Source organism: Grampus griseus (assembly GCF_964374135.1).
Source record: "Grampus griseus genome assembly, chromosome: 18".
NCBI lineage: Eukaryota > Metazoa > Chordata > Mammalia > Artiodactyla > Delphinidae > Grampus > Grampus griseus.
In genome coordinates this window covers 56223394-56295482 of record NC_139012.1, presented here as the reverse complement: position 1 = coordinate 56295482, position 72089 = coordinate 56223394, and the positions used below count along the sequence as shown (strand labels likewise).

Below are 72089 nucleotides of genomic sequence, written 5' to 3'. Positions count from 1 at the left end.
ATATTTATGGATGATTTATGTCCTCTCTCCATGTATAGGTAGGTTTATACCATGGGTACATGTGGCTGTGTTCATGATATTCATATGCCGTGCTGACATGTGTTCTAGTGTGTTCTTCACATGTGACTTCTATCTATAAAATCACCTTGTCAACTCATGGAGAGGTAAGAGGGGTCATAGTTTTATCATTCCCCTTCTACCTCTCATCCCAGCTATGATTTAGAATTCAGTGATCGCTACGGATTTCACAGTGTTGCAGAAGATTGAGTTTTGTCTTTTAAGGCAGCACAGCACAGTGGGATGGTGAAGGTTTAAGGACCATACAGGCATGCTTTGTTGTATTGCACGTTGCTTTATTGTGCTTCACAGATACTGCGTTTTTTACAAATTGAAGATTTGTGGCAACCCTGCACAGAGCAAGTCTATCGGTGTCATTTTTCCGAGGGTATTTGCTCACTTCATGTCTCTGTGTCACATTTTGGTAATTCCCACAGTATTTCAACCTTTTTCTTTATTATTATTCTTGTTATGGTGATCTGTGATGAGCAATCTTTAACTTTCCTATTGCAAAACGATGACGACTCGCTGAAGTCTCCGATGATAGTTAGCATTTTTTACCAATAAAGCATTTTTTACATTAAAGTCTGTGCATTATTTGTATAAACATAATGCTATTGTACCCTTAATAGACTGGAACATAGTGTAGATATAACTTTTATATATGTACTGGGAACCAAAAAATTCATGTGACTCACTTTATTGCAATATTCACGCTATTGCAGTGGTTTGGAACTCAACCTGCAACATCATCCAGGTATGCCTGTACAGCCCTTTAAATTATAGGACCTTGGAATTCTTGCAACCTGGTGGTTTTGTGGCTTTAAAGTTATTTAATGTCCCTATGTTGCAATTATTTTATCTTTAAAAAAAAGAAGGAAATAAAGTCTGGTGGGATCGTTACAGAACTTGGAGTCAAGTGTGGTGAATGTCAGTGGGGTAGTTCTCCAAAGCTATTGATTACTGAGCAGATGAGGGAGGGTGTGAAGTGTGGTAGGTTTTACCAGGCAAAGCTCTTGTGCATTGGGTAGTTCTCTGTTACCATCTCTTCCCAACTAAGTGAGTTCAAGCAAATCACTGAAAACTTTAGGATTTTTCTTTTCTTCATTTAGAAACAAGAACCATGTTGTTTCCCTGGCTCTCCAGGAATATATATGGGAAGAGTGGATTGCATTAGTCCCCCCTTTTCCATGGGTGATACATTCTAAGCCCCCTAGTGGATGCTTGAAACGACAGACAGTTCTAAACCCTGTATATACTATGGGTTTTTTTTAACTACATATACATACCTATGATGAGGTTTAATTTATAAATTAGGCACAGTAAGGATTAACCATAATAATAACAAAATAGAATAATTGTAACAATAGGCTGTAATAAAGGTTATGTGAATGTGGTCTCTCTCTCAAAATACCTTGTTGTATAAATTTAATGTCTTTCCCGTCTTAACTAAGCACTTACCATGCACTGTGGCTATATCTTTTGCTGTTTGAGATGCAACAGCAAAGCTAGCACAAATTTCTTTTTCCTTCTTCACAATTTCACAGATAGAAGATACACTCTTACCACAGATCTTAGTAACCTCAGCATACAATTTTTTTTCTTTCCTTATTAAGTCGAGAACCTTCACCTTTTCACTTAAAGGAAGCACTTTATGGCTTCTCTTTGGCACATACAAATTGTCAGCATTACTATTTTTTTTGCTTCGGGACCATTGTTAAGTAAAATAAGGGGTACTCAAAAACAAGCACTACGATACCAACACAGTCTGGGAACCAATGTGGCTCCTAAGTGACTAAAGGGCAGGACACGCTGGAAGAGGGATGAGTCACGTCCGGAGTGGGATGAAGTGAGATTTCATCATGCTACTTAAAATGGCGGCAATTCAGAACTTACGAATAGTTCATTTCTGGAATTTCCCATTTAGTATTTTTGGACCTCGGTTGACTGTGAGTAAACGACACTGTGGATCGGGGGGACTACTGTATAGTGATAAGACGTACTGAGTTCCTGGGACGGTACCTAGCACAATACCTGACCCTAGTGCTTCAATAAATGATAGCAGTTCTATTATCGTAGTCATAGAGTGGGGCTGTTCCTGGGCGAGAACATCTCTGGGTTTCGGGTGGTAATCAGAGACAATAAAAACATTCACTGGATGAAATACTCTGAGGAAGAACAAATATTCAGGGTTATTTTTGTATAAAGAAATGAAAAGATACCAAACCCTTGGTTAGTCAGAAACATTGAATCCCTGTTGTGTTCCAAGGCTCTGGATTTAGGATGGAAGAAAAATAAAAGAAATAAAGAGCATGAGGATTTCAGAACAGTTATGAAACAAAATCAAATACTCGGATTTTATATTTATACCTAATACTCCTATATATGTTATATAGTATTATATATGTTACTCCTCTATATAATATATATAATGCTCATATATGAACATTATAACATATTAATATACATACTATATTACTATAATACATATAATTATATATGAAGATATATAAATAACATATAATTATAAATCATAATCATTGAGTATTAGTTAGGGTGTGTTTGCTGGGGCAGAGGGGGTGGGGAATCATATCTGGGGTGGAGACTGGAGATGTAAGCACAGCTTGGATCATGAAGGACCTGTGAGTCATTAGACTTGACCTTAAAAGCAATACAAACCATTAAGTTCAGCAGTGATGGAATCAGATATGTCTTTTAAAAGGACAGCTCTGATTGCGGTGTAGCATCTGCACTAAAAAGAGGAAAGATAAAAAAAATTAAAAATAAATAAATAAATGAATAAAATAAAAAAAATTTAAAAAATAAATAAAATAAAATAAAAAAAAAAGAGGAAAGACACGAGGCAGGGAGGCTAGTTGCTGTTGCAGTCATCAGTGAGAGATACCTACACTAGAATCATGACAGTAAAGACACAAGGAAGGGGATGGGGTAAAGAGATTTTTTAACCTGGAATAGTTATATCTGTTGGATGGTTGGATGGACGAAGAGAGAAAGAGGATTTTGAGCAGATCGTGAAAATGCTTTTCAAGAACAATCATAGCAACCATGTGTAAAGCACGAGAAACATGTTTGCCAAATCAGCTTCTGGAGAGAGAGAAAACGTAGGCAAGTTTTCAGGAGGCCGTTTGTCTTCCCTGTCACTGCCCACTCTGTTAGTGCTTTAGCAGCTGTCTGAGGGCCATTTTTTAGCTGCGGCAATCAGCTGGTGATTATTCTTCTAGTTTTTCCATGAAATCTGAACTCTTCTGATAGATGTCAACCAAGCGTTGAACAGGTCTTATGGCATTAAAAAATAAGGAAAAGCACTTAGAGCTTCCAATCGGGGCTCTTTTTTTTTTTTTTTTTTTTTGGTCTAGTGCTTCCAGCTTTGAAAAAGCTGTGGCCATTGGAGAAAATATGAGTAGTTAGGAGGGAGGGAAAGAAACGTGTGATTGTGGTCTTTTATCTTTAAAAAAAAATAGCCAATATTGGTGCCTGTTTAATTATAGAAGTAATATTTATGCAAAGTGGAAAATCACAAAGAAGAAAATATAGTTATTCATACTATCACTATCCAGAAATAAATGTTTTGATACTTAGCTTTTCAGGTTTCTTCTATGCCTACATAAATTTGTTTTAAAAATGTGAGATCGTAATGCATATCTTGGTTTGGGGTTCCTTTTGTACCCTGAGTTTTTAGGGTAGATTGAAACTATTATTACAAAGAGATCCCAAACTACAGTGGTCCCATCAGGATACAAGCTTTCTTGTTTCACATGGATCGTCACAGAGGTGGGCAGGGTTCCCAGGGGGGCTTAGGTAGCTCTGCACCTGTGGTTGCCCAGGGACCCAGGTCTGTGCCCACATCCTCAGAGCATTGCTCTGGTCCACATAACTGAAGCAGGTCCAACAGCACCACATAATGTTGCAGCTAAAGGGAAAGAGATACAGTGGCGATGGAAGACAAGCAGCTTCCTCTTTTAAGGATGTACCTAGGTAGTGGCTTAATTCTTTTCTGCCCACTTGCCATTTGCCAAAATTCAACCCCACGGCTATACTTACTTATATGAGGGAAGCTGGGAAAGGTTAGCGCCCCATTGCCCAGCCATGTGTCTTGCAAAACCCCAGCATGGAAGAGCTTGTTACTAAACGTAAGGAGAAAATGGATACTGGGAACAATTGCCAGCCTCAAACTTAGGTCCCCCAATCACTCATCTGTGCCCTGCTAACTACATATAGAACATACTCACTCCTTCACCAAGGGGACTGCCTCAAAAACCATCCAATTACTACATCCAACTCAGAGTTCAAGATTTCTGGGTGACATCAAGTCTTCTCCATCAGGGCTGGAGGTACCCAGATCTGGGAAATTTTTTAACTAATGGGCATGTTTTCTGGCACCTTCCCCATACTTAGTGTTCAACAGTGGAGTCAAACAGGATAGCTGCAATAAAAAAATTTTTTTGGGAAAAGGGTGAATGGGAGAAAAAAATCGTTATGGTTCTTAAGAATGATGAAATCTTACTGGGCAGGAACTGTGACACATCTCCAAGGAAGAAAATTTCTTCATCTACAGACACTAGCTCTCTTCTCTGGGAGACAGTCCTTTTGTCCACTGACCTCTCAGAGACTCTGCTTGTCCGTTAAATGCTGCGGCCACAACTAAAGTGAGTGTGGAGGAGCATGCCTTACTTGGGGATACACAACTCTCCTGGGGGTTGCTCTAGGGACCAGAAAATTACAGCTTTTGCAGGCCAGGTTTGTGGTTTCTTTGATCACATAATTCTTTCAAAGTTCTTAGCAGTTTTCTAGACTGTTTGCTACTGGTCATTTCCATGAACATGTAAGGTTAGCCAACAATCTCGTCTGCATCAATCTTAAGTACATGAACACATCTGTTTACTCATCTCTAAACTTGGGTCAGTTTCTCTCCAGTTCAGTAACAACTTTGAGGCCATTTAAAATAACAGGCGTGGGTGAGACAATAATACGCTTAATTCTACATTTGCCATTGGATTGGCTCCTCTGGTCGCATTAACAACAGGCCCTGGAGAAAGGCTCTGAGACACAGTTCATCTCTTTCTGTTTACGGTGCTGAAACTGTTCAAATTTCCAGCTCCATGAGGCCTAAATTACAAGACTGCTGGTCAATTCAGACGGCAGCCCCAAGCACAGGGGACATCCCTATCCGGGCTGTATTTCCTTCTATCTCGACTGGCAAACTGATAAAGCTTGCCAAACTTCATCGCTCTCTACTAAAAGCAGCAAGAAGCAGCCAATAGAAACCAACATTCTGGTTTTGTCTCACTGTTTACCCCAGAGCTGCAGGCCTAGTAAGCATGTAACCTGTTTTCAGAGTTATCATAGGAACCAGTTTTACCAATGTTTTGCCACGGTTTGACAAAGGTCATCAGCCTTTCAGCCTGCAATATCTGTTTCCTTGCTGCCCATCCCACAACTGTTGAAGGATCCATTTTAACACAATTGTTAAAAGATCACATAATTGTGAAAGTGATATAGTGTACTTTTTTTTTTACCCCTGCAGGATACTATTTCTGGTCCCAATTTATATTTTTTTTATGATTCCCACTAATCTACTGTTACAAAAGACCCCAAATTCAGTATTGCAAAATAGATTGAATTTTCTCTCACAAAATAAGGAGTATGGGACATGAAAGTGCCTCTGTTTATAACATCATCCAGGGACCCAGGTCTCTTGTATTTTGTTCCATCACCTGCTAGACCCCTGCCCTAGACACATGGTCTCTATTTGCTCATGAGCACCACACCTGCACCCCAGCTCAGGGTGAGTAGAGAGCAAGCGAGTCCTTTCTTTTGATGAGTGTGACTCTCAATTTGCTCACATCATTTCTATTCACATCTCAATTGTGAGGCTGGCGGTGAGACAGGCCTGGGACCTGGGACCCTTTGCTGCAGTCCTGCAAAGCTTGCACCTGGACACACCTCTTCTTGAGCTACAAAACACAAAGAAACTATATGGGACTAAAATTAACTGTGTGCAGGCAGTTGGGGAAGATTCTGGACCAAAAGATACAAAAGACTAAAGACAAAGCAAACAACAAAACTCAACTGCCACTTCTGAAGAGCCAGGAGCAAAAACAGGGTGTTGGGAGCAAAAGCAGGGTACTGAGCATGACCCCTGCACTCAACACCACCTAAAGGGTGGGCAAAACACCCTCCAGTTGGATCCCTGGACACACCCCTACCCTCACCGCATATAAGGAGCAAGGTTGCCCCCCTCAGTGAGCCAGCAAGCCTCAGAACCTGTTGTTTGTTCTCATTCCCCCCTGCTGCAGCAGGGGCCCCAATAAAGCCTTGCCTGAGTTTCTTGTCTGGCCTTTAGTCAATTTCTATTGATTGAGGAAGGCCAAGAACCATGGTTGGTATCAGTTGGAGACCCACTAGGCTGGGTAAACTTAGTGTGGTAGGGGTCTGTTGCTAAATGCAAGATGGATACAAGGTTGCAAATAGAGCTATTCCACACCCATGAATGATGAATCATTGAACATTGCTTCCCAATTTGGGCTGTAATACAGAATGCTTTGCTGATCATCTTTTATTTTTTTAACATCTTTATTGGAGTATAATTGCTTTACGTTGTTGTGTTGATCATCTTTATTTAACAGTTTTTATATACATCTCTGGATGATTTACTTAAGAGAGGTATACTTATAATGGAAATGTTACATATGAACACTGTAAAGAATTGACTAGTTTCCTACTAGAGTAAGTGTGGCCATTTGTAATTCCAGCCTAAGTATGTAAATCTGCCTCCCTATATAATCTCCAATACTTAATATATTTTTTTAAATTACTGACATGTTTTAGCAGCACGTATTTTGTAGAATATTTTCCATTAAAAAATATGTATTTATTTATTTGGCTGTGCCAGGTCTTTGTTGCGGCACGCAGGATCTTTAGTTGTGGCATGTGGGATCTAGTTCCCCAACCAGGGATCGAACCTGGGCCCCCTGCATTGGGAGCACAAAGTCCTAACCACTGGACCATGAGGGAAGTCCCCTTAACATTTTTATATTTAAAAAATTCCCCCAGAGGAGCATGATCAAGATAGCAGAGTAGGGGCTTCCCTGGTGGCACAGTGGTTGAGAGTCCACCTGCCGATGCAGGGGACACGGGTTCATGCCCCGGTCCGGGAGGATCCCACATGTCGCGGAGCGGCTGGGCCCGTGAGCCATGGCCGCTGAGCCTGTGCGTCCGGAGCCTGTGCTCCGCAACGGGAGAGGCCACAACAGTGAGAGGCCCGCATACCACAAAAAAAAAAAAAAAAAAAGATAGAGTAGGAAGACCCTTGCATACCCTCTCCCACAGACACACCAAAACCACAATTACATATAGAACAACTCTCTGAGAACATGAGGACTAGCAGAACAGCTCTTCTACAGCTAAGGATATAGAGGAAAAACCACATCAAGATGCGTAGGAGGAGCAGAGATCCAGTCTAGTCTGGATGCTCACTCCAAGCAGTGGAGGATATTACAAACTCGGAGGTCCTCCCTAAGGAGCAAGGGGTTGGAGTCCCACATTAGCAACCCCACTCCAGGGGGCCTGCACAGGGAAGATAAGCTCCCATAACATCTTACTTAGAAAACCAGCAGGGCCAATGTCTGGAAGAGCCAAAGGGCTGTGGGAAACCAAGACTCCACTCTTGAAGGGACTCATGCACAAAATCATTCACTCCAAGTGCCAGCGCAGGGGCAGCAGTTTGAAAAATGCCTGGGCTACAGTGATGGAGATCCATTGGCTAACTTTAGAATGAGTGTGGAGGAGCAGGAATCTGTTGGAACTTTCTCCAGGAACTGAAGCACTAGCAGGCACCATTTTTTAAAATTCTCCCTCGACCTAGTTGGTCTGCTGCTGGCAAGTGCAATTTCTGACGTTTGCCATCTACCTTGCCAGCACTGCTCACCCTGCACTGGCTTTCCCCTGCAGACCTGCCCCTGCTGATGCCCCTACATGGTGACTACCACTCACTACACCTGGCGGGAGGTCTCAACCAGTTACGGCACCTCCTTCAAAGTGGCTCCTATTCTGGGGGGCCTGCACTGGTTGTAGCTGGGCCCCACAGCCAGCCACACCCAGGCTAGCCAAGCCCAACAGGGCACCTGCAGCAACTGTGGCCAAGCCAGCCTGCCAGCCTGGGAGCCAGCCCCACCTATTGGTGCACCCACTGATGCCCAACTGTGGCATCTCCACAACAGGAGGGTGTATGCAGCCCATGCAGGGAACACCCCTGGAGTCCTTGGCTCTGATGACCAGAGGGGATTGCTCTTCTGGAGCCCACAGGAAACCTTCTACGTAAGGCCACTCCTTCAGGATTGGGAGACTGAGCTGATATATCTAATACATAGAAACAAACACACAGAGTTAGGCAAAATAAGAAGACAGAGGAATATGTTCCAAACAAAATAACCATGGGTGGGGGGGAACTAGATGAAGTGGAGATAAGCAATCTACCTGATAAAGAGTTCAAAGTCATGCTCATAAAGATGCTCATCAAACTCAGGAGAAGAATGAATGAACACAGTGAGAATTTCAAAAAAGGGAAAGAAAATATAAAAAAAGAATAAATCAGAGGTGAAAAATGCAGTAACTGAAAAATATGCTAGATAAAGTAAGTAGCAGATTAGATGATGCAGAAAAACAGGTCAGCAATCTTGAAGTCAGGGTAGTGGAAATCACCCAATTAGAAGAGCAAAAAGAAAAAAAGAATTTTTAAAGAATGAGGATAGTTTAAGGGATCTCTGGGACAATATCAAGTATAGTACTATTTGCATTATAGGGTCCCAGAAGGAGAAGAGAGAGAGAGAAAAGGACAGAAAGTCTACTTGAAGAAATCATGGCTGAAAAGTTCCCTAACTTAGCAAAGGAAACAGATATCCAAGTCCAGGAAGCACAGAGACCTAAACAAGATAAATCCAAAGAGGTTCACACCAACACACATTATAATTAAAATGTCAAAAGTTAAAGAGAAAGAGAAAAATCTTAAAGGCAGCAAGAGAAAAATAACTAGCTATGTACAAAGGAGCCCCCAAAGGCTGTCAGCTGATTTTTCTGCAGAAGCTTTCAAGCCAGAAGGGAGTGGTATTATATATTTAAAATGCTGAAAGGAAAAATCTTACAACCAAAACTATTCTGCCCAGCAAGGTTATCATTCAGAATTGAAGGAGAGATAAAGAGTTTCCCAGAAAAGCAAAAGCTAAAGGAGTTCATCACCACTGAACAGGCTGTACAAGAAATATTAAATGGACTTCTTAAACTGGAAAAGAAAAGATCATAACTAGAAATAAGAAAACATATGAAAGGAAAAAATCTCCCTCGTAAAATAAACCATATAGTAAAGGTAATGGATCAACCACTTACAAAGCTACTATAAAGGTTAAATAACAAAAATAGTAAAATCAATTTCAACTACAATAACTAGTCAAGGGATACTAGCTATAAATAGTATAAAATAAAAAGATGTAAAATATGACATCAAATACGTAAAATGTGGAGAGGTGAGTAAAAATATAGTGCTTTTGAAGTGCACTCAAGCTTAAGTGACCATCAACTTAAAATAAATGATTATATACATATTGCTACACTTGAACCTCATGGTAACCACAAACCAAAACCTATAATAGATACATGAAAAATAAAGAAAAAGGACTCCAAACATAACACTAAGGTCATCAAATCACAAAGGAAGAGAGCAAGAGAAGAAGAAAGGACAGAAAAGAACTACAAAAACAAGCAGAAAACAATGAACAAATTGGCAATAAGTACACACCGATCAATAATACTTTAAATGTAAATGGACTAAATGTTCCAATCAAGAGACATAGGGTGGCTGAATGTATTAAAAGAAAAAAAAAAAAAAACCCAGGACCCATGTATATGCTCACTTCAGAGCTAAAGACAAGAAGAACAAAACTGAAGGTATCATGCTTCCTGAGTTCAAACTATACTACAAAGCTATAGTATTCAAAACAGTATGGTACTGACACAAAAACAGACACAGAGGTCAGTGGAAAAGAATAGAGAGCCCAGAAATGAATCCACACACATATGGTTAAATAATCTATACAAAGGAGGCAAGAATATACAATGGGGAAAAGACAGTCTCTTCAATAAATGCTGTTGGGAAACTGGACAGCTACATACAAAAGAATGGATCTGGACCATTATCTTATACCACATGCAAAAATAAACTCAAAATGGATTAAAGACTTGAATGTAAAACCCCTAGAAGAAAACATAGGCAGTACACTCTTGGACATCTGTCTTAGTGATACTTTTTCAGATCTGTCTCTTCAGGCAAGGGCAAGAAAAGCAAAAATAAACAAACAGGATTAAATCAAACGTAAAAGTTTTGCACAGCAAAGGAAACCAGCAACAAAATAAAAAGACAACATACTGAATGGGAGAAGATATTTACGAATCATATAACCAATAAGGGGTTAATATCCAAAATATATAAAGAACTCATACAACTTAATATCAAAACCACAATGAGATATCATCTTACACCTGTCAGAATGGCTATTATCAAAAAGACAACAAATAGCGAGTGTTGGTGAGGATATGGAGAAAAGGGAACCCTCATGAACTGTTGGTGGGAATGTAAATTGGTGCAGCCACTAAGGAAAACAGGAGATTGTCAAAAAATTAAAAATCGAACTACCATACAATCCAGCAATTCCACTTCTGACTACCCCCCCCCAAAAAAACCCAAAAACACTAATTCAAAAAGATATATGCACTCCTTTGTTCATTGAAGCATTATTTACAATAGCCAATACATGAAAGTAACAGAAGTGTTCATTAATAGATGAATGGATAAAGAAGATGCAGTATGTGGACTTCCCTCGTAGTCCAGTGGATAATACTTCACCTTCTAATGCAGTTGGTGTGGGTTTGATCCCTGGTCGGGGATCTAGGACCCCATATGCCTCATGGCCAAAAAACCAAAACATAAAACAGAATAAATATTGTAATAAATTCAATAAAGACTTTAAAAATGGTCCACGTCAAAAAAAACTTAAAAAAAAAAAGATGTGGTATATATATGTGCAATGGAATATTACTCAGCCATAAAAATCAATGAGATCTTGCCATTTGCAACAACATGGATGGACCTAAAGGGTATTATGCTAAATGAAATAAACCAGAGAAAGAAAGACAAATGCCATATAATTTCATTTATATGTGGAATCTAAAAAACAAAACAAACAAACAAAACAAAACAGAAACAGCTTCATAAATACATAGAACAAATTCGTGGTTGCCAGACAGGAGGGGAGTGGGGGATGGGCGAAATAGGTGATGAGGATTAAGAGGCACAAACTTCCATTTATAAAATAAATAAGTCATGATGATGTAATATAAAGAATAGGGAACATAATAATGTTATAATAACTTTAAATGGTGACAGATGGTAACTAGACTTATCGTGGTGATCATCTCAAAATGTATATAAATGTTGAGTCATTTATTTTGTATACTTGAAATTAATATAATATTATACTTCAATTGAAGTCAATTATAATTCAATTGAAAAAAAATAACGAAGCTGAGAAAAACCTCCCCCAATTTGATATATTCTTGCCTTTAGAAGTGGTTTTTACTGCAAGAAATGAAATCATCAACCACAAATATTTACTGACCACATATAACAATACATTTGCTGAAGAAACAAGGTAAATAGAATGATTTTTTAAAGGTCCCTTTGTGTTTTAGCAGTATATTTAGGGAGGAGAGAAGAGTCAGGTTGGAGCACCTTAAACAAGTTTTAAACTATGTGTGTTTGCTTTATAAAACTCATTTTCTAATTTAAAAAATTAATACGATCTCATTGGGAGGTACTGGGGGAAAAAACAGAAAAATGTAAAGAAAATGAGAGTCACCCCTAATTACACCACAATAGAAAAGCACCTTTTAACAGTTTATTGTATATTTACCTATTCTTTTTCTAACTACTTATATTTCCATTTATCTTTATATTATTTACAAATTTGTTCTCTTAATTTATATATAATTTCACATCTTTTTTTGTTCATTTAAAAACATATTTGCACATTTTCCCATGATATTAGAAATCCTTCAAAAATCTAATTTTTAGTGGCTACATTTTATAATGACTATGTTATATGGCTATATTTAATTATATATTATATAGCTATTATATTATGCTATGGCTACATAATAGAAGACAGCATTTATTCAACATACTAAAATAGCAGCAATTGAATTTTTTCTCATAAGGAATTCCTTCTACTAGGATGTTGGGCCTTGTGGATGGATCATTTGATTTTGTTTTTTATTTCTTTTTTTAAAAATTTATTTTATTGAAGTATAGTTGACTTACAGTGTTGTGTTAATTTCTGCTGTACAGCAAAGTGATTCAGTTACATACATATATACATTCTTTTTTGTATTGTTTTCCATTATGGTTTATCACAAGATACTGAATATAGTTCCCTGTGCTATACAGTAGGACCTTGTTGTTTACCCATTCTATATATAATAGTTTACATCCGCTAGTCCCAAATTCCCAATCCAACCCTCCCCTGCTTCCCCCTTCCCCTTGGCAACCACAAGTCTGTTCTATATGTCTGTGAATCTGTTTCATAGATAAGTTCATTTGTGTCATATTTTAGATTCCACATATAAGTGATATCACATGGTATTTGTCTTTCTCTTTCTTACTTTACTTAGTATGATGATCTCTAGGTCCATCCATGTTGCTGCAAATGGCATTATTTCATTCTTTTTTACGGCCAAGTAGTATTCCATCTACACATCTTCTTTATCCATTCATCTGTCAGTGGACATTTAGGTAGTTTCCATGTCTTGGCCATTGTGAATAGTGAGCAGCAGTTGAATTTAATGCTCTGAAATCAGTATAAGTTCAATAATATTATAATCCTCACAGGAGCAGATCTCATTACTGTACCTAACTCTTCACCTCTCCCTACAGACTAATGGTTCTCAGCCAGGACCAATTTTGCCCTCTAGGGAACATTTGTTGATGTCTGGAGACATTTTGATTGTAATTTTGAAGGGGCTTCTAGTGTGTAGAGGCCAGGGATGCTGCTGAACATTAACTGATTCATAGGACAGCCCCCCACAAGGAAGGATCATCTGATCCCAAAGGCCAAGAGTGCCAAGGTTGAGAATTCCTGCCATGGAGTCATAACCTTCACTGTGTGATTTTTTTTACTACTTGACTTGAGGTTTGGTCTACATGACTTGCTTTCGCCAGTAGAACGAGGTGACATTGTCTTACGCCTCTTTGCGTTTTCTTCTTGTGGCTCTTCTAGCACCACGTGAAGAGCATGCTTGTCAATCCCACTAGGATCAGAGAGAAGGATGTAGGACACATGGAGCAGGGCGTCCACAAGACACACTGACCTGCGGGGAGCTGAGGTGCCCAGCCCAGCCTCCATCAGGCCAACCCCAGCCAACCTGCACGTGTGGAAGCTACGATAATTAATGATTGTTGTCTTAAGCCACTGAGCTTGGGGGCAGTTTTTAATTTAGCAATAACTAATTAATACATTAGGTGAAAAAACTAATTTGCTCTGGCTCACAGAGTTAGTAAGTCAAAGAGCTGTGTTTCAAACTCAGTCCTGGCCGACTGCAAAGTCCATTCGTAATGTTGAGACTATACTGTTTTTCTGAAACCATCATTTATGTAATCATTCTTATGTTAGATAACTAAGTAATTTTCTGTATTTTGCAGTTGTAAAGAATATTTCTTTGGTTAACATCTTTTTACATATATGTGTCCTTCCCATTCTGGTTTCTCTAGGGTATTTTTAAGAAATTTGAATCATCCAAACAATAATACTAATTTTAAAAATTCTAGTAATAATTTTGCAATATATACATGTGTGAAATCATTATCTTGTACACGTTAAGCTTACATGTTATGTCAACATCTCAATAAACCTGGAAATAATAAAATAAAATGACACCTCCTCAAATTCTAATAATTTATTAAGAATTTAACATGTCCCAGAGCCAACATTAATTTTAGATAAAATATACAATGCATAAGGAACGCACTCTTAGGCAATGTTTTTTTTTTTTTTTTTTTTTTTTATGGTACGCGGGCATCTCACTGTTGTGGCCTCTCCCGTTGCGGAGCACAGGCTCAGCGGCCATGGCTCACGGACCCAGCCGCTCCACGGCATGTGGGATCTTCCCGGACCGGGGCACGAACCCGCGTCCCCTGCGTCGGCAGGCAGATTCTCAACCACTGCGCCACCAGGGAAGCCCACTCTTAGGCAATGTTTATAAAATTTAAACTATATGAGGAATGCTTCTATTACAGACAGCCATGGGGTTTTATGCAAGATGCAATATATCTGTGTTCTTATTATATATCATTGGCTGCATCTTATAGTCAGATATAAGTTGATTCTTATATCTGGAAATATTGCAACCCATTTCTATAGCAATTTATTTTGAGGAGTCATTTTTAACAATGAATCAGTTCCCAAAAAAAAAGTGGCCCTGTCTAAACAAGGCACTCCCTGAAGGTGAAGTTAGCGGCAACTGTGTGGCAGCAGAGGAGTTAAAGCTAGCTGAAGGGTGATGTTTTACAGCGGTCCTACGTCTAATAAAATGCATGTCAAACTGTGACATGTGAATAATGTTACTTCTCCACTGTAAGCCTCGGTAAGAAAAAAATAGATGGATGTAAATGGCTCCCTAAAGCCAGCATGTGACCCCCGTGCGGAAGGCAGGATTTATTAGTGTTTATTTTCACTTAGTATAACCACTTCAGCCCTAGAACATCAGTGTCCAAACCCTCCTCCCAATAGATGGTAGTCAGCAAAAACTAAGGCAAACAAAGACCATCCTTGGTCTCCCTAAAAGGAGGACGGAGGAGGCTGAGCCTGTATATCTGAGGCAGGGAACCTAATAAAACGACCCTTTGTGTTTTCACACTTGTGATTTGACGTTGCCTTTAGAAGACCTCCAGGCAGAACCGACCCCACCTCCTCCGCCAAGCCCACCTGGCTTTGCTGCAGAGTCTAGAACCCAAGTGCGGCTGCGCAGAGCCCAAGACCAGTGTGGTCTTCGCGGCCCTGCAACCTAGGGGTTTAAGACTCTGCCAGCACTGGCTTAAAGTTCTTAGTAATTTTATCTTTTAATTACTTGCTTTACAACTGAAGTCTGATAGAACAATGGAGCATGAGCTGGGATCTTGGAGTGTCAGCTCGCTGGCAGTCCCACCTGCCACGGCCTGTCCCGTCCCTGTTCCCATCCCCTCCCCACTCCCAACTGCTCTCCATCCTCCCCAGAGACAACTGTACTCCCATCCTATGGCGACCAGGTCAGGGGGGTATTGGGAGAAGGAGAAGCTCACTCTCAGCCCTTGGCCTCTGCCCCCAGCAAACACAGGGAAGGGAGAGAGGAGATTAACTTCCCCATTGTCATTGTGTCCTGTCCCCTCGTGCACCTTCTTCTCACACACTCCACCGCATTGCTTACTAATTCAGTATTGTGCTCACAGAGGTCTATGTCTGAATGCTGCCTTCCTCTGGCTGGTTGCTGCCACTCTCTGCGCCTCTCCCAGCAGTGGGGGTGTGCCTGTTCACTCTTTCTTTCTCTCCTCCAATTCCATAGTCATGAAGATAATAGTCATCATTTACAGCCTTAGTATCTTCATCTTAGTAATGAGGAAACTTTACACTGAGAGGTCACATGGCTTGTTCAGGGTCACAGAACTAGCAAATGGCAGAGCCTAGACTAGAGCTGGATCTTGGGACTAAATCCAAATTCCAGATCCAGCCTCCCCCCACTGTGGTCACTGGGGGCCTTGATTAGAGGACCTAATAAACGATGGTGAAGCCCAACTCCTGCCTGACCTCTCCGGTCTAAAGGTAATGGCTGCACTGAGCTCTCAGTAACTGCTGTTGCCTGGTGTTTAGAAAGGATGTGGATAGAAAATGGAAGACAGTGTGTACCTGGCCCATTGTATTGTGTATAATACCATGTTGCCTAGTGGCCTATGGAATATAACTGCCTGGATTTGAAGTTGGGCTCTGCCACTTACTGTGTGCCCTTGGCCAAGTTGGTGACCTTTCTTGCCTCATTTCCAAATCTATACAGTGAGGATAATAATAGCAATTTTTTAACATCTTTATTGGAGTATAATTGCTTTACAATGGTGTGTTAATTTCTGCTTTATAACAAAGTGAATCAGTTATACATATATCCCCATATCCCCTCCCTCTTGAGTCTCCCTCCCACCCTCCCTATCCCACCCCTCTAGGTGGTCACAAAGCACCGAGCTGATCTCCCTGTGCTATGCGCCTGCTTCCCACTATCTATCTATTTTACGTTTGGTAGTGTATATATGTCCATGCCACTCTTTCACTTTGTCACAGCTTACCCTTCCCCCTCCCCATATCCTCAAGTCCATTCTCTAGTAGGTCTGCGTCTTTATTCCCGTCTTGCCCCTAGGTTCTTCATGACCATTTTTGTTTGTTTATTTTTAGATTCCATATATATGTGTGCAATATATATATTATATATATGTGTTAGCATACAGTATTTGTTTTTCTCTTTCTGACTTACTTCACTCTGTAAGACAGACTCTAGGTCCATCCACCTCATCACTACAAATAACTCAATTTCGTTTCTTTTTATGGCTGAGTAATATTCCATTGTATACATGTGCCACATCTTCTTTATCCATTCATCTGTTGGTGACAATTATTTTGTGGGGATGTTAGGCTTGACGGTACCTGGTAATCTCTCAATAAATGTTAACTATCATAATGTGATAATATGTAATTATTGTTACAATACAATCTTTCACTTTTTTTTTGGCAGCTTGGCATGGGGGTGGAATGAGGTGTGTGCCCATGTGTCCTTACCATCTTTGAACATCAGTATTTTGGATGCTGAAATCTGACCCTGCAGCAATAACCTTCTGACAGTTCTCCCCACACTCTTACTTTCCCACCCCCTCGTCCCCATAATCTCTATTTAGCTTCTAAAGTGACACCATGTAGGAAATTCAACCACCCTGAGGCAGCCGTGGGAGGAAGCACCTCTAGCCAACAGCATCCGCTGCCAGCCCTGAGGGAAGACGTCTCTAAATGATTCCAGCCAAATGGTTGCTTTATGCAGCCATTAAGTTTTGGGGTGGTTTGTTATGTAGCGATAATAATTAGAACAATGACACAAATATTGAAGTTATCAAACATATCAAACACAGATTAATCAGTTTAAAAGTAGATGACAAAAGGGAGAAGTTCAGCGAAAAACTGCTTATGAAAAAAATCAAATAGAAATTCTAGAACTGGGACTTCCCTGGTGGCGCAGTGGTTAAAAATCTGCCTGCCAATGCAGGGGACACGGGTTCGAACCCTGGTCCAGGAAGATCCCACATGCTGTGGAGCAACTAAGCCCGTGCACAACAACTACTGAGCCTGCGCTCTAGAGCCCGCATTCTGCAACTACTGAGCCCACACGCTGCAATTACTGAGGCCCACTCGCCTTGAGCCCGCACTCTGCAACAAGAGAAGCCACCGCAATCAGAAGCCCACGCACCACAATGAAGAGTAGCCCCCGCTCACAGCAACTAGAGAAAGCCCACACGCAGCAACGAAGACCCAACACAGCCAAAAATAAATAAAATAAAATAAATTTATATAAAAATAGAAATTCTAGAACTAAAGAATACAATAATTAAAATCTATACATTAAAAGGAATTAGCAGCAATAAGACACAGTAAAGCCTAGGATTAGTGAGCTGGAAAACAGATCAGTAGAAAATACCCAGACTGAAGCATGGAGATCAAAAATGATGGAAAGTGTGCTCACTTCGGCAGCACATATACTAAAATTGGAATGGTACAGAGAAGATTAGCATGGCCCCTGTGCGAGGATGACATGCAAATTCATGAAGTGTTCCATATTTTAAAAAAAAATGATGGAAAGTGAAGAAGAGAGTGTGGGATGCACATGGAAAGAGTGAAAGGTCTAATATACATGAAATTGGAGTCGTAGAAAGAGAGGAGAGAGAGAATACTGTGAAAAGCAGATTTGCAAAGGAAAGCCCAGAGAAAAAAAAAGAGGCTCATCATCTGACTTCTGCATTCAGGTTCAGTGAGATGTGAAAATAGGGGCATTCTCGGGACCTTGTGCATGACATCCAAGGTTTAGAAACAACAGGGAACTAAAGAGCAGGGAAAGTTTATGAGGTGAGACAAGAGGATGATGAAATCTGAGGTACCCAGAAGAGAAGACTGAGATAACTAAATTGTAGGCCACTGAAGGCCATGTCTAATTCTTTTCTTTTCTTAATGGCACTTGGCACATGACTGGCACAGAAAAGACTCTCAGTATAACATTTGCTGAGTGAGGAGCATCTGTTCCACAGAGAAGGCTGTTGCTTGCGCTGTTTAGGCTGGCTATTGAAGAGCTGCCTGGGGCAGCTAGACACCCTCCAGATGCTACCTTCAGATCTTTTCATTACCTTCAGTCTTCATGTGTATTCTTGGCCAGAGATAAGACTTGAGAGGGGGATGAGGAGTACTAGGATTTAGGACAGCAGGTTGACCAGCTTCCTTCATTCCTGCTCCCTCCCTTCCTTCCTCCCTCCCTCCCTCCTTTCCTTCCTCCCTCCCTCCCTCCCTTACTTCCTCCCTCCCTCCCTCCCTCTCTCCCTTCCTTCCTCCCTCCCTCCCTCCCTCCCTTACTTCCTCCCTCCCTCCCTCCTTTCCTTCCTCCTTTCCTCCCTCCCTTACTTCCTCCCTCCCTCGCTCCTTTCCTTCCTTCCTTCCTCCCTCCCTTCCTTTCCTCATTAAATATTCCTTGGGCAGCCCCTAGTTTCTGGTCATCGGGCTGAGTACCATGCCCACAAAGATGAAAAAAAAAAAAAAGTCCCTGCTCTAGTGAGGGGAACAAACAGTAAGTAAATAGTTACAATTTAACCTTTGAGCACTAAACCAAAGCACCACAGGGGCCCAGAGAAAGGATCAACTGGCTGGCTGACGGTCATGAGAATAAAGAAAGTTTCATGCAGAAGGTGATGTTGGAGCTGTACATTCAAGGATAAGGGACAGATATGAGGCAGAGAGGGGGAAAGGCCACCCAGAGCAGCGGGCGCAGTCTCAGAGGTGTGAAGGGCATGTGTGGCCAATGAGGTAATAGGTGGTATTTTGTCTTTTTGGTTTTTTTGTTTCTTGGCCACACCACGCAGCTTGTGGGATCTTAGTTCCCCGACCAGGAATCGAACACGAGCCCTCAGCAGTGAAAGCGCAGAGTCCTAACCACTGGACCGCCAGGGAATTCCCAACAGGTGGTATTTTGGTGTGACTGGAGCATAGCCCGTAGAGGCCAGGGGACAGAGATTTCAGGAGAAAAGCTTGCAAAAAGAGGTTGATGCCAGTAGACGTTTTGCACTTAGTCTGTTGGCATTGAGAAATGATGTACGGCTCCAGTGAGTGTCATGACTGTGACTGTGTTTTAGAAAATCATCCTGTCAAGAGAGGACTGTGAAGGGGGGTTGGGAGCCAGCAGAGGTGGGGGTCGGGTAGGAAGAGCAGACTGGGCTTTGGCCGCATCAGCTGGCTGACACAAATTCCACTGTTGTTCAGCTGAAACATGTTTCTCCATCATCTGAACGACCAATTTTTGCAGTCATTTGGGCCAGTCGTGCAGTTGATCCAAAGCAATTGTTCAGTCATCTCAGAACTCAGAATGACTACTGATCTCATGTTCTGAGCAGCCAAACAAGTTTGGAACAACCAGCCTCTAGCAAGCCAGGAAGGGCTCACGTTAAAAGAACAGCAAGCTTCCATATTACATCCTTCGTGTATTGGCTAGAGCAGGACATTTAAGGGGTATTTCAGATTTCAGAAAAAATGTGTGCGTGCTGGAAATCCAACCCCAAAGCATTACTTTTAAGCCGAGTGAGCATGGAGGGAAAGGTTCAGGTGAAGGTCACACAGCTGTGAGTGGATTAGTGCTCAATGGGGTTTTGCTGCAGAGAAATCCTCCAGTTTGCCTTCTGTACACAGAAGTGGTATAAAAAATCCTTATCAATATGGCTTTCCAGAAGCTGTGCATACAGCTTCCTCGGCTCTCATCTGGCTTCTAGCTAGAAACCGGTTTGTGGGAATTGCAAAACTTACTCCCTTCACTGCTGGGAGCCCCTCAAGGGCACTGGCTGAGACTGGGCTAGCCGTGCTTATTATTTTTTCCTCTGAACATTGTTGTATCCGGATTTGATGCCTGGAACTGCTGCGACTATTTTGCTAACACCAAGAGGGTGAAGCCAACACGTGAAGGAGAACAGATCAAAGGGAACAGTAAGAAGCAGACCTGGGGCCTTGACATATTATACCTGTAGCCTGATCGTCCGCTGGATTTCTTGTTATGCAAAAAAAAAAAAATTTCCTAATTCCCCCATTGTTTAAGTCACTTTGAGGGTGACTCTCTTACTTACAGATAAAAGCATCTTGAGTTATACTTTCCAAATACACGTGGACGCAACACACATATGCACACCCCCCAAAATATCTCTTTTCTAACCAACTTTGCTGTCTGAAATGCTTCTCCTTATGAGCCATTCTTTTTATTGGGGAATTTTCCTTCTACTGTAACACACATTTCTCTCGGAGATCCTCTCTAAGACTTTTTATTTTTCTAAAAATTGGCTCAAATTTTGTTCTGTATTTTACTGAGTCCTTATTAAGTGCTAGACACTCTAGGCTGTGAGGATTTTAGATGGAGGTGGTCTTTAAATGCTCTATTTTTTTTTTTAATTTGTCCATGCCACGCACACCATGCAGGATCTTAGTTCCATGACCAGGGATTGAACCTGCACCCCCTGCAGTGGAAGCACAGAGTCTTAACCACTGGACTGCCAGGGAGGTCCCTAAAGAATCATTTTTTTAAGAAATGAAGAATTATCTCAGATGCCATCTCCATGGACTCCCCTCATTTTTACCACAAGGCTGATCAGCTCTCCCAGGCTGAGAGCGAGAAGTATAGAAGGGCTCGGTGGACGGGGAGAAGAAGATGGATTTGGTCCTGAGACTCTGATTCATTGCTACTTCAAGGACATTTTTACTTCGCCTGCAGGAAAGAGAAAGTGATCCATTGTAACTGTGATGAAAATGCACTCCCTTTCTGCCTTTCCTCCTTTCTCTTCTTTCCTTTAGAAAAAGGAAAGTTGGAAAGAGATGAGCTCAGCCTCTGGAGTGTGAAACCAGAGCTCAACAGGAGAAAAACCACTTGAAATGTCAAATCAGAATAGAATTCATTTGAAGATCCGAGTCAACATAGAGACCAGCACATGAATTGATCCCATGGACCCCTAAAATCTTCCCCAGAAATGATTTCTGGTTGGGAGATGGTACCAAAGGGGGTGAGAATGAGCTGGACTTCAGGACAGCTCCTAGATGCCAATCAGGTCCAACTGAGTAACTGGTCAGACTGCCTTCAAGGATTATGACACGATTCAGCCCATAGTATAATTTATTCCCTTTAACACGTTTGCACATTTGTTTTACTTGAACTCTCAAAAATGCAAGGCAGGTGAAATGGCTATTATTATTCGTTGGCCAAAAGGTTGTTTCGGTTTGTTCTGTAAGATGGCTCTAGAAGCACTTAGTTATTTTTAACTTAATTTGAAACAATTTTGTTAGATGGTGTGTGACAGCTGTCATATCAGCATGCATTTTAAAAAAGACATCAAAATTGGTGAAATCTGTGTAGCCTTTTTAATATTGAAGATGAAAGAAAAAAACAACATTTTCAGCATATTATGGTTTATTACTTCAAGAAAGGTAAAAACGCAACTGAAACGCACAAAAAGATTTGTGCAGTGTATGGAGAAAGTGCTGTGACTGATTGAATGTGTCAAAGTGGTTTGCTAAATTTTGTGCTGGAGATTTCTCGCTGGACGATGCTTCACGGTCGGGTAGACCAGTTGAAGTTGATAGAGGTCAAATTGAGACATTAATTGAGAACAGTCAATGTTATACCACGCGGGAGATAGCTGACATACTCAAAATATCCAAATCGAGCGTGAAAAATCATTTGCACCAGCTTGGTTATGTCATTCGCTTTGATGTTTGGGTTCCACATAAGTTAAGCAAAGAAAACCTTCTTGACCGTATTTCCTCATGTGATTCTCTACTTAAACGTAATGAAAACATTCCGTTTTTAAAACAAATGGTGACACGCGATGAAAACTGGATACTGTACAATAATGTGGAACGGAAGAGATCATGGGGCAAGCGAAATGAACCACCACCAATCACATCAAAGGCCAGTCTTCATCCAAAGAAGGTGATGTGGTGTATATGGTGGGATTGGAAGGGAGTCCTCAATATGAGCTCCTTCCAGAAAACCAAACGATTAATTCCAACAAGTACTGCTCCCGGTCAGACCAACTGAAAGCAGCACTTGATGAAAAGCATCCAGAATTAGTCAACAGAAAACACGTAACCTTCCACCAGGATAACGCAAGACCGCACGTTTCTCTGATGACCAGGCAAACACTGTTACAGCTTGGCTGGGAAGTCTTCATTCATCCGCCGTATTCACCAGACATTGCACCTTCGGATTTCCATTTGTTTCGGTCTTTACAAAATTCTCTTAGTGGAAAAAATGTCAATTCCCTGGAAGACTGTAAAAGGCATCTGGAACAGTTCTTTGCTCAAAAAGATAAAAAGTTTTGGGAAGATGGGATTATGAAGTTGTCTGAAAAATGGCAGAAGGTAGTGGAACAAAAGGGTGAATATGTTGTTCAATAAAGTTCTTGGTGAAAATGAAAAATGTGTCTTTTATTTTTACTAAAAAACCTAAGGCACTTTTTGGCCAACCCAAATATTTTAATCTTGTGAATATAGAAGGTAAGCTACAGAAAGATTAAGTGTCTGATCCAAAATTTGAGACAGTTATTGCAGGGACAAGACCAGCTCTCTGATCTCAAAACATGAAATTTGCTCTGCTTTCCACTCTGTTGTATCTCCTTGCCATGGAATTTGATGTAAGGCACTACACCTGAAAAAAACGCATAAACGTGGCCCCATTGGTTCTATTCCCCCTCCCACCACTCACCCCATTCTGTGTAGCCTCAGCAGGAAATTGGGGCCAAAATTCAAGGGGCTGTTAAGAGCTACACACACAAGTTGGGCTGTGGACGCTTACGATTGACAGAGGATACAGGTGAATTCATCAGTCATGTACTCAACAAGCCTGTACCAAGTTCTTTTCACCTGCCCCCCTCCCTTATCTGCTTGGCACATTTGGGAGTACAAGAGAAGCACAGACAACAGCCTCCCTGGTACTGAAGCAGCTCACACCCCTCTTGGAAGGCATGACCACGACTTAAGGGACAATCAAAAGTGGTAGGAGACAAGAGACAACTGAGTCTTAGATTTGGTTAAAACACAAAGAACAGTGCTAAATAACTCTAGGTTAAATGAATGAATTATTAGACTGGATACTCACGTTAGTTGACTTGGAGAGTATGTATATCAGTCAAGGTTAAAGGAGAGAAGCAGAATCACTAGAATAGACACACATACCACACACACACACACACATGCACACACAACCACAGAGAACAATAGGAATTCACAAGGAAAAGATGACTGATGGATTCATGGGGAATGTGGGGCTTACACAAGGTCTTGAAGGATGGTGAGAATCTGGTCAGGGGAGAAGTGGCAGGACATTTCAGGTAGAAGGAATGACTGAAGTCACATTGTCTGTGACTGCAGGAGTGCCAAAAAAAGCCTACTACATTTTCACATTCAAATCCCAGACACACAGACACACACACACACGCGCACTCCAGATGTCACTTATTATTTACGAGTCTATAAAATGGGATCATAACAGTCATTACATTGAATTGTAGTGAGGATTATAATATATTATGTATGAAAATAGCCTAGCATAGTGTTCAATATATAGGAGGCTCTCAAAACCTGAAAAGCAGCATGTCTTACTACTGCCCGATTCGCAATTTTTAACCATGGGACTAATGCTGGCATGGATTTGGTAAAAGAGAAGAAACAAATGCAGGTATTTCTTAATCATTGATCAAGGCAAAGAAAAGTGCATGAAAATGCATGAATAGACTTGATTTTTGACAACTGGATGTACTATAGTTCATAAGCCCTTTTCTGGGATAAGAAGGGAATTTTTTTTTTTTTTTGAAAGACTGGTGACTGCAGTGTACATTTTACAGAGCCAAATTGGGTGGGCTGGAGGGGCTCATGGCTGGGGCACTTGAAATGTAAGAAGATAGAGATGAAAAGAGTATACTTACTGCTCTGTGTGCCAGGAAGGAATTCATGTTTGTCCCCTGGGGCATCCGTAGAGATCTGGCTCCTAAGGGGTGTCTTCCTCTAATGAAAGAGAGCTGCTGTGCTATTTACGGGGGTTCTGATGAACTTCAGGAGTCCTTTTACTGAGTGATATGCAAGTTTGGGCCAGATCTGAACTGTTCAGGACAGCCAAAAGGAGGCTTAATATTGCCACCAGCAGCTCCCTTCTCTGCCTTTACATATTCATCACTCTTCTCTCTTAAAAATAATATTTTAAAATATCTGTTCAAGATTTATTTAAGTGGACTAAATTGGTCTACCACTTCTGGGTCAGGACCTGTATTCTGGTAGACCCAGGATATTAAATGACTCATTCCTTCCAGGGGTACCAATAACCACAGAAATCTCCCTAAGCCCCCTATAGAAACAAGATTATGTCATATTATGGCTTTTTAAAAATAATTTAAAGGCTATGATATTAACAGTGCACAACAAATTTCAAAGGATTTTATTGTGAAGCACAGGTAAGAAAGGTTTTCTGGGACTTCCCTGGTGGCACAGTGGTTAAGAATCTACCTGACAATGCAGGGGACATGGGTTCGATCCCTGGTCCAGGAAGATCTCACATGTCACGGAGCAACTGAGCCCATGTGCCACAACTATTGAAGCCCATGTGCCTAGAGCCCGTGCTCAGGCACAAGAGGAGCCACCGCAATGAGAAGCCCACGCACTGCAATGAAGAGTAGCCCCCATTCGCTGCAACTAGAGAAACCCTGTGCTCAGCAACGAAGTACCACCAGATATTTTCTTACTAGATTCCAGGTTTTTTCCATCCCTAGGCCTTGTGTTTTAGCTCATTTTTGAGAGACTGCAAGTTAGTTGCCTCTGAGTTAAACGTGGAAAGGGATATTCAGCCCACCTCCCATCCAGTTTTGATTTCATTTCTAGACCTTCTGTGATCCCCATTATTGGGTTCAATGGCCTCCTTTCTGTTCCTACAGCATTCTGTAGATGCCCAAGACTTGGAGATGACCACACTCTGACTAGGCTGGCTCCCCACTGAAATGAAGTTTCCTGCAGGGCAAGAGGAGTGCCGTAGTATCCCCAGTGCCCGGTACAGTGCCTAGCACATAGTTGATGCTCAATAAATAATGTGCAGCAAACAAGCAAATGAATGAATGAATGTTATTCACCTTTGGAAATGATAGAGTCATATTCTAGAAGCCAGGGTAGCTAATAAGGCTCTCTATGTAACAAGATTTTGTGTCAGTGGAGAGTAGAGAAATTCTCCAGTGGCCCCTCAAAGTTAATTTTTCCTTAAACAAAGAATATTTGGGACCAGCAATTGGGATATGTAGCAGACATTTTGTACGAATCCACCTCAGATTTACTGATAGTTTGAAAACAACAGGTGTATTTTGGTCAATGATCAAGTCCCACCCCCAAAAAGAATTGACCATTTTTTTCTTTGTAACCTCTGCCATTTTTCTCCTTTTATCCTGTTCCAACCATCAAGAAACATTTATCCACAAGTGGCAAGTGTCTTGAATTATAGCTTCCTGTGTCTTCCCAAGCTGTTCATTTCCTTCTGTCTCGTGTGGAGTAATCAACATGGGCTAGATGGCTCCCTCACATAGATTTCCATGAGGACAAGCGTCCAGCCACTATTAATGCTTCTTCACTAGTAAGAGATACAACGTTCAGGGTTTCCTCCAGGTCAAATGATTGTTCTGCAGGGCCTTATGAACTTGTGCAAAGCACTATTTTTTCTCACGATATAGGCATAACAAACTTTTCTTTTTTGAGTGGTGAAGCCTCTGTGTTCTATCAGCTACATTCTTGCATACAAATCCCTTGTAAATTATTTTTCAAATTCCAAGGTTCAGCAATTTAATTGAATCGGTTCCTAATTTTTAATTAAATCTGCATTTCTCCCGGTAACCTTTGGAAAGATAGAAGCCACATTACCATACTGGAGAGAAAGGATCACAGAGCAAGACAGACATAAAAGAGAAGCACAAAATCACAAGGCAGGTTTTCCTATAAATTTATTTTCATACCAAAAAAAAAATAACATTCTAAGGCAATGTTTTTATTGTATAGTATAAAATAACTTCCACTAAATTAAAAATGGAATTTTTTTTTGCTATAAGCCACTGATAACTTTTCCATGAAAAAAATTTACAATTTGCAGCACCTGTAGAAAAAAACACCTGTTCAATAATTATATAAATACTGTTGACAGATCCCAGTAGCCCATTATGTATCCTTTTTGGCAATGCCAACTTTCTAAAGTCAATTAGCTTCTAAATTTGAAAGGTACCTGGTGGCCAACATTCTGCTTATTATTCAAGGCATCCATTTTAATTTTTTGGAAATAGACTTGAGAAGTCTGAAAAATCTATTAAGTTAAAAAGAATGAAGAAGTATCATACAGTTGATATTAGCAAACAACATTTTTCCCCTTAGCTGCAAGTTTTCCCCAGGGGATTTACAAAGTGCACCAGTTAAATACGTCTGTACATTTAAAACATTAAATATGTCAACAGCAAGACATTTTTAAATATTTTGAATCAAATACTATAGCACAAATATAATTTACAATACTTTGCACAGAAAACATTACATCTGAAATATAACTTTAGATATTATATAAAAATACATATATTTTTTTCTCCTCATCAGAAAAAAGTATTTATTTGCAGGTTCCAGCATGATGTAACAATTCAAAAGAATTTAACCCTTCAGATGGTCATCAGTTTGCAATTAGATGACCCCCTTTCCACTTCAGCTGCATCGTGGCACCTAACCACGGATTAGAGACAGAGAATTAACCCCTCCCATAGCCCAAAGGCAGTTTTTCAAAAAGGCAACCATAATTGCTCCAATCTGCTTTAATTCTAGGAATTCATTACAAAATTTAAAAACCACTGTGTAAGAAAACCCTTAGATCGTAACACACCTTGAGTCCAACATCTCCCATTGGCTGTAAATACATTCGCTCCCTACAGAGTCAAAGGCATGGGTCTTCTTGTACCCTGTGGGTCATAGCTCTTAGTAGTCTCACACACCTACATATATCTTTCTTGGCTTGTTTGTAAAGTTTTCTATACATCCTAGGAAACACGTGAAAACGCTTCATCAAATGGGGCTCAATCTATATCTCGAACTTTAAAAGCCCCAAAGTACGTTGCATCTTGATCTGGATCCAGTAGTGAAGGGTTGGATACCTCAATGCTTATTTCCTCACCAGACCGTAGCTTAAAAAATCCCCCAACGTTTATGGAGTAGAAATGGAATTCAGAGTTCCCCGACCAGTATTTGGTGCTTCCTCCTTTCATGAGGGTATGAGAACTCGGGATTTTGATGCTGGTCTTGGTGACGTACACCATTAGCTGAAGATAATTCGCAGTGAGGTTTCCCGAAGTTTCATGATGTCGAAAGCAGATGTTGGCATACAGGTAATAAAAGCCATCTTGGTTAACTATTAGTTTTCCATTGCTGAAAGTCATGTTGGAGATCTTGGCCCAACCTCGGTCATGGTACCAGCAGGACAGACTCACTTTATGGGAACCTGAGGAAAAGAGAGGCACGTGATGTAAAACCCACCCCTTCAAGGAGAAGGACATCCTCACAATTCTATGAGGTTGGAGAAAGACCTACTGTAACAGTCATTGTTCCAATGGGAGAATAATTTCTCAGAATTTATTTTCTAAAAGGGGAGTACCAGTACATTAAGAAGTACTTGTGCTCTCTGCTAGGCACCTGAGAGGGGACAAATACAAAATCTCACTTTTCCTGCCCTCAAGGAGCCTATAGTACACAAGGGATAAGTATGATATACATTCAGACGGGAAGCAAGGCTCGGGCCCTGATAAGAAAGGTGTGGATATTGCAATGGGAATTCAAAGGAAAGAGATTACTTCCTCCCAGAGGGCTCAAGAACGATTTTGCTGTGCTACTGAGCCTGATAACTTAAAGGAGGAATTCAGCCAACAGAAACATAAAGGTCATTCAAGGTTGAAGGAAGAGAATCAGCCAGCGGCAGTTGAAACAAGAAAGCAAGAAACAAGTACAGGAAGAGAATATCCACACTCCACGTGACCCCACTTTCTCTTTTAATTCACGGAGAGAGGTATATAGAAGGAGCTGAAAATCTGGGTCACAGCAACTTGGACCAAAAAGTCAAACTCTTAAACTCTATATTCTCATCACCATTGATTTTCCCCTCCTCCAATAGCCCAAATGCCTCCCAAGGTCACACGACTGAAAAGCTACCCCCAGAGAAGTTCACAAAGAACATATCCTTGGCATTGTACTCCCCAGCTTCACAACTTCATGCAATCCTTTGTGCCCAAAGGATGGTAAAACCTCTTCTATTATTAGACCAGAACTCTCCTTTAGCTCCTTCTCACACCTGAAATGTGACAAGCGATCTTCATGTCACTGTTTCTGGAGCAGCAGAAGTTTCTAGAAAATCTTCTAAGTCAGCAAAGTGTCCAACGCTTTGAATATTTCAGGTCTTTAGTGTACTTTACTAGGTCTTTAAAAATTGGGACTACCTCCATGATAAACCTCAGTAATCAAATATTTATATTTATACGGATACCTATTAGCCAACTGGAAAAGATGTCAGCTAGTGGGAAAAAAGCTGTTATACTGTGGAAAGTCCAGAGTTTTCCTCCAGAGGATTTTGTAAACACTTATGCTAAGTTAAGTTTCTCATCTGCTAGGATTTCAACAAGGCAAAACAGAGCTGAGGAGTCTCAGAATGGGGTGGGGAGTAGTTTCTGCAGCCAGGGAGAAGTTCTTTGCCGCCTGTCACCCAAGAGAAATCCCCCACGGAATTTAGACTTAAACTGGATTCCACGGATCCATCAGAGCTGACAACACTTTGGCTAGAGTGGGTCCTTGGGAGATCTTTGTAGAACCAGAAACCCACACTGGCTAACTTTCAAGACTGGCCTGAATCCTGGGGAAACTTGAACACCTGCATCTTACTCTGGAGAGCCACAAATAGGATAATGTTCTATTGTCCCTGGAGGGCTACTGGGCAGCTGGGCTATGGTCTGGGGACCTCAATACCAGGCTGTTCCAGAACCAACTAGATGGTAGGGTAAGTGGAAGAAAAAAAAATGCAGCGGGGTCCAAGCTATGGTGGGGCAACCCCCCATCCTTAGACATGCCTGCAAAGGCAAAGAAGCCAATGGTTTCAATCCCCGTGCTCAGGGACAGGACAGATTTCCTGAACTGCATATCGTATCCACAAGAGGGCGCCCCATCGCGCCTGAGAAGCCATCACAGGCACTGCTGCCTCCAGAACCCAGCACAGCGCCCTGCCCTTTTTCATCTGAGGTCCTACCTCAGATCGTCCTAAATTAAAGCATCCCAAATGTAAATATCATTCCATGGTCCCAAGTGAGTCAAAATGAGACTATAAGACTCTATGCATCACATCCTCATGAACACTAGCAAAGTAACTTCTCCAGGCTGGTAAACAGCCACCTAGACCATTGACAGAGCTACAAAAAACTCAAGGTGTTTCCTATCTCAAACCATCCCATGGTTACCTCCTTCTTCCCCTACTCTTGTATTCAATCCTTTATGCAATCAATTATCGGTCTTATAGTTTATCTCCTATGACGGCCCTTAACAGATAGCAGCAGAAAGACTAAGGTGACGTCTACCCTCTCGACAGGTGATCAGCTAGCGTTAGACCAAGGGCTCAGAGATACAGTCCAGGAAAGGCAGGGAAGGATATGAAAGAGAGAGGAGAACACAGAAACCCTGACCGCATACCACTCCTGTTGTTAGCTCAAGTCAAGTGGAAGGAGTGTCCTTATATCCTTCTAAACATGCCTATATTTATCCATTCGCTGATCAATTTCGTCATTTAGTAGATATCTGAATGGTGCTTTCTACGGGCATTCACTCTATCCACAGTTAAGAAATGCATCAAGCAGTATACCCTCAAGGCACTTTGTAGAGGAGAAAAGAAGAAATGGGCACACCAAATGAAAACTATAACATTTTCATTTCTGCAGGTCACACAGCCCATGGCTGAAGTTCAGTTAAAGCACCTGCCAAGTGGAAGCTGCAGAAATTAGTGGCGACCACGTGAACTCAGCCCAGTGACAGAGGGCAGGGAGGGCTTGGGTCAAATGTGGACGGGCTGAGAAAAGGGAGAGGATTGTGATCGAGGGAAACTGTTCGAGCAAAGAACGGAATGCACACAGCACGCAGAGGAAAAGGGAGAAGAGCCATCCGTGTGAACTGGAGAGCTCATGAATAGCGATAGTGGGAGAAAAGATGAGAACAGCCCCCCTATCAGGTTGGAAGACCTCACACAGCAAGCCTGGGCTTCCATCACTAGACGACCTTCAGCTGCCCCAGCCCCTAGGGTCACTGCTATTAGACATTAGAGAAGTCTCTCCAGATACTTAGCCTGAGCTGCCCTTAAGAAAGCCATGAATCCTGACCTCACAAAATACTCCCCAATGCATTTTATTCGAGAAGCTTTGAAATACAGTCAGTATAAGGCAGATTCTGATTTCTTTCTTATGTGTAAATAAGTACAAATAAATATGGAACAGAGGCCCCGAATGAACATGCAAAATTAAAGCCGTCTTCCTCTGAAGTATCCAGACTGGGAGATAAATGGACTCAAGGAGTCATTGGTCAAGCCAGAGGAGCAAATTCTATTTTCTTAAACAGAAGCATACACTCACTCATTTCACTCTGTCTCAAGCTCAATAACCATCATAAAATAACCAGGAGTTTTGCCTTCTTTTTGGCAATGATTTGATGCAAGGTGCCTGGAGGGAGAGCTATGTAACTAAAGCATGCTTGCTATTGCCAAATAGACTTTGGCACACGGTCTAATGCCGTATTTATCATATGCCATTTAAAATGAACTGAAAAGATAAATGCAGACTACCGCACACACAGCTGACAGATCAGTATTAATTTGATTGCCTCTGCTAACATGCAAAATAGTTTTCCACTCAGAAAATTAGTGTAGTTCCACCATAAGGCACACACATACACACACACACACAGAGAGAGAGAGAGAGAGAGAGAGGAGAATTTGTTTACGAAGCAAATATCTGGGACAGTATAGATAGTTTAGGAAAATCTAAAAATCAAAGAGTTGGTTTCTCCTTTCTATGTCTGTAGTCAGGAAAAATTCCTTTGTGGCCCATACTATATTAGTAGCTTCAAAGCTGCTTATTAAAACTTGGATTTTTTTTAACTCTAAGAAGAACTTGCCTTGAATCATTTTTGTAAAACAAGAAATAGAATATATAAAATGATTTAATTAAACTTTAAATAATGACAAATTACATTCACTAAGTTCTTACTATAGGCCCACTTCCATATAAGCATTTTAGTATATAACCTCATTAAATCTTTATAGCTGCCCTATGATGTACAAACTGTTACCATCCCCATGAAGAAGCTGACACACAAAGGATTCCAATAATTTGCACAAGGTCACCCAGCCAGGTAGTACGGTGGGACCTCAAACCCAGGCCGGCAGACTTGAGACGCCCTGCTATTAAAACCACATTAATCTACTTCTTTCATGAAAAGAGGAACACAAGCGCTCTGAACTTATTCCCCTCTGACAAAGGCAACAGGCCACAAGATACTTATGTAATAACCTATAGTATAAAAAGCATGGACTTGCGAATCAGCTAGAGTGGAATTCAACTTCTAATCCTGCCACGTTGTAACCTCGATCAGATAACTTAACACTAGGTGGACCATGGTTTCCCTGTTTGCAAAATCTGAATGATAATCACTACCTTGCAGGGTTGTAGTAAGGTTTAGAGATAATGAATACAGAGCAAAATGCCTGATACAAAGTGTGTGTATAAATGGTGTAAGAATAATAACAATAATATTCCATTGTCACTCCATCATAATGTTCTTTGTGACCTTTCTGATGCTCACCTAACCCGATGTGAAGTAACCAGTGGGGATTATATGATGGAAATCACTGGTACATTAGGTAGATGTAGACATAGAGCTCTGGGTTTCCTCATTTCCAAAAGATAATGAGGTCTCCAGTCTATTGAGCTAAATTCTTAGCCAGAAAAAAACGATAAGTCCCTGGAGAACGAGTACGTCTCATTTTCTAGAGGGCTATTGCCTCTTAAATATCACTCTGTTGAGCTCCTGCCTGGAACTCTGCAGGAGATGGCTGAGGATATGACTACCTGCAGGAATTCATGCACCTCACAGGCCAGCAATGGGGATGTGTCAACTTTTGCTTGGAAAAATAGAGATGAGTATAACATGGGATTATCCTTCCCAGTTATGCAACCTCAACTAGCAGTCTTTTAAAATAAACTCATTCTGATGATCTGAAAATGAATATAGTGATGATGTCCATTCCGGCATGATCGAGAATCACTGTTTCCATGATGTGGAAATAGATGATCTTTCTTCTGGTCTAGAAGTTAAGGGCTCTCAAAATTTTGCTAACAGGCTAAGAATAGGTCTGAGTATTCAGATGGGCTGATAAATGACTTTTTTAAAACATCTTTATTAGAGTATAATTGCTTTACAATGTTGTGTTAGTTTCTGCTGTATAACAAAGTGGATCAGCTATATGTATACATATATCCCCATATCCCCTCCCTCTTGTGTCTCCCTCCCTCCCACCCCTCCTATCCCACCCCTCTAGGTGGACACAAAGCACGGAGCTGATCTCCCTATGTGATGCAGCTGCTTCCCGCTAGCTATCTATTTTACATTTGGTAGTGTATATATGCCCATGCCACTCTCTCACTTCGTCTCAGCTTACCCTTCCCCCTCCCTGTGTCCTCAAGTCCATTCTCTATGTCTGCGTGTTTATTCCTGTCCTGCCCCTAGGTTCATCGGAACTATTTTTTTTTTAATTCCATATATATAGTGTTAGCATACGGTATTTGTTTTTCTCTTTCTGCCTTACTCTTGAAATATTTTTCAGGCTGGATATAAATGGAACTTACCTGATGGGATGTCAATGGCATTAATCGTGAGATGGGCAAAGGGCTGAGTCTCAGGCTTGTTCCTTCTGGCCAGATCTAACCATGAACCTTCCACCATGGCTGGAGATGAGAGAAGCCATGTTAGCTCAAAGAGGAGTCCCCCTAGGGGTTTTCAAATATTTATACAGATCCATGCTTACCTTTTTCTGCTCTGATGTGTTGTGATTTAACAATATGTTGCATTTCCTGCAATAAAAAGAAAAAAGAATCTTATTTATACACTCTTTTGATAAAGCAGTTAAGAATTCAGGACTGTCGGACATACAATAAATTAATCCTCTTTCCTTCAAAATATGCCGGAAGTACACAGGCAGTAAAATTTCTTGATGTTCTAAGTAGCTATAAAGGGAAGTTCACCCCAAAGAATTATGTTGATGTGCTTAAAAAGTAGACTTACACACATACCATCCAATAAAATACTTTGGACAATAAGAGGAAATAAAAGACAATGTAAATTATAAAACACGGAATCACTGAACATAGTTAAACATTTGTAGCAGGTACACAAATGGAGATGAAGTTAACTAGGAACATAACAATTACCACAGAATATATGACCCTCTTAAATTTTTAGAGAGTCTCTTTTTATGTCTGTTTCATTAGTGAATTCCTGTTAAATGTTGAAGCTCAGCCCATAAGAAAGAGAAAGATGCTTGGTTTCCAGTGGTTAGTCTTTTATTTTAAAAAGTCACAGTGTATTTAAAGTACCACATGGAAGTCTAAGAGCTTTTTAGATTACCAATCATTAGCTTAAAATATTGCCACAAATAGAGGTTTAGAAGTGCAAGCCAGTAAAAGAAAGAACTCAAGTACATAAAGAACGTAGGTAATTGCATACCTCAATTTGAGCCCTGACAATGAAGGGTCCAATAAGTAACTGCAGGCCCACCTGAATCAAGACCTTAGCTACCATTAAATAGTAAAGTGATGTGGAGGGAACTTCAGGCTTTGACTTCAGTTCAAACCCCTTCTCAGTCACCTACAAATACTGAGGATGTTAACAGCACCTTTATCATCGGTGGCTGTGAAGACTCAATGAGACGATGCATGTAGGCACTCAGCAGATGTATGGTAACTCCATACATCTAAATACTACTAGAAACACTCTGGAGAGATTCCTCATTTCTCTGTTATTGGGGTGACCATCCATGCTAACTACCCTACCCCCTCATGATGTTTGAGAGATAAGCCAGATAGCTTAAGTTCTTGGAATGTCTGGAGAGAAGGGCTTTGAGATAGCTGATAGTTAGATAGGTAGAGGCTATAACAAAACTTAACTGTTAACACTTGGAAGGGTTCTAGTGGTAAAATTACATTGATTCTTCTCTCTGCCTTCAAGACCCCCAAGAGAGAAGAGAATCAATTCTATTTTTTTTTTTTTTTTTTCCTTTTGCGGTACGCGGGCCTCTCACTGTTGTGGCCTCTCCTGTTGCGGAGCACAGGCTTCGGACGCGCAGGCTCAGCGGCCATGGCTCACGGGCCCAGCCGCTCCGCGGCATGTGGGATCCTCCCAGACCGGGGCACGAACCTGTGTCCCCTGCATCGGCAGGCGGACTCTGAACCACTGCGCCACCAGGGAAGCCCCGTTAACCACTGCGCCACCAGGGAAGCCCCTCAATTCTATTTTTAAAGACCCTTGGAGGATAGCACAGCTGTCTTCAGTTACCTATTCTAACATCCTAAAGAAGTCACAGCATGACTGACTTTTAGAAGGAAACTTTACAGCCTCATCCAAGGCTACTTCCTGCCCTTGCCTTTGACCCAGGGCACTGCCCTGCACAGCCCTGGGAGCATCTCTGCAGGAAATTCCAGGCAAATGATGGCTGGCTCTTTTAGGTTGTGCAGTGCAGTGGCCCTTACCAGGCTTTGTTCCTCTCCCCACTCCATCCAAGATTTACTTCTCTCCCCTGCTGACTGCCAATCTCCCAAGTCTTTTCTCATGATCTTTGGATTCCCAATGGTACCCTGATTTCTGGAATTTCCTAGTTTAGTCTTCCCTGCATTCACAACAGGGATTTATATATGCACAATGTACCTATTATACATTGTGTATACCTTTATACATTTATATATACACAGTGTATCTTTTACCTTTATAAATACATAATACATTACATATATAATATATATATAGTGTATATTGATTGTATATATCTTTTTACATTTATAATGGAGATATATACACACACAATGTTTACTAAACATTGTATATAGCTTTATACATTTATGATACAATATATCTTTAGACATTGTATATCTCTTTATATACTTATATATGTATATATAATGTAACTTTATCTGATTACTATCTCTTTAAAGATTGGAACAAATAGGAACCTGGGGCTTCCCTGGTGGTGCAGTGGTTGAGAGTCTGCCTGCCAATGCAGGGGACATGGGTTCGTGCCCCTGTCCGGGAAGATCCCACATGCCGCGGAGCGGCTGGGCCCATGGGCCATGGCCGCTGAGCCTGCGCGTCTGGAGCCTGTGCTCCGCGGCGGGAGAGGCCACAACAGTGAGAGGCCCGCGTACCGCAAAAAAAAACAAAAATAGGTACCTGGATGACAGAATTTCAGAGATTTAAAGCTACCCCTCATTTTCCCTCTAGCCCCGATCTGCCTCATCCTCAGCAGGAAGAGGGGAGAGGGAAGAAGGAAGCAAAGCAAAGTATGACATATGCCTACAAATGCCTGCTTGGTGCTTTTCTATTGAGAAAAGCACACATTATTGAGAAAGACAAGGTAAGATCCATTTTGCTAGCTCCGTGGTTCTCAACCTTGAACATGCAGCACAATCTCCCAGAGGGCTTGTTGAAACACAGTGTTTCTGATCTGCTTGGTCTGGGGCGGGACCTGAGAATTTGCATTTCTAACAGACGAGCTGGTGTTGCTGACCTGGGGCCTCCATTTGAGAAGAGCAATCCCTCTCACATCCCAAAAGATTTCAGAGATGAGCAAATCTGAGATTTTCTTGAAGCTTGAGACCAGGCCAAAGGAGCAGCAGACAAAAGTCACTGATTAAGTGGGCAGGGAGAGTTTGTTCTCTCCTACCTGGGAATGAACTTCTCCTGCCCACTTAATCAGCAGGTGCTAGGTCAGAGCTGTCACGGAAACTTTTCAAGAAAATTCAATAACCAGTGCCATTCAGAAACACTTTCAATGTCTGCTTAAAAAAAAAAAAGTGTGTCATGACCCAAGATGAATTAAAACTTGAGCTAAAGGCCGATGAGGTAATGCTGCTTTCATGTTATATATTGTTGGGTATCCAAGAATTGCAATTCCTCTCATGAAACCCTATAGGGAAGTTTCCACATGAAAAACAAAGTACGTGATGTGTCTATAGCTCAGGCTACAAAAAATGTAGTCTCAGTATCTGTTCTTATATCCCTACCCCACCCCAATCTTTTGAACTCAAGATCATTGTTATTTATGTGCACAGATATCAACCAGGAACATAACATTCTTCGAAGACTACAGTTTTAGGGTACCCTGGCCCGACTCCAGCCAGTCTAACTCAATTAGTCTGATATTGACTTGGTAGCTTTGTACAAGAACCTCCCCAGGTGATTCTAATATGCAGCAGGCATTGAGAAACATTATTACTAATTGAGCATTTCCGTGAATGGTTGCTTGGCGACAGCTCTATTTAGTCCTAGATTTATTATATCCTCACGATTTATATATATTCCAAGTGCTGAAAATTAAATCATCCCTTACATGTGCAGCCAGCAAAAAGCCAACTATCTCCCCTTGTGTTACCCCGTTGGATTCACGTTAGAATCAGAGGCTGGGTAACTAGTACTAAGCTCACTTTTCAGACTGGAAAATGGAGGCCGAGGGAGAATAAGGATGCCCTAATAGCTCTGGAGCTTGAGCCTACACCTTCCCAGTCCTCGTCTAGAGCTATCAGCCCACCCCCCTTCACAAGATGTGGTCAACGAGTCTACTCCTGGAAGCTGGCAGGAAAGTATCAGTGGCCTGGGATGGGGTTCAGGACATGCTACCCCCAAATATGGTGCTTTGGCAAGTGGAATACTTTAAGCTAAAGGATTCTGGGAAATGGCAGAGGCAGGAAGGACTACCTGGCTTTGTCCTTCTCCCCTGAAGCAGGTCACAGACCCTCACGGGAGAAGTGCCTTACCACTGGGAAGAAAGGAGCCTCTTCATCTCTTAAGACGGGAGGATGCCTAGAGGAATCTGAAGCAACAGGCCTTGCTCCGTTTCCCCCAGTTTACCATCCTGAGCTCAGACCCTGTCCTGCCCTGTCTCATGTTTCTACGCCTTACCACCCTTCACCAAACTGGGTATAGAAACCACTCAGCTTAACTATTCCTGCGGGTCTTCATTTCCTAATGACGCATTTCCTGCGTCACATAAAACTCACATTAAATAAATTGGTATGCTTTTCTTCTATAATTTGTCTCTTGTCAGTCTAATTTACAGGGTCCCGACTGGTGAACCTAAGTGGGGAGAGGGAAGGAATTTTTTTTCCCTCTCTATACCTGTCAGGAAATTCTTAGAGGGTGGTCCCCTCCCTGAAGTAGAAACTCTGAAAGGAGACCCACCTTGACCAGGGATCTGACAAAAAGGAACCTCAACATCAGGAAATATGGTCTCAGAATTCTTGGGGAGGGGGCTTCAGAAAACAGCAGGCTCAGAACCTGCCATGACTGGTAAGCCATGAGGGCCCTGGACATGGGGGCCTCACGTCTCCAAATGTGACTCCAGCAAGGCCACTCCACAGAGCAGGGCCACTCTGTTTGGTCATTTTTCTCAAAGCTCAGATACTTTGCTATGTATACACCAAGCACAGTTTTCTCTTGAATGGCCCCCTAATATTTTTAATTTTCAAAATTATAAGAAAGTCTTCTAAAGGAGTACCCAAACTTCACCCCAACAGACAATTCCATTTACTTCCTAAGCTTTGCACTTACGTTTATTTTCATCCACAGTAGTCCTCTTCTTTTGTCCCATTAATTAGAGTGTTTTAAAATTTGCAGAGTTCTTTAGTCCCAAATTGAATCATTCAGACATTGCTTCTGGTTTCTTTGAATGCAGAAAGTTCTGATTCATCTATTAATAATTTGGGGAAGACACTACAAAGAACATCCTAACTCCTTTCCTCTGAACAAATTATTCACATGAAAGAGATCTTTTAAAAAATGTTATATGTGTTTTATCTTATTTTATATCCAGCTGTAAATTAGAAAAAAAAAAAGTTAACTCTCTGGATGCACGTTCAGTGCACTCACATGTTGTCTACACTCTCAGAATGCCCACAGCTTTGCATAAAGAAGTATAGGCAGTTCTGATACACCTCCCAGCAAAGAGCCTCCAACAGAAGCCAGAAACAGTTTCCAGGGTGAGAAAGCTGGGCAGACAGCCCTCCGTGCGATATTCTCTTGGCTGAAAGCTACTAAAGAGAACCCAATGCCCTGCTCCCCAGGAAGATCAGCGATCTACCTTCTCAGAATAAAGCATGTTTAGCATCTGTCACATGCAAGGACAAAGAGAACCACCCCCTGATTCCCAAAACCTACTCATGACCATTAGGATCACCTGTAAGTTACTAAGAAGAATCCCATGAATGAAGGAACTTATTTATGGTCACACTGTAACAAGTAGGCTTTTCAGCGAATTTATGCATTTCTTAAATAAGCATAATTTGCGCCTAAATTATGAGAGCTTCATTTAACCCTTCAAAACAGGACAAAAAGGAAAACCGACCTACTGGTAGACAGCCAAAGCAATCGCTGCCAGTTCAAGGATAGAAGAAATCCTCTGACATACTGCCACCTAGTGGACACTGTCTAACATTGCCAAGCCTGGGATCCCACAGCCAGACCTCGCAGATTTGAAACTGCCGTTTTGCCCCCAACTCCAAAGTCTAAAAACAAGACAGATGCGGAAGTTTCACAACATTTGAAAATCTGCTCCTTGTGGTATCTTCCTATTTAGACTGCGCTGACTTTTCGTCTTTGCTGTCCGAGTACATCTGAACAGACAAGAAAACAACCGGTATGATTTTTCTTTCCTTTTTTTAAAAAAATTTCGACTTTTTATTTCACTCATAGAAAAAATGTTGGGATTTCACAATTTCTCCTCCAAGAAAGAAAGTACACAAAAGATCAATATGATTGTGTAACTGTGATCTCTAGGACTGCTTCTCTTTAACTTCTCCTGAATTCAGCATCCCAGAAGTACGATTCCCAGGAGTGTGACAGGGAGACTGCTGGCACAGGCTCCCTTGGACATCTTTAAAAAATATTTTTGGGGCTTCCCTGGTGGCGCAGTGGTTGAGAATCTGCCTGCTAATGCAGGGGACACGGGTTCGAGCCCTGGTCTGGGAAGATCCCACATGCCGCGGAGCAACTAGGCCCGTGAGCCACAACTACTGAGCCTGCGCGTCTGGAGCCTGTGCTCCGCAACAAGAGAGGCCACGACAGTGAGAGGCCCGCGTACCGCGATGAAGAGTGGCCCCCGCTTGCCACAACTAGAGAAAGCCCTCGCACAGAAACGAAGACCCAACACAGCCAAAAATAAAAATAAATAAATTAAAAGAAGGCTCAACATTTAAAATATATATATATATATATATATATATATATATATATATATTCTGGGAACTTTTTTCAAAAGAAGGAGGAGGGAGACATCCCAGAACTGGCTCAGTCTTGATATATCAAAGCCACTTAGGAGAGATTGTACTCCGTAAGATTAAATATAAACACCTATCAGTACTTTCAACTTCTTTTGAGTAATTATGGGAATTTTGCTCCAGGTTAATTTAAACATTTACAGCAGGGCTTCCCTGGTGGCGCAGTGGTTGAGAGTCCGCCTGCCGATGCAGGGGACGCGGGTTCGTGCCCCGGTCCGGGAAGATCCCACATGCCGCGGAGCGGCAGGGCCCGTGAGCCATGGCCACTGAGCCTGCGCATCCGGAGCCTGTGCTCCGCAACGGGAGAGGCCACAACAGTGAGAGGCCCGCGTACCGCCAAAAAAATAAAAAATAAACATTTACAGCAAACGCTTAAGCCAGCCTTTGCAAACTCAGCTGGATAACTGCCCCAAACAAGACTTTGACAGCATAGCAATTCAAGAGCGAATGTTATTAAATTGGCCTCAGTTTGTTTGACTGAAGTGTTTTTTTTTTTTGGTCTTACAAAATCATATGTATAAATAGATTTAAATTTGCACTGAGGACACTCTCCGCTGTAAAGATTCCCTGCAAAAAGGTCAAGTTCCTGGAGTCTGGCCTTATCAGACTGAAAATCCCACCTGTTCATTGTGATGTGAATTGTGTGATCCATGTGGGACCTGTCAATCAGCACAGGAGAAACAATTTGTCTAGCCAGATGCTTCCAGAAACCACTGGCACCAGCTCCTACCTGGGGTCTCAGGTGGCTGGCTCCCCCTGCAATCCCAGTAGCAGCTGCAGGGACATCTGGCTGGTTGAACAAGGATTTAACACCCCGTTTGCCAGATATAATACAGGGTTCATACACTGTTAACATATGTAATGCATTCATTTTAACATCTGAATGATACCCTTCCTGTAATTCTTCTCCAACCTAGTTACAAGAATAGTGTTTTCATCAGCTGAGTTAGCACATAAATGCCACATGTGGGTTGCTTCTGAAAATGAATAGGCAGTTTCCTAATCTTGCAGAGAAATCCTGCAGACTTCCACCTTGTAAATAGCTCAGAAATCCATCCTCTCCTCTCCAGCCAGAGGACCACTGCCTTCCTTCAAGCTTTCATCATTTCTTATTAGGATTCCAATAATAACCTCCTACCTCCTCTCCTGATCTCCTGATATCCTCCAACTGGTCCATTGCTGCTAGAGTGAGCATCAGAAAGTCCGCATGCGAGCAAGCCCCTTCTCTTCTTTTTTGAAAGGTTTTAAAAATTCTTATTGAAATATAGTTGATTTACAATGTTGTGTTAGTTTCAGGCACACAGCAAAGTGATTCAATTATATAGATAGATAGATGATAGATAGATAGATTCTTTTTAAGATTCTTTTCCATTATAGGTTATTACAAGATATTGAATATAGTTCCCTCTGCTATACGGTAAGGCCTTGTTGGTTATCTATTTTATATATAGTAGTATGTATATTTTAATCCCAAACTCCTAATTTATCCCTCCCCCTACTTCCCCTTTGGTAACCGTACGTTTGTTTTCCATGTCTGTGAGTCTATTTCTGTTTCGTAAATAAGTTCATTTGTAGTATGACAATACTACAAATACTACTTAGTATGATAATCTCTAGGTCCATCCATGTTCTGCAAATGGCATTATTTCATTCTTTTTTATGGCTGAGTAATATTCCACTGTGTATATATACCACATCTCCTTTATCCATTCCTCTGTCAGTGAAGTCCCTTCTCTTCTGAAAACCCACCAGGGGCTGCCTGCAGATTTCAGGAACAAGTCTACGTTCCTTACCTGGGCTTATAAGGCCCTGCACGACCAGGCTGGTTACCATTCCAGACTCTCCAGCTATTCCTCCCCTGCACCCCCAAACTCCATCACCCCTGAGGACACTCTGGACACTCAAGCCACACAGAACTACTTAGAGTTATTTCTGTCTGCAGGTCTCCTGCCCCCCCATCCATGTAGACTTGGCGTACAACTGCTCCCCTGGAGAAATGTCTTACTGTCTTATCGATAGCTCATCTTTAATTGTAAAAGATTTTTTTTTTCCTTGGCATTCTTGGCTCACAAGGCACCGAAACAATAGCCACCAGGTGTTGTGGAGCAACTGAAGAGACAGGATTAGAACTGACGCCTTAGCTTCGCTTGCCTGCTCTCCGAAAGCTCACGTGGAACTTCCAATCCACGGGACATGCGGGAACACTTTGTATGCACCTGGAAGGAGCTGGAGGCCCCCCCAGCTTGTCATGAAGAGTCAATGGTGACAGTTCGAAAACACCTCAAAGCAAAGAACTTTAAGAGCAGGAGACATTAAGGTTCTGTCACCTAAATACATGTCATTCAGCTAGCGTGGAGCCTGTGCTTCTCAGCCCAGATCCCCTGGAGCAGAGCCCTACAGGGCACCGGGCACCAGCAGGGAGAGGGCAGGAGCATTGGGAAGGGGGAAGGGCAGCTCCCGGCCAATCCCCACGGGGGAGATAGGAGGGGCCCAGGGTCCAGCAAGTGTCGGGGCTGGGGAGACGGTAGATAAGGCATAAGCCCCCCTAATCCTGAAGGTGAGAGACTTGAATTTGTAACTTTACCCTCTCGTCCCTAAAATTCTTTATTTCTTACTATGAACTACTGATTTAAAAAATTCTCTCAAAGCCAAAGTCCTCTCCACAGGATTCTATCTCCCCCGCCCTCATGCACCCCGCTCTGAGCCCCCTCATCTCTTTGTCTCCTCACTGAATCAGCCACCAACCCACGACCATCTCTGGAAATTCTCAAGAAAGAGCTTTACCAAGAAAAATGTGGACTGGCCTCCTCCTTCCACCCCAAGTACAGTCAGCGAGGGCTCATTTCTACCAGAAAGAAGTCTGCTGATTGGAAAAGACATGTCTTTGCACACACGTCATGTACTCTACCCACCGAAGGGCTAAAGAATACGGTGCCCTTGTTTTCCTAAAGCAGAGTGATGCTTTCCCGGCAGGGCGATGGCTATGCTGGGAATAGAAAATTAGTTTTTATTGTTTAACCTTCATGGTTTAAATGAGGAAGTTTCTGCTCTAGGTAAAGGTCCCTTCGGGTTTTCATAAAGCAGCCCTATGACAGCAATATTAGTCTTCATAAAGAGCCCGATTTTACAGTGTTCTGAGCTAGCGTACTCATTTATGAAGTTTCATCTAAGGGCTTGGCAGGGTAACTGCAGTGGGGAATCTTGGGCTAACCGTGCTATTTACCACGTCTCTGCTCTCTTCTGCCACTTGAAACATAATTATGCCACCTCACGTTGGCAGAACTTCTGACATTCACAAAGCCCTATCTCCTCTGTACAAAGCTGACTCTCACATCGACTCTTCCCCAGTATTTCTGACTGCTACAAATGGATAAAGGGGAACAGAGGTACCAGGCCAGCCACCGTGGCCCAGTGAGGCCAGGGAGGGAAGGGGCAGGATGGCCGTGAAGGTCCTCCAGACTCAAAGTCCCTATATGGTGTTCATGCCCCAAAGAGGGAAGACGCTCCCTCTTGAAGAAGCAGGAAAAACACCACACTTGGGAGCGACCTCCACCCCTTGATGAGAATCTTCCAGGCACTGGTAATGTGGCTATAGCTTCCGACAATATTAAACAACCAGCCAACTGATGACACCAAGAGCAGGGATGAGCACAGATCACTCATGTGTTCATTAAACGTGTTCTTTAAACGTTAACTGAGCGCCTACTCACTGTACCTGTCATTGGCTAGAGAAACCGAACATCACATAGTCTCTGTCCTTGGAAAGCTCACATCTGGGTGAGTCAGACCCACACCCGGCTCCTGGGGTCAATGCTATGATGGGGTGAATACAAGAAGCCCTAGGTGTGCACAAAAGGGGCCCTTAACCCCAAAGGTGGGCAGGTGGGCATCATTGGGGGACTCTTTGGGAAGTAATGCCTGAGCTAAATTTTGAAAGACAATTAGAAAACTGTACACAAAGAAGAGCCTGGAATGGCACATAAAGAACATGCGCAAAGACCCATAATTCATCCATCCGTTTCATCCATCCATCCATCCCACAAAGCTCACTGATGGCTGCTAGGGCCAGATGCTCTGCAGGATGCTAAGATGCTGCGTGTCCTGGACGGATATCCTCTCTGCCTTCACTGTGTTTATGGCTGTAGCAGGGGGGCGGGGGTGGGGTGGGGAAGGGCACAGCCAGGTTAGGGAACTTCTAGCACCTTCCTGAGGTGGGTCCACTGAGCACAAGCTGAGGTGGGGTGAGGAGATGGAACCACAAGGTAATGAGCCTGGAGAGGCTGGCGTTGGAAGGAGAGTTCCAGAACACTAAAGGCTTTGTGTTATGTGTTCGGCAGCTCAGACTTTATCCTGATGACTATAGGGGGTCCACCAAAGGATTTCCTTAAGTAGAAAAGTAAGATCTGAATTTGAGAAGTCACTCAGCTGTGGAGAGGATGGACTGGAGGTAATGTGAGTAGGATGGGGTAGGACCTACTCAGTAGGACCACTTGCAGTGGTCCAGATGCAAAATGACAAAGGTGACGGTGACACCTGTGTTCAGGTGACAACAGCAGTGACACAGAGTAAAGTATGTGAAGGTTTAGTAAGGAGGTAGAATTCCCAGGACGGGGTTGAGGTGAAAAGCCAATGAGTAAGTGTCTAAGACCATCTTCTGGCTTCTGATTCGGGGTGATGGAGATAATATCATAGTAATTCACCACAAAAGGGTAGATCAGATGAGAAGCAGGTACAGGCACCGAGGAGAAGAGATTCTGAGTTCACCTCAACTTTCTGATGAAGATAAGCCTTACAGTTTATAATTATCAAGATTATTTTTACTGCTGCTACTGCTGCTATTCCCACCTAGTGTTCTCAAAGGGCAATGACTAAGGACTGGGGTAGCACCCTCGTGATGAGGAAGCTACGAGAGAATGGACCTCTCCAGACCCTGAATCTCAGAAAGTTCAAGCAAACATTTATTGTCAGGTCATCTCAGATACAGACTGTTCTCTGCAACTTCCAAGACCCGTCTTCTCCACACAGCACAGGCTGAATCCTACCTCTTAAATATAGTCATTCATTCATCAATGGCTCCCCTGTCCTCCAGTGGCCCTCAACTCTTCTTAGGATGCTTAGAACACCTCTTTGGTCAGTATCCACCCTGAAGCCTTCTTGTAAAGATGGGCCAGCCCTCAGCCCTTCTAAAAAAGGATTTCCCACGTCACAAAGTCTACTCCTAAACAACCAAATCAGAATCTTCGTAACAGATCTGGGAACCTTTTTCTTTCTTTTGTAAATAAGGTCCCCAAGTGATTCTTAAGGTCAAGCAGGTTTGGAAAACGCTGCTCTAGGGCACGCCATTCTCTCCAGTTCCACAGGCTGTACTTCTCCTAGGACGAGCCACTCCTGGTGGAGCAATCCAACCATCCTTTACCAAGTCCCCTCCAACTGAGGACCCTCAGTCTTACTGACTTCTGAGCTCAGATCTCAGCTCAAATCTTAGCTCAAGATCCTCATGCCACATAACGAGATGCTCCTCTTTCAGGAACGTCCTTCTTCTTCTCTGTTTCTTTAAAAATGTCAAGCCAGAATATCTTTCCTTCCACCCTGGAGTACTTCTAGCACGAAGATAAGCCCACCTCTCACAACATCACTCCCTGGTTATTTCCCTCGTGCAGACCCTCCTACCTTTTGCCCTGGGTCTCCCCTGAGATTGAGCGCATCATGGCCAATGGCCCGTTGTTGGGCAAAAGGCAGTAGGTGGCCTTGGTTTTGCAGGAAAATTCTGTGGGTCATACTTTGGCTTTCCCATGAAGGCAGCTTTTATAAATGCTAGATATGATTGGGGTTGATTGAATTGCAGTTCCCAAAACTGTTATGGCAGAGATGAAATCCCATTGGAAAACCACTACATGACTAACATCTTGATTTGGGAACATCAGTGCCCCCAAACCCCAAGTTGCCTTGTGGGTTTACAAGAAACTTTCTTGGGACACATACTCTTATATACAAAAGCAAAGAGATAATGAACAGGGTTTAATTTTTCCCCTTGTTTCTGCTGTGTGTGTATTAACTAAAAAGCAAATGAGAAATAATGGCTATGTTACAACTCCAGTGATTACAATTTCATAAACAGTTAAGATCTACTCAACTTTTAATTGATTTCTTATGTACTTTAGTTTTAAAAATGGGAATAGGCTTCCTGTAATAATTGACATTGGAATTCTAAGGAATCAGCTTTACAGATGAAAAAAACAACCACTCAATCTGATGAACTTTCTGGTTTTAAATTAATGTTCTTGAATCCACAAAACCTACTAAAAACTGGACAAGTGAGAATCAAGGTCTATTCACAGATCACAGATGCATATGACTAAATGAACCTTTGAAAGTTCATCAGAAAGATGCATGCTATTAAACCTACCTTCAAATTTCTCTCTCTTCTGGAATCTAAATAATCTTAAAGTACTTTAACTTCTAGAAAATAAAATCTTGACTGTTCCAATTTTTCATAGACGTGTATATATACAGAATTACCTCTTGTTCATATAGTGAACGCACTTTCCTGCCTTAATAGGGTTTAATGAGTACTGGAGACCACTTATTGTCCCCCTAGAATCCATCCTCTCCTCTCTCCAGTTAGTTATAGGCAACCCCTTTCCTCAAGCTTTGGTGCAAATGGTTGCCCCGCTAGAGACTACAACGTGTAGCCTACTTTGACATGACGTCCATGTGTCATTTTATGAATAAGTTCCAGCCAATAAGATGCTACTAGAAATGACTGACGCCTCAACTTCCAGGTACCGCCTTGACTTTTTCTTTCTCCCTTTCCTCTGTCTGGAGATGACAATGTATGGAGAAACCAATGTGGATCCAGAGATGGAAGGTACCTGTTGAGGATGGAGGTGCCTTCCTGCCAGCCCTGAACTGCCACCTCCAGATTATTGCACACGAGAGAAAAACCTTCTATCTTATTTTGTCCAATGAGTGATGAGTCTCTTTGTTAGGGCAGCACAGACTATATGAAATAACAGTGAATATATGACTGAGGATCAAAGGGCTGTGAATCTTGGGTACATCATTCTTAGTACCAGGAGATAGTTTCATGTATATTGGGAATCCTGCAGGAATTAAGGCCTACTAGGCACTGATTCCCAGGGAATAAAATAAGAATTCCAGGTAAGAATTAACGGTTCAGTGATTATGGCTCTGGTCTTACTCCCCACTTTCCAGTAAATCTTTGGAGGCTCAGAGACTTACTGACTCCAGGAAATGGTTAGTCAAGAATATGCTAACAACATAGCTTCCTGGTAGTCATCATCACCATTGGCTTTTCATAGTCTGGGATGAAATAAGAGAGTTTTACAAAAACATATAAGAAGCCAGAGCTGTGTTTTTGGTTCACATTGTAAACCTGCCTCTATATAGTTTATAAGCTATGAAGAGGCAAATAGACCTGGGGAAAACATGATTAAGGCAAGAAGTCCAGATGAACAGAAATTTCAACAAAAATTAACCTGTAGTATGATGATATGGAGGCATTATTGCTTCAGGCTGTAATATTAATAATTATCAATTATAACATTGGTGAGACATCCAGTAGATGTGAACCGGGCTTATAACATTCTGAGTGGCTTTGTGAGTTGGTCAATGACTCATGTTTATTTAAAAATATGAGTTTACAGAGTTCAAGAAGTCATCAGTCATTTACTTGTTCTTTTCCTTCAATCTTGGGTCTAAATTAGCTGTGATATATTCAGATGTGAGCAAAGTGGCTGCAGTTCTCGTCCTGATGGAACGAACCGCAGGTTCGTTCCAAGATCTCTAGGCATTTCTGATTGTGCAGCTTCTTCAGGGAAAAATTTTTAATGCTCCCAAACGCACATATTTATTTATCTAAGTATTAAATAAAAACGTTCCTGTATAGTAGCTACCTTATAAAATATTCACAAAAATATTTTGAAGCCAATATTAAAATATACAGATACATGTAAATCACCTTGCTTCCTTCCAGCATCCTAGGGAGGTCCCCTTGAAGGCACTGAACACCCCACGTTGGAGAGCAAGGGGATCGGTGTGATTTGTATATTGATCTCTCTCCTCCGTATCACCCTTTCAGATACATTTCAAAGTAAGTTTCAGGAAGTCTTTCACAAACAGGTACCCAATGTGAAATCAACAAGCAGGCATCCTAACATCAAGCAGAGTCACATCCCAGGGCTCAGGATGTATAAATATGTATAAACAGATGGCTTTCCACTGAGACTGGTCGGGAGGTCTGAAGACCAAGTGCTACTCAGGCCTGAGCCCCCCGCACTGCTCCTCAGGCTGGCAGAGGCCAGAGAGGCGGCCAAAGCTGGAGCAAGAATTGCTTTATAAATCGGACACCATATTTGTACTAGTGTTTTCTTTATTGTCATAGACTGTTATGAGAGACTTTGTAAATTGTGGTTGGTAGGGTTGGATCACTAAGAGGCTTTCAGAGTTCTGTGCTGAAGGGAAAAAAAGCCAAGAAAACCCAGCCACAAACAAAAAAGGCAGAAAGAACAGCATTACTTGTCTGACCAAAGACGGGCTGGGTAAACAGCACTTTTTGCACACATAGAATGTGATACTGTGCTTATGTCTAGCATTTGTTACCATGGGATGCGGAGATCTCTCAGTAATGATTGCAGCCACAAAAGTGATTGTGTTTTACGGGTTCACCCAATATCTATATTAGAACTGAAGCTAAGATACAAACCTACTTATGAATGCCTGATACATCCATCCTATTTTTAGCATCAGCAAGAGAAATGAGAAATTTGATTCTTTTGACAAGATGTGTAGACTGTCACCTTAACGAATAATCCTCATCAAAGGATAACACATTTGGCAAATCATTATTTGGCCAAGGTAAGAGAAGGGTAAGTCCTTGGTTAAAGGACAAGTTATAGCAAAGTGACTAGCACAGTGTGTGCACTGAATAAAACTCCTTGAGTCTAATGATAAGATGAATAACGTGTGTCTCCTTCCTAAAGAGTCTCTTGTCTGGGGGAAGAAATGGCATCTTCTACCTCCAAACACACAATGGTATATTATGACAACTTCTTATTCCTTAAAAAGAATTACCTGTGTGTAATATTGTTACCCATGAGTAACAATCGTATAGCACAACAAAAGCAAATATTAAATTAATGAAATAAAGTTCTACTCATCCTGTGAGTCACACTAGTCTGTTAGTATAATTAAAGCTGTGTGTCTTGGGAATTCCCTGGTGGTCCAGTGATTAAGACTTCGCCTTCCAGTGCAGATGGTGCGGGTTCATTCCCTGGTCGAGGAGCTAAGATCCCACATGCCTCACGGCCAAAAAACCAAAACATAAAACAGAACAACATTGTAACAAACTCAGTAAAGACTTGAAAAATGGTCCACATCAAAAAATCTAAAATAAAAAAACCAACTGTGTGTCTTGAATAAGAGCAGTTGACTGTTCTTGTCTGCCCACAAATCTTTCTCCTTCTGGCTTCCCAGGCACTGAATCTCTCATACTTAGTGTTACTCATGTGGAATGAGGCACCCTGTCCACAAGCTCCTAAAATAGTGAAAATTCTTTCATTATTGTTCATCAACATCTTTAAGTACAAATTGGCTTATCGTACCCTCTAGACAGTCAGAAAGCTCAAAGGAAATGGGACAATGAACAAGTAAGTTCTGATGGGGGAGTTAGCAGCGGAAAGTTCACCGAGGGAACAGAAGTGTAGGACTGCCAGGGAGCAGCTATTGGCCATGTCTCTCCACCTGGCATTTGTTTTCACTTAGGACGTGAGATAAGGCTATCACTTTAAAAAAAAAACAGCAAACAAACTGTCCTAGTCCCATTTTTGAATAACCCAAATTACATTCACTCATTCAAAATAATTTTCTATTATATTAAATTATACACACACATACATTCACACACATAAAATGAGGTCTACTCCAAGGTGTATGTTCTCGTTCATGGAGTACGGCTTTGCATAGTTCCGTCTTTACATTACCCAATCCTATTTTAAATGCCTCTATACAGTTTTCTAGCTTTGTACGTTCCTTGTTAAGCTAATTTTTCAGGCTTTTAGAAAATTATGAATGAAATCTTTCATTCATGTTTTCTAATTATTGTTTGAAATGGGGGCAGCTAGTGATTATTACCTATTAACTATTTTTTTAAATAAATAAATAAATTTATTTATTTATTTTTGGCTGCGTTGGGTCTTCGTTGCTGTGCACGGGCTTCCTCTAGTTGTGGCGAGCTGGGGCTACTCTTCGTTGCTGTGCATGGGCGTCTCATTGCAGTGGCTTCTCTTGTTGCAGAGCACGGGCTCTAGGTGCGCGGGCTTCAGTAGTTGTGGCTCGCGGGCTCAGTAGTTGTGGAGCACAGGCTTAGTTGCTCTGCGGCATGAGGGACCTTCCCGGACCCGTGTCCCCTACACTGGCAGGCGGGTTCTTAACCACTGTGCCACTAGGGAAGTCCCTACCTATTAACTTTTACAAACTGATTTACTTTGCTTGTAGCTTTTCAGTTCTTTTGAATTTTCCCAAGTACACAATCATATCACGTGCAGATTCTACCTTCTATATATTTTATTTCATTCTCATGTGTAATTACACTTGCTGGCACATTCTGAACAATGTTAAATGACATGGGGACAGTGGGCATCTTTGGTGTATTCCCGATATTAAGAGAAATGCTCCTGTTTTTCATCATTAGCTAACTTTTAGTTTGAGCTATTTAGGATAACATCAAGAATCCATCCCGTTCTGTTTTCTAATGGATTTTAAACATCAGAAATAACTGCAAAATTTTGTCAATCACTTCTCAGTGTCCATGAGATGATAACATTTTTCTCCTTTGACCTGTGAAGATGAACCATCCTTGCATTCTCATAGGTAAATGTTAATGGTATCTTTTTTTTTTTTTTTTTTTTTTTTTGCGGTACGCAGGCCTCTCACTGTTGTGGCCTCTCCCGTTGCGGAGCACAGGCTCCGGACGTGCAGGCTCAGTGGCCACGGCTCACGGGCCCAGCCGCTCCGCGGCATGTGGGATCTTCCCGGACCGGGGCACGAACCCGTGTCCCTGCATTGGCAGGCAGACTCTCAACCACTGCGCCACCAGGGAAGCCCCTGTTCTTCTTAATATTACTTATTTTCCAAATTATCTTGGCTAATCTTGCATACTTATTCTTCCAGAGGAAACCCAAAGTATAATTTTTAAGAACCAGAACACCATTGAAATTAAAAGTTTATCTCTTTTTCATTGTAAGGATATACAATATGGGTTGATTTAAACAGAAAATTAGGAGACAATCATTTGCCTAACCAGAATTACCTTAATTAGAGGTTCAGCTTTGAACTAACAGATTACCTCTGGTACATGTCAATGTTTATAGATAGACCACTCAGTATTTAGGAGGTGAGATAAAAAACTGACTACTGAAAATGAAACATAAAACAAAAACAATAAAAAATGAATTAGAATTTGTCTTTCTCTGTCTGACTTAACTTCACTAAGTATAATATTCTTTAGGTCCATCCGCGTTGCTGCAAATGGCAATATTTCATTCGTTTTTTTAATATATCACTTACATGTGAAATCTAAAAAACAATACAGAAGAATGTATATGCAAAAACAGAAACAGACTCACAGACAGAAAACAAACTTGTGGTTACCAGAGGGAGAGAGGGAGGGAAGGAGGGACAAATTAGGAGTATGGGATTAACAGATACAAACTACTATACATAAAATAGAATAAGCAACAAGGATTTACTGTACAGCCCAGGGAATTATATCCAACATTTTGTAATAACCTATAATGGAATATAATCTGAAAAAAAACTGAATCACTTTGCTGTATACCTGAAACTAACACAATATTGTAAATCAACTATACTTCAATAAGAAAAGAATAGCAAATTGAGTATTAGATTTCACAATATATAGCTCAGTAGATCCTCTTTTTCCCAATGTAGGTCAGGATTTTTGACGATAATTTTAAATTGAGGGTCTTGCAAATGTTATGTCTTTCTCTCCTCCACTAATACACGATCCTTCAACATATAGCTTAAAATGCCTTAAGAATAGGCTGTTTAATTTCTTACTGTATTAATTAAATTAATTAATTATACATCTTAAATAGACCTAGAAGTTTCCTAAGGATAGTATATAATCAACATGTTTATTGCTGATGGTGATAAAAATGTCACAGTGGTTTTCTGCAACTTGCTTCAGTGTTCTATTGTTTTGTCCTATTGCATGTTCAGAAAAATGATCAAACCTGCTCTATCTAAACTTTTAAAATATGTCTTTGATTAAATCATCAACAATGACAATGAATTAGTAATAATGGTGATAAAAGTAATATACAAACATTTAATGAGTGCATACTATATTTCCAGTACTGTGCTTAGGTCCTTTACGTCTTTTATTTCAAATGAGCCACAGTCCTGCTACAGAGGGATTGTGAGCTCCACTTTTTAAAGATAAGGAAGCCAAAGCGAAGAAATGTTAAGTATTTTCCAAGATCACATTTATTTAATCATAAGTCTATCTGACTTCACATGCCACGATTTTTCCCACAAAATATATATGAATTAAGATGATGTGAGCAGAGGTAAATACAGTATAGTAGCCATTCAATTTCCAATTTCTTTCCATAGTAAAAAATCAGAAGTTACTCATTTTTCTCTTATTTTTAGTAGTTTAATTTTTTGCAAAATCAGAAAAAGAAAATGTTATAGAACTTTAAAAAATGAATTAGACTAGTGGAATTGCTGTTGCTATAGCTCAAAAGTTACAAAGTAAGATAAAAAGATCCAATTTAAATGCACATTTTAAAATATGCATCTACTTCGTAAAGCTAAGCACTTACACACTATAACGAAAATGTAATATTTTTAAGCAATAGCTCTTATAGATATTAGAACGATATGTACTTCCTTGATTCTATGATGTATTTTTTTTATATTTCAGAATCTCTGAAACTGATGCAACAAGAATCTATAATGATCATGTTTAATTCTCCAGTTAAAATTTTTTTCTTTCTTTGTGATGTACGAGATAAAGTAAGCTGAAAATTCGTGGTATCTTAGATTTGTTGAAATATAGCATATATCAGTTTTAAGTGTTATACAAAACAGCTTTATCGCCCTACTTCTATGTCCAATACATATCCTGTTTTTAAAAAATGCTATTACTATTTGTGAAACTTTAAAAAAGAAACTAATTCAATTTTAGTTTAGTTTTAAGGCATTTGCGAACTTTAGTATTTACTCTAAGATGATCAGAGATAGCCCAGGGAGTTGCAAACTAGACGTTGGGATGTATGAGTGGATGCAAGAATCCATGCAGATGTGCACACAAGTATGCAATGTATACAGATGTGCATGCACTGGAGTCACAGGATTCTACCCGGTTCTTGGGGAAAAGTAAAATAATTGCGAGGCTGCAGAATTCTCAAGTGACTTTATCCAGGAAAGTAAAACAGGCAGTTATTACAGGGTTTCTCAGTTGAGGCTGTCGGTGTAGAGAAGTCCTCCGTCTTCTCTGTCCCCATCTCCTCCCTTCTCACCCAGCTCTCCCAGAGAATGAAAAATGGACAGAGAATTTCCATCTCACCCACCACACCAATTCTTGCTCTATGCGCTTTACCCCCTCACTTCGGATGACAACAGTGGACCAGCTATAGTTATTCTCAACAGAGACCTGGATCCACAGATGTGGAATAGAGGTTCCTACCATTGCAAAACCAGATATAAAGGAAGTAGCCAGCAGAGAATCCTGTGAGCTAAAGGAATGTCTTCTAAGGCTGGGAATTCAAACTAGCAAACTGACCCAATGACTACCACAAACCATGTTTGTCCTCTTTCCAAGTGTGAATGTAAATCCCTCCTCCAAAATAAGAGAAGAAAAGAAAGAAAGAAAAGAAAGAAAGAAAGAAAGAAAGAAAGAAAGAAAGAAAGAAAGAAAGAAAAGAAAGTAAGAAAGAAAGAAAGAAAGGAAGGAAGGACGGAAGAAAGAAAGAAAGGAAGGGAGAGAGAGGGAGGGAGGGAGGAAGGAAGGAAGGAAGAAAGAAAAAGAAAGAAGGAAAGAAAGAAAGGAAGAAAAGGAAGGAAGGAAGGAAGAAAGAAAGAGAGAAAGGAAGGCAAGAAAAGAATATTTGCATGAATGTTGCTGGTCACCAAAACTAACCACTACCAACTTCAAAAGAATTCTGCTAATCCCGCAAAAAATTCTCTTTAGCTCTTTTACAAATTATTAAAATAAAAAAGAACAAAGTCAACAGCACTTAGCCAGTTTTAATTTTCAATATTAGGAGAGTCAGTGAGGGCCCTTGACTTATCTCAGTGTGGACTCACCTTTTGCACAGCTGCTTGAAAGGCCTGTTTAATTCTCTTACACGAATCAGGTACTAATTTTGAGTCTTGGCTCTCCAGAGTTGTGTCTTGCAAATCCGTGTTTTCGTGGAGTTTGAAAATTCTATTAATGCAGTGAGTGTCATCTTCTGATATTCTATTAGGATCCATCTGAGGGGGGGAAAATGTGAGGACGTCAGCGTGGTTATCACTGATCATTCTGTTATCTAATAAAGTGTGACTTAAGGACAAAAGAATTCATTCTTGCAAGAGTCATTATGTCCCCAACAACTAATAGTTAATACAATTACCATCGAGTTGGTGACAAAATTGACTTCTAATTCATTTTTATGAGTAGCTGACTACCATCCACAACACACCTGTACACATGTGATTCATGGGGAAATTATCAAAATCGTCTGACATTGTAAAAGTGCTCACTGAGGGGAGGGGAATCAAAGAAATTACATGCGTTCAGTACAGGCAGAGACAGCCTTTTATCTTTAAGTCCCCCCCCACCCCATGCAGCACGCTATGTGGGATTATGAAGCCCACTTGGATGTCCAAAGCATGAAACCTATATAAATCACGTGAAATTAACATCATGTTCAGCTGCCATGTTTGCCTGGCCTTTTCCCTTAATCAATGTGTGGGTTTTTGGAGGTTTGTTTTGTGGTACGCGGGCCTCTCACTGCTGTGGCCTCTCCCGTTGCGGAGCACAGGCTCCGGATGCGCAGGCTCAGCGGCCATGGCTCATGGGCCTAGCCGCTCCACGGCATGTGGGATCTTCCCGGATCGGGGCACGAACCCGTGTCCCCTGCATCAGCAGGTGGACTCTCAACCACTGCGCCACCAGGGAAGCCCCAATGTGTGTTTTAATCAGCTGAAGAGGGGAGGGAGAAATCCATTTCCTAGCCCCAAAGAAAATCTGAAGCCAGAAGCATTATTTCCCTTTTCGTTGAACCTCTCATCAGTTTTCTTAACCTGGAGTGGTACGTCTGTCAGAGGGGGCCTGAGAATGTGTGTGGTGGTATTTGGTGTGAGCTGGGATGAGGAGGGCTCATGGTGTGAGCAAGCTCTATGGACCCATGCTGAGGGGATGCTAAAATTCTTGTAGTGTACTAGATAGTCCCACCCAAAATATCCCCATTACGTTATTAGCTGGTCCCCTGGTTAAAACAGGTGCCAACGTAAGCATTTCTTCAAGTATTACTCTTTTCTTAAAATTGTCTGCCAGCTCCTCCTGGGGCTCCTACAAGCCTTTGTAGTGGTTGCAACTGCCAAGTACATAGTAGAGGTAATTAGCTACCTGACTGTTTTAATTGGTTTAATTTTTAAGTGGTTTAATTTATTGTCCTCTTCTTTCAAAAAATTCAAGGTGCTTCATGTGCATTTGCTTATGACTAGGTACAGGCTAGATGAAAAAAAGGGACAATTATGTAAGTTTCCAATAACCAAAGCCCAGTCAATTAGTATCAAGTCTCTCGTTCCCTGGTTTAATCATCTTTTTGAAAGTCATCAGAAGATGTGCAGGTTTATTAACCAGCTGTCAGAGGAAGCTAAGAAAGTACCCTATCCATACCTGAGATTCTCAAAATGAACTAACAGCCTTTCAACAAACGTGCACCCGCTAATACAAATTTTATCATTCCACTTTTGCACGGTGTGACTCGGGAAGCAAAACTATTTGCAATCCAAGTTTACTTTTTATTTCTTTAAAATAATTAGTATGAATCAGAATACCTGAGATTTTATATAAGGCAAGTGTTCAATTCCATACTTTTTTTAAAAAGCTCACTTATACCAATAAGTTTCACAAAAAACCAGAGAAGCCTGGACAACTGATACGAAGAGTCGTTGGGTTCAGACCTCAAGAAAGAAGAATCCTGCAAAAGGCCTCAGCTGGCTCACCACCAGAAAGTCACTGAGCTAAAGGAACAGTGTGATATTAGTGGGGAAATGCCTGGGTACCCTAACATCGGTTAAGCTCCAGTCCCGCTGACAAGCTAAGTGTCATCAACAGAAGCAGCAGTACTGGCGACCCTTGCTATGGAAACTAGAGTCCAATCACTTGCAGCGTTACAGGCTCACCCAGAATTTGTTAGAAAGGCAGACGCTCAGGCGCCACCCCAGGCAGTGCCTGTGAATCTGCATTCTAACTGGATCCCAGGTGATTCTGATGCACGTTAAAGTTTGAGAAGTAATGCTTTCAAATACCAAAGATACAAATATCGATTGTCTGCTATTAAAATGTCTCCAAATTTCTTTGGACACCAATTTTAAAAGTTTTTCACAAGTAATACCAATTAGTATTAAAACAAAATTACTGAAATGGTCCATAATGGCTAAGGGTTTAATGCAAAGAAATATAATGCAAAGATTTTTGTCTCTTCTCTCTTAAAAATACGTCCATGCCCAGGTCCCACCCTTGGCCAATTTAATCAATATCCCTAAGGGGAGGGGTCAACTGAGTCCCTCTCCCCAAGTGTTTCTAATGTGCAGGTGAGAACCACTGTTTCAGGAAGTCACATTAGCGCTAAAACATATATAAAATGTCACCAATTGTTTTCCAAAATGAAAGTATGGAATAATTAATTTTGATATACTCACTTATTTTGTTTATTTAAGGGTCATATGTTAGAATTTTATTTTTATTACTTTTAAAAATTTATTTTATTGAAGTATAGTTGATTTACAATGTTGTATTAGTTTCTGGTGTACAGAAAAGTGATTCAGTTATACATATATATAACAGTTTGCATCTGCTAATCCCAAACTCCCACTCCATCCCTCTCCAACTCTGTCCACCCTCTTGGCAACCACAAGTCTGTTCTCTATGTCTGAGTCTATTTCTGTTTCGTAAATAAGTTCATCTGTGTCATATTTTAGATTCCACATATAAGTGATATCATATGGTATTTTTTTCTCTGACTCACTTCACTTAGTATGATAATCTCTAGGTCCATCCATGTTACTGCAAATAGCATTATTTCATTCTTTTTTATGGCTGAGTAATATTCCACCGTGTATATGTACCACATCTTCTTTATCCATTCATCTGTCAATGGACATTTAGGTTGTTTCCATGTCTTGGCTAATGTGAATAGTGCTGCTATGAACATAGGGTTGCATGTGTCTTAGAAATTTATTTTTAACCTGCAAGCAAATGTCTTTCTTATTCCAGTGCCCTTGCAGCTCTCCTTTCCTGAAGATGGAGACCAGGAGAAAGGGTGGCGTAGAGGTGCAGGGGTGCAGGGCCAGCAACACACACAGGCAAATGATGGCCTCTGCTCCTGTGGTCTCAGCACTGCAGGAGCTGCGGGGCAGGGCGTCGGACTGAGTGGACCGTCCACATTACTCACCGAGCGGCTGGACAAATGTAACCTCTCCCCTAACAACCCATCCCCTGACACAGCAGTCTGGATAGAAAATTTATATGATGGAAAAATTGCACTTTTTAGTCTATTTTAGCTACTAACGAGATCATTTACACATTAAAAATTAGAAGAAGGTATATTTCTAGTGCTGCAAATCATTTGAAAAGCGTTTTCAGTAAATTCAACATGCAAAGCCCTAGGCTGGATGCTGTAAAGAAGGTAGTGAGCAAAATGGGCAGTCCTGACCTTCAAGGAACTTACACTTGACAGAGGAATGAAGAAACTCATCCAAAATTCACAGTAAAAAAAAAAAAAAAAAAAAAAACCACAGTAAACAGTAAATGAATTCATTGTACCTAGAAATGACTGAAGATATTAAGTGAATCTTGAATATCTGATTTAAACTGGACTTCAAAAATACAGTGATCAGACAATGTAGTTCATGTGAAAGGAACTCAATCTTTAAAAAAAACAAACTTCCTTGAAACTTAATCATCTGTAGGGTTAAATGAGGCAGGATGCTAGACATTTGTGCTACTTTGTTTTCTGTTTTTTTCAAGCAGGCAGCCTACACACCTCCACATCAGATTTCCGGTTCTCCTGTTTGGGTAACAAACAGCCCAGGGAGGTTGGTGTGCATATTGGGGGTTTGGCGGAAGGGGTTAAAAGGGGACAGATATTGAGTTTCCCGAAAAGCTTATCTTGTAGCGAAGCTCTAAACTCTGAATATGGTTATATGGACGCTTAAAAAAAAAAGGGCACATAAATTTTAAAAGCAACTTTTTGTAAGGTTTTTCTTTTTCTTTGTAAACCAAAGTATGAATACTATGTGGTAAATATATAGCACAAGCCATATGCTATTTTTTCTTTGGCAAGGTTGGTAGGGGAAAAGCTAATCTACACTGGATCTAGTACTTTTTTTTTTTTTCTTAATCTAGGCACAAGCAATCTACAAACATTCAGGAGACTGATTCACATTTAGCTATTCAAACATGAGTGGAGCAGGGGAAAATTTTTTGTCACTATAATTTTTACATTATTTGGGGGCATTTTTCTAAATGCATGAGGATTTGCGTGGCTCTCCCCTCCCATCTTTAAACAAAAACAATAAAACTGGCTCCTTTTCTTTTCTTTTTTTTTTTTTTTAACTGTTAACTGCAAACATATTACCTGATATTAGATGATTTCATTCTAGTTCAAACACATTCAGAAGCCCCAAGTAGTTGACCCACAAATTTAGTGGAAATCAAAAAACTATCTATTTGGTACCAAGTTCTAATCCAAGGAAGCTGATATAAGTGAAAATGTTAAATCAGTATCAGGTCAAACTGAATCTACTCTCTCAACTAGAACTTTGAAAGAAGGCTTCCAGCATATGTAAAAGTGGAAAGAATTGTAGACTTGTAGAACCTCCAGGTACCCATCACCGAGCTTCAGCAATTACCAGTGCATGGCCAATCTTGTTTCATCTATAAGCAACCACTTCCCTGTTCCCCAGGCTCCCCACCTATTATTTTGCAACGAATTCCAAACATCTTATTTCATTTGTAACTACTTCCGAATGTATCTCTAAATGATTAGGACCCCTTTCAGTATTAACTGTAGATACCGTACTCAGCAAAACGTAACCACATCTAGTGGAGTATCCTCCTATGAAAACATTCCTCCTAATATTACTTCTTAACTGAAGGAGATGACCTTTTAAAAATGTAATACACAGTTGGGTTCAGAGTAATGGTTAATATATATTTGCCTAAGTCTTGGAGAAGCCCAATCTTCATGGCATTTAGGAAAACTGTACCCAGAAATTCGATGACATTAAATTCTCCATCTGAAAATTTTCTATCCATGTGACATCAAGATTGCTAGATGATCATCAGAAAGCTAGAATCCTCAGCCCACCAGGCCATTAATATTGAGAATTCCTACAAAGAAGCTGAACACTTTCTTCAACAGCCCAACAGGTCATTCTTTCCTAAATGGTCACGCCGATTTCCATGGTTCCTGCCAATCTAAGCTGTTTCTGGTCCCTAGAACTCATTCATTCCCTACTGCTCTTTCAGTGCTGAATACTCACTTCACTACCACTGCTATGAAAATGCCATAACCGCAAATTGTTAGAAAAGATAGAAGAGAACGACTGAATCCTCTCTCCCTTTTCTGAATGCTTCTCTCTTACTGGACTAAGAATTTAAAGTCTTTTGCTTATAGGCCCCTTCATTACCTGGCATCATGCAATGCACACAGTATGTGGACATTGTATGTTGAATAAACGATTCTTAATTCATATTCCATACCATTTAAGAGTGTCATGTGCAGTGCAGGCACTCAATATACAGACATTAAATGGTGGGGCGGGGCAGGGGGAGGAGGGGGACAGGACCACATGCTGGATGAGAAAATGGATAAATCACTCATTCTTCGCTACAGCATACTCCAATGAAAGAAAAATGTTTCATCACTTTCATATAGATTTGTGTAATCTATATTGCAAGTAAACCACTTGAAAGTTGTATTTTTAGAAAAACTTCCTCTCAATAGGAAAAGATTATTTTTATTAACATACAAATACAAATTTTCTAAAGCACTGCACGTAGTATGTCTACCTTTTAGTAGATAAACTAGTTCTATAAAATGCAAATTAGTGGATACTGAATATTTAACAAAAAGCCTATGATTACAAGTAATGGAGTTCAAGACCCTGGCACACGTCCAAATCCCATACAGCCCAGGCAATGCCTTGTTCTGATGCGTTCAATTTGGTTTAGTAATCACCTTTGAATCTGAAAACCAATGAAGTCCAAACCCAAGTCTCTTTTCCCATAAAAAAAAAAAATGCACAGTCAGCCCCCCACTTCCTTTGAGAAAGAGTTCACAGCACCAGACAAGAATACTTGAATGAATCCAACCAACTGCACTGCAATTTCCAAGAAAACACAAGAGCATAAACCACCAGTAAGCATAGGGTTACAGATTTACCCCTTCCTTTCTACTATCTCTCTGCCGTTCCTAACCGGCTTCCTCACCTTTGAAAATGTGGTTACTTGCTAGATTGTCGCTAGGCTGTGCCGGGGGACAGAACACCTCCACACACACTTTGCTTCCTTCCTCCGCCCACTTAGTGGGAAGGCACGAGGGCCCTTCTTTCTTCTCTCACTCCGCGCGAGCGGAGCCCGGGTCCTAAGACCAGACTTCTCTGGCCGCGCTATGTCTTTCGGTCCATCTGGCGACTTGGGCATCGCCCCCCGGGGCTCCAGCGGCTGCCGGCAGCGCACGCACTGCGCGGTGCAAAACCAACCAACCCCAGGACCCCAAATCCTCCCGGGGGTGGGTGGGAAGGAAAGGGTCGATTCCCAACGGTAGGCGCTCAATTGTTTTTCCTGAGTGGACCTAAGTTCATTCTTTGCTTCAAGTGGGAGGTGGAAGCAGAGAAAAGTGTGCAGTCGTTTCCCGAAGAGGTGAGCGGCCAATGCGGTCTCGCCGGGGGAAATTCAAACGCACTAGACCGGGCGAGCTCAGCTTCGGCGCGCAGGGGGCCGGGTGCGTGCGCGAGGACCAGAAGCCAGCGCGCCGGGCCCCGCGCCTGGCTGTCCCCCAGCCGGACGCTCCCTTTTTAGGGTCACTTTCCCCTCCCCACATATGCAAGCTCTGAGGAGTCAAGCCGGGGGACTAGACTCCATCGCCTGCAAAGTGCTGGAGGATGAAGGCGGGTGCGCCCCGCCCGCGCGCCCCTGGGAGGCGAGCACTCACCTGCGCTCGGAAGTAAAGGAACAGGGCGACGCTGCACGCGACCTGGCCCAGCCCCAGCCCCAGCAGGGCCACGAACGTGGAGCGGGAGGCGGCGGCGGAATGGTGCGGGGCGGGCTGCGCGGGCGGCGGCGGCGGGGCGTGCAGGGCGCCCTCGTGCGGGGCGCCGGAGCCGCCGCTGCCCATCTCCTCGGAGGCGCGCAGGTACTTGGTGTAGTCTCGGCTGGCGCGGCGCATGGCGCTCGGCCCGCCTCGCTCCGGCGCTCGCCTCCCTCCGGGGCTGTTCTGCCGGCGGCCAAGTGCAAAGGCAGCGCAGAGCCGGCGCGCGGCCAGGCGGGCCTCGACGTAGGGGCGCTCAGAGCCGGGCGCTGCTCCTGGGGCGCGCGGGCGAGCGAGGAGGGTGCCGGCCGCCCCAACTCTTATAAACCGCTTCGGGAGGGCTGGCCCCGGGAGCCAATCAGCCCCGGCCGAGCCTGCCTCTTCCACTCCCACCCCTGGCTCCCCTTCCTTCCTTTCGCCCTCCCTCCCTTACTCTCTCCCTGAAAGGCCTCCTCCCTCCCCATCGGGGCCCTCGGAGGAGGAGGCTGTGGGTTGTTCTAGCGGTTCCAGAGGCCACTTGCCCATCCTCAGCGGCCTTTCTGGAGGTCCAAGAGGTGGGCTGGGGGAGATGCAGATGAATGCCTTGGTCAAGGACAAAGGTGACATCGCAGACATTCCTGGGGCAGTTGGCATCCCCGAGCCTCGGTTTCCCCTATAGGATTTAGAAAATTGGACTTGGTGATGTCTGAAGGCCCTTCCTATTTGCCTCTCCTCCTCCCACCACCCCCCTCACATTTTTTTTTTTTTTTTTTTTTTTTTTAGCAAGGAACACCCTCAGAGATCCTGAGGGTGCAGCCTCTAGCATGTTTCCAAAGATAGGTTCCGAAATATGTATTTTGGCAGGCTTAGGAAACCAGAACCCACTTCCCAAACCCCTGTTTCTGCACCCTCAAAGTGGCTTTAAATGAGGCAGATTTTGAATGTGGCAGCAGAGAGCCGATAGGCACCAACTGTGACTTAAAAAAAGAAATTTGGTACAGAGAGAGGGGTAGGACCCAGTAACTTTACGTATAGGACCATATATATGAAGAGAGTTGAGTCACATGCCATTCCTACTGCTTGGTAGTTCCTTTCCTTCAGTGTCCTAAAAATAAGAGAGGTACACACCCAGAGGCGGGCCACCCAGGAGCACTCATCCAGCTGTCAGTCAGGAAAGAAAGATGTTACACAAAGCTGAGGTGTAATTAAATGTTGGTTTCCTCGCTAAGGACAACGTTTTTTTAAAAGTCTGTCTTCAGAATTGTGCCCCTTGGTAAGAAAAGGAGAATACGAAGCTTGCTCACAGATTCTGATACAGCTTCAGCAGGAAAGAACAGAGGTACTGGCCAATTGAAACACCTATAAAAACTTAGGATGTTTTCACTTTTTGTTACTACGTTTGAATTTTGTGTCCTCTTTCTGCATAGTTCTCGAAAGGGCATTTCCTAGGGAAGATTTTTTCACAAATGGTACATCTCTGAGTTACTAAAACTCGTGTTCGCAATTAACCACTTAGAACTCAGCACGTGTTGAGGAAGGGCAACTAGGATGGGTAAAAACTAAACACCCAAATGAAATGATTTGTTCAAATTCAAAGATGCTTTTAGCATTCATTTGTGTGTGTATCTCAAGTCTGATGAGGAAAGAGGGAAAAAAAACAATTTTCAAACTCCAATAGAGAAACAACAAATGTTGATCTTCTATTCCATGCAGTCTGGGCCTCTTCTTCCTTTTTGTTGGTTAACTTAGGGAAGTAATGGTTGTTTTCCCTCTCTTTCTCTTCCTTCTCCTTTTTCTTCTTTTGGGAAACAATTCTATATTTCATCCTTTTTATAAATCTCTACTAGAATCAAAGATTTTTAAAAATGTGTTATAACAACTAAACCCACAGTTACTTTACTGTATAGCCCTTTCCATTCTTTTTCAATGTTTTATACATGTCTTTTATTCCTTGGCAACTTATTCCTTTAGAAGAAGTTGCCTCAAATCAATGAATCTGTTCAGTTGTGTTTGACCTAGTCGCTTCATGGATAGGACCGTCTATTACATTCCTACAGAGTTCTTCATGCGACCTTCCTCCTGCAAGGCAGTTATTTTCCTTTCCTATCCTAAAGGTGTCATCCCTCTGTGTTCCCGCATCCACAGGCTGGATTGGAAACTCCACTGTCAGTCCACTTGTTGCTTCTTCAAAGGTAATGAAACTTTCTGGCCTATTAATTAATTAATTAATTTGTCAACATTTCACTCCCTAAGTAACTCGACATTCGCTTAATAAAAGGGGTGGTCCCGTGGTCGGCTTCGCTTGGAAAATCCTGCGTTAAACAAAATTAGTTGTTTTTTGTTGAATGCGGATCGTATCAGTGACATGAATGTACAAATGTATTTTGTACATCTCCAGAAAAGGGGTTTGGTATTCTCTGTTTTTCAAAAAGTTTTCATCTTTTTTTTTTTTTTTTGAGGGGATGGGAGGTTCACATATCAAGGGTTTAAGAAACAAAATTTGGTAAAAACCAGATGAGAAACATCTGTAGAACACGAATGGACAGTGCAGTACAAATGGCCTGAATGTCAGTAAAACAGCCAGTAGCCCGGGGAACCTACAAAGACTGAATGAACAGGAAGAGCAGAGACCAGAACAGGACCATAGAGGATACTGAAGACTGTCAGATTGGAAAAAAGCACTCAGATCCATTTTATTTAATTTTTATTTTTTTAATTTTTATCTTATATTGGAGTATCGTTGATGAACCATGTTGTGTTAGTTTCAGGTGCACAGCAGAGTGATTCTGTTATACATATCCGTGTATCTATTCTTTTTCAAATTCTTTTCCCATTTAGGTTATCACAGAGTACTGAGCAGGGTTCCCTGTGCTATACAGTACAGATCCATTTTAAAGCACCATGCTGGACAGCCAAAGCATTTCCACAGACCTGCAGTTTTCTGTCCTCGCCAGGGCTTCATGGAGCCCCTCTTAAACACCACTGGCCCAGCAGGTGACTCTCAAGCTCCTTACCATGTTTCAGATCAACTTCTGGTTCCTGTTGCTTCATTGCCTCACTTTTTCCCCCTGCAGCCTTACACTTTATGCCCCAGCAACACAGGACTGTTTGCACCCTCCCATTTCTTGCCTTTATACCTTTGGTCATTCAGTGTCTTCTACCAGGATTGATCACCCTTTTTCACCTGATGATTGCCTTATCTTCAAACATTCAGTTAAGGTCCCTTGTCCTTAGGAAGCTTTTCCTGATAGCCCACCACCCCCAGGCTGTCTGTCACGCCCCACTATTTCTATCTGATTCTTTATTACATGATGTGCATATGTTCACCATAGGTCTGAAACTTCTTTTTATGATCTTTACTTTGCTTCTGTTTCTCACCTACTAGACTGTAAGCTCCCTGAGGGAAGTCATGACCTTTGTATTCCTACTGCCTTAACACAGTGCTTCATGAAGCTCTGTAAAATGAATGAGTAAGTAAAAAGAAAAAGAAAATAAACATCTCTGACATTCCAATAACAGAGGGCTGAACTGGGGAGAACACTGAGTGTTAAATAGAAAATTACCCCAAATAACATCACTCTCTAATTATACTGATAACCTAATCTGACTAGGAAAACATACAGCAAACTTAAGGGCATAACATGCCCAGACAATAAGGAGAAATAGATATATGTATTTTTTAAGGCTAATATTGTAGAATTTTATTATCAAGCTTATAGAACTTAATTTGAACCTGAGTGACTTTCAGATTTTATGTAATTATCTGAACACTAGCAGCTCTGAAACTTTTTAGCCTCAGAATCTGTTTACTCTCTTACAATGGAAACTTCCAAAAGCTTTTTTTTAATGTGAGTTGTAGCTGTCAAGACTTACCATATTAAAAATTCAAACAGAGAAACGTTTGCTCATTTGTGGTAACAACATTAACATTATTTATGAAACATAGATCATTTTAAAAATAAAAATATAAGTGAATAGGATTGCATTGTTTATCTTTGCAAATCTCTTTAACAAAAGACAGCTGTATTCTTCTGTCTGCTTCTGTACTCACTCTGATGTGATACATTATTTTTCTCAAAGTGTATGAAGAAAATACAGCCTCACACCAACATATAGTTAGAAAAAGGAAGAATATTTTAATTGCCTTTTCTGATAATTGTGGTGTTTTCCTTTTCTACTACACCAGAACTCAACAAGTGGTCACTTCTTAGCCATTATTTGCACGATGGAATCTAAAACCATCCGTGGAGTTTTCCTCCTCTGTTACAATAATATCCATTGATCTATATTTTTATTTGAATGGTTCTCTTACCCACGGATGATTTGTAACACTGGTCATTTGGAAAATATTCATTCACTGAGTTCCACAGATTTTCTAAGTGTTGACATATTTCATTATACAATATCAAAAACCTACATTCACTAATATCACCACTGATTTTATCAGGAAAGTCTTTAGTATTGGGAAGCTGTTAAGTTCACAGAGGCAAATAGGAGTTTTTCAAAGTTCTAATTTGTCCTTGAAAACTTGAATTGTATTGGCAACAAATACTGCCAATTGCTTTTCTTGAACTGACAGACTCACTTTGTTCATTTTTCAAATGAACAAATACCCAAGTCTGAAAAGGATAAATGTTTGTCATTAATTCATCTTTGCAACTTGAACAATGACTTGAATGCTTTTTCTCATGACAATCCTTCTTAGTTATGTAGCAGAAGTGCTTCAATGCATACATCCCATTTTGTCCCATGTAATATAAAAAAATGTATATTCCAGTATTAAGACTTAATAAAAGTAATAGTTTTTACTCCATCAAAGATATTTTTTTAAAAAGAACTCTGAAGTGCGTAGCAGTGAAGAATACATGACTACTAACACAGTTTTCATGTCAACTGTACTGATCTATGCTATGGCTCCAGCATTTTATACATTAGTGCAAATGCCAACAAAGTAGAAAAGCAAGTTATGATCTTAGTACTACTATAAAGGTAGCTCAGATCTTGAGGATCCCCTGAATGGGTCTCAGGGACCTCAGAAGTCTGAGGACCACACTTTGAGAACCACTGATCTGTTGGACAGAGGCATATGTTGGCACACTCTGCATAGTCCAGCCTAGTTCTGTTAGATGTGGCAAACACTTGGTCAAAAGGTCTTGGAGACATTTTTAAATAGGTTAAGAGATAAAACAGATAGACCTTGATGACTGGACATGAGAGGTGGCTCGCGGGAGTACTGGCTTGGATGACAGGGTAGATGATGGTGTTGTGAATCTAGATAAAGAATACACAAAGTTTTAGTGATGCTACAGAGGATGAAGTCATTGTGAATCTTTTTGTTGTTGTTGTTGTTTGCTGTGCCGCATGGACCAGGGATTAAACCTGGGCCATGGTGGTGAAAGCCCAGAATCCTAACCACTAGGCAACCAGGGAACTCCCAAGTCACTGTGGATCTTATAGAGAGAGAACACAAGAGAGAAATCAGGTGTAGGTAGATTGGGGGCAAAGAACAATGAGTTTTATTTTGGACATGCTCTTCCTACCCTGGGTGTCCCTGCCTCTTCTGATCTCAGGTCCAAGCTGTTTATGTTCACTGAGGACCCATTGAAATCTCCCATCTGGGTCTGAGCTCCCTAAAAGTCTAACCCACCATTTCCATTACCTTTTATAAGCAACCTGTTCTCATCACATTCCCTTGTGCTAACAAATTAACTAATCAACTTAACATTGACCTGTGTCAATAGACAGTTGAATTAAGGCTTTACGTTTGCAGTCATCATGAAATATACTGCCTTATCCCTAAAGGAGTCTCTATTCCCTGAGACTCCAGGGAATCCTGAATGGGAGGTGGAGGTGAAAAAAAATCTTGATCATGTTTGAAGGAAGCACAGCTGTATGTCTCTTCTGTGCGCAATGCTGGAACTATCTAAAGTAATTTTAACCTCCAGCTTTCTAGGAAGCAACTGTGTTTGATAGGTTCTTTTTTTAATTGAAGTATAGTTGCTTTATAATGTGCTAATTTCTTCTGTACATCAAAGTGACTGAGTTTTTTATATATATATATTCTTTTTCATATTCTTTTCCATTATGGTTTGTCACAAAATATTGAATATAGTTCCCTGTGCTATACAGTAGGACCTTGTTGTTTGTGTTTGATAGGTTTTTTTAATTCATTAACATTATCTCAGAGTTATTCTTAAAATGAAATCATCTGAAGTATTAGACCTTTTAAATAAACTTTTGGGAAATACAGAAATTAATCAGAGAGATTGTAGTTGTTTCTAAAAACATAATCAAATGGGATTCATGATATTAAAGAGCCTTACTGTCTTTATCTCCTAAATGTTTTCTGAATCTTTTTCCTCTTCAATTTTGCTCAGGAAATAATTATTATTTCTTCTTTCTTCTTCTTTCCCCTGCTTTGAAATTCCTGTTTTCATTATATTGGGTCTCTCCGATGTGTCTCTCATGATCCCTAGTTTAACTTGTAATTTCCATCTATTTTATTTTTGCTTTTCATCACGAATATATTCTTTTATTTGATATTCTAGATCTTTATTTCCTTTCTCAGCAGTTTCAATTCCATTCTTCAGGTCATCTGTTGGATTTTTTTTTTTTTTTTTGCGATACGTGGGCCTCTCACTGTTGTGGCCTCTCCCGCTACGGAGCACAGGTTCCGGACGCGCAGGCCCAGCGGCCATGGTTCACGGGCCCAGCCGCTCCGCAGCATGTGGGATCTTCCCGGACAGGGGCATGAACCCGCATCCCCCGCATTGGCAGGCGGACTCTCAACCACTGCGCCACCAGGGAAGCCCCATCTGTTGGATTTTTAAATGCAGAATTAAATTTTATTTTAAGAAATCTGTGTTTTTCCTCTCTGATTGATCTTTTGCAATACTTTCTGGTGTCTCCTTAAGAATTCTCCTTACCATCATTTTTAAATTCACCTCTACTCCTTTACTCAACCTCCTCTGACAGGCAGCTGATTTGTTTACTTGGGCTAGGTTCCTCTTTCAAGCTTCTGAGATCCTTTCAGTGACATTTGACCTTTTGACCTGTGTATATCAGGTTACTGGAGGTGTCTTCGGCAATGGTGGACACACAGGAAGTGACCGATAAGGAAGGTGTTTCCTCACCTTACCAGGTGGCTGGCTTAAGGAGGGCCAGTGGGATTCTCCCAGGCCTGGGAATTTCAAGTAATTCCCAGTGTCTCTCAGGATGCATGCGGATCACCTGTCCAGAGCCTCTCAGGAAGCTATGGGATTGTTTTTTCAGATTTTCCAGAGTCTGTTAATGCTTAGGTCTACTCGTTGCTATCAGTAATTTTGTCCAGAAATTAGCCTGTGCTTTTCTATTTCTCTACTGAATCCTCAGGACGTGAAGCCTCAGGTAAACCTCCCATCCCCACATACTACATACTTTATTCTTTGAGATGGGAGCGAGAGGGTGACAAAGGTATTTGATGCCAGCTTCCCAAAATGCTTGTTCCCTCCTCTTTGCCTCTAAATCAGCCTTTCATCATTTCTTGCCTATAGTACTGAAACAGCTTCCCTCTTGTCCTTTTTGCCACCAACCTCCTCCTACTTAAACCTGTTTCTAGAAGAATCTATGTATCATGTGCAGCTGGCTGTATCATTTTCCCATTTGAAACTGATCAGTGGCCTGTGATTACTTAAAATAAAATCCGAGCTGCAAACCCCTTCTTAATTTTTTCCCATCTGTATCTTTAGCCTCATCTTCCATCACTCGCTCCTTGTACTTAAAGTTCTAGTTTTAGAACATAAAGAATAATTTCCCTATACTCTGTGCTATTTATTTCAAACCCCTATGTCTTTGTTCATGTTGACAATTATTCATGCAACAAACATTTACTGAACACCAACCACGAGTCTGGCACCGTGATGAGCATAGGAGGTATGATGCTGAGTAAGGTACATAGGTTGTCACCACAGAGCTTACACTCTAAGATGAATGTTGCACTTACACTGAAAGAACAAAAACCTAATAAATGCAAAAAGAAAACGATGTGCACTATTTCCTGTCCCTGCAATGGGACTTTAAAACCATTCAGTAATCTCTGCTTTTATTTATTTATTAGGTTGAAGATCTCAGGCCATTGCTGGCATCATAACCATAACCAACTAGACAGAGCCAGATAAACTTTATAAAAATTATCTTTAAAAAAGATATCAACAAGCTGCAGAGATGAAAATGATGCAGGGAAACTTAAAGGGACTGAATTCTATATGAAAAATCTTTCCTAGGGGAGAAAATATCACTAGCCACTTTCCTCCCCGAGAACATTTTCCAAGCAAACACATGCAAGTGTAGGGTCAAGTTTGCTACAGGCAGAGAGATTCTACCGGAAAAGACATGACACATTAAAATCTGGAGGAACTCCGAATGCCTAGGTAGTTTTCTCCAGCTACTTGTTTTCTCCTTCACAGGACTTTTTCTGAGTACTGGGCAGCTTACAAGCCTGGGGGACTAGATTGAGATGGTAGAGAGGGACCTCCCAAAAGTCTCACAGTGTATGTGAGAGAATATTACTGGAGAGAAAGGTTTACAATAAGCACTAAGCAAATATAGCCTCCAAGATATTTGAAACAAGAGTTGTGCTGAAACTAATTAAAGCTACAGCCTAGCTCAATTTCTGATTGGATTGAAGTCTTCCTCACCTTAGCTGCAAAATGATATCTACGTCAGTTCTTTAGTACACAGTGTCTGGTGTGCAGATTTTAAAATTACATGACATGATAGGAAGTTAAATGTCTGGTTCATAATCATGAGGAAAAAATACATCCAATAGAGGCAGATCAGCAGATGACCCAAATATTGGAAATAGTAGGCAAGGATTAAAAAATAACTATTATAGGGCTTCCCTGGTGGCGCAGTGGTTGAGAGTCCGCCTGCCGATGCAGGAGACACGGGTTCGTGCCCCGGTCCGGGAAGATCCCACATGCCGCGGAGCGGCTGGGCCCGTGGGCCATGGCTGCTGAGCCTGCGCGTCCGGAGCCTGTGCTCCGCAACGGGAGAGGCCGCAGCAGTGAGAGGCCCGTCTACGGAAAAAAAAAAACACAAAAAACTATTATAAGTATAATAAGGAACATAGAGGAAAAGATAAGGAAAATAAATGAAAAGATAGACTATTTCAGCAGAGAAATGGAATGGTTTAAAAATAATCAAATGGATATTCTAGAAGATAAAATAAAAATAAGACACCTGGAATTAAGAATTCATTAGATTTTTGTAATAGCAGACTGAATACAAAATGGGATCAGTGAATTCAAAGGCAGTTCAACAGAAAAGTTCCAAACTGAGGCACACAGAGGAAACTAATTAGAAAATAACAGAATATATCATTAGAAATATGTGGAACATTATCAAATGATCTAACATGTGTAATTAGAGTTCCAGAAAGAAAGGAAAGGATAGGGAAGGAGCAACATATAATGAGATTATTGTGAGAATTTTCCAAACTGATTAAAAACATCAACCCATGGATTCAGAAAGCCAGGAACCCCCAAACAGGCAGATACAAAGAAATTCACACCTAGACACACCATAATCACACTGCTAACATCTATATTCGTAGAAACAGTAACTCATATTTTTTCTTTTCCTTTTAGTTGGAAATCTCAGGCAAGTCTCATAATTTTTTTGTTCACACTTAAATAATAAAATGTCTTCTGGACACTTTTAGTCATGAGAATACCCTTGGTTTAGTCATTAAAAGGAGGAATTCAGTTTAATAATAACAACGTTGATTCATTTAAAGTTAAATTCTCTTTCCGCCCACAGTTTAGAAAAATGAGTCTGGAAAATTTACAGCAAGGGTGCAGCTGTGGGTTGGGTGGAGTAAAGAGTGGCCAAGGAAGGGGCACAGTTATAGCCTGGATTGGTGCTCTTTGTGCTTGGTGGGTCAATGGTCAGAGCTAATCTTTTCCTGGGGCATTTTCATGTTCCCATGAAGACTTTCCCACCAAAAACTTCTGACTGAAGTGCCCTGTCCTCTGGCTAATTATTTATAATTCCCGCCTCGGTTTCTGTAACCTGTCTCTGGCTAGAAGCCCTTTTGGTTGGAGTCCCGTTAAATATTATCCTCAGATTGTCTCCCCCTTGGTTGCCCACATCATGTCCCTGGGTACACAGTTCTGCCCTTTTGTCCGTGAAAGCATATTTTGCTCCCAGTGCAGCTTCATCTTAGCCCTGCCACCAGACAGGCAGCTTTAGACATACCACTTCCCTTTGGTCTTCTTAGACATAGGCCAAATCCTGGTCTCTTTGTCATCTCAAGCTTCAGAACAAATAGCAAGCATCCTAACTGGTTCTTTCAAAGCCCTTCTTGTAGTTTCTCTAAACAAACTATCTCCTTAATTTATTTATTTTAATTTTTAATTGAAGTATATTTGACATATAACCTGATATTAGTTTCAGGTGTACAACACAAT

At 41.4% G+C, this 72089-nt stretch overlaps 1 protein-coding gene across 1 annotated transcript; it reads right to left on the bottom strand.

Moving 5' to 3' along the window:
* Positions 1-27547: 27547 nt before the first annotated feature.
* TNFSF11 (TNF superfamily member 11) lies at positions 27548-61800 on the bottom strand (the record flags this gene model as incomplete). The annotated part of the gene is made up of 5 exons (XM_082676014.1): positions 27548-27969; positions 33395-33493; positions 33574-33619; positions 54443-54610; positions 61567-61800. 5 exons carry the CDS (start codon positions 61798-61800, stop codon positions 27548-27550), a joined length of 969 nt encoding a protein of 322 aa, XP_082532140.1.
* Between the last annotated feature and the right edge of the window lie 10289 nt (positions 61801-72089).